At 43.1% G+C, this 72,089-nt stretch overlaps 1 protein-coding gene across 1 annotated transcript; it reads left to right on the top strand.

Moving 5' to 3' along the window:
• The first annotated feature begins 1,605 nt into the window (after positions 1-1,605).
• Positions 1,606-40,893, top strand: PSAP (prosaposin). The gene is made up of 14 exons (XM_073596701.1): positions 1,606-1,761; positions 12,144-12,277; positions 14,877-14,951; positions 15,344-15,469; positions 19,103-19,300; positions 19,922-20,062; positions 21,840-21,896; positions 28,160-28,273; positions 29,019-29,117; positions 29,208-29,388; positions 32,706-32,851; positions 35,394-35,474; positions 35,972-36,079; positions 39,595-40,893. Exons 1-14 carry the CDS (start codon positions 1,722-1,724, stop codon positions 39,628-39,630), a joined length of 1,536 nt encoding a protein of 511 aa, XP_073452802.1. The 5' UTR covers positions 1,606-1,721; the 3' UTR covers positions 39,631-40,893.
• The last annotated feature ends 31,196 nt before the right edge of the window (positions 40,894-72,089 follow it).

A 72,089-nucleotide genomic window follows, 5' to 3' on the forward strand; every position in this document is an offset into this window, starting at 1 on the left:
TCACCACTGGTTTCTTGAATATGACAATGAGTTCACTGTACTTCAATGGCCTCCACACTCACCAGATCTCAATCCAATAGAGCACCTCCGGGATGTGGTGGAGATTTGCATCATGGATGTGCAGCCGACAAATCTGCAGCAACTGTGTGATGTTATCATGTCAATATGGACCAAAATCTCTGAGGAATGTTTCCAGCACCTTATTGAATCTATGCCATGGAGAATGAAGACAGTTCTGAAAGCAAAAGGGGGTCCATCCCTGTACTAGCAAGGTGTACCTAATAAAGTGGCCAGTGAGTGTATATAGTTGTAGGTAAAAATGCAATGTATGTAAAGTGTTTCCCAGTTTTGATCCTTTCTTCCAAATTCTAAATTGCTGCATTTGTAAATTTTAAAGCCAATATAAAGGAATAGTAGTGATAAAAAAAACACTTGTGGGTTTAAACTAATAATTCGTTTTTGTATAATTTTCCCTTAAGGGGGCGTGACAAGGGGTGTGTCCGATGCCTACATACTTTTGCTAATAGGAGTCCCTTATTCCCATCTCAAAAAGTTGGGAGGTATGAAGAGAGCGATATCACATGTAAAACAATATACACCTAGAGTATATCAGCTGAAACAAGTTAGTATAATGGCGCTACAGTCAGGTGTACAGAACAAGGTAGGTAGCTGCCAGCATCTTCTTCTGTGTTCTGGTCTTCAGCTGTCTTCATTGGCTAATCGGGGATGATGTCATTCCTGTGTAGGAGACTGTCATTCCAGGAAACAGAGCCTGGGCATGCGCTGTTAACGGAGCCATGCATGCACAGTTCAGTTCACATTGCCGGGGAAGACAGCGAGCAGGCAGATAGGGACATTGCATTTTCTGCTATAAAAGCCGGCCTGCTCACTGTTTCTTACACTGAAACTTCAGGTTTGCTTTATTAATAAAAAAAAAAAAACATACCTCCCAACTTTTTGAGGTGGGAATGAAGGACACCTATCAGCAAAATTATACAGGCATAGGACACACCCCTTGCCACACCTCCTTAAAGGAGAATTGTACAAAAAAAACAAGATTGCTTAAACCCACAAGTCCTTTTTTTTACCACTACTATTCCTTTATATTGGCTTTTGGAATTTACAAATGCAGCAATTTAGAAATCAGATGACAGGTTTAGCACTGGGAAACACTTTTTGATAGATAAAAAGTGCATTTTATATACAATTATATAGATCAGACCAAAATGAGGGACAAATGAGGAGGAATGAGGGACAGAGGGACATTGCTCCAAATCAGGGACAGTCCCACAAAATCAGGGACAGTTGGGAGCTATGAAAAAAAGCATTACTAAGCCTTCTAGGTCATATGTAGCTCATACACTCCCCAAGTAATAGAACACCTAAAGTCACATGCTTGGAAGCCATCCGAAGTCTACAACTTTCCCATGACGTCTTGATATAATTTGCCCTTACTAAACATGGTTTTTCCCTCCCTCATCAAACAAGCTGCCCTAAAACAACATGGCCTCTCTTTCACTTCCTGTTTACCACCACCCCTTTCCGCTTTCCTGTAGAAGCTGTTGAGTAATAATCAGCTGACTGGAGGCGTTCCAGGGCGTGGCGGCGCCTGAGAGGGGATCTCCGAGGTCAGCTGACTGTGGGCGTGTCCGAAGAGCTGTTATCAGGACGTTGTGAGGTCGGCTGGTTATTCTGGTGATTGGCGTCCAGCAAGATTCACCATGAAGACGATATTAGTGTTGGCGTGTGCGCTTGTAGCTGGTAAGATTTATTGGATCGCGTAATGTAAAGTAGCCGGAGTTATGCGGGAGGTCGGATACAGCTGTGTGTTGTATAGGAAGAAGTTTCCGGTCTGTGTGTTCTACCTGGGCTAGTGAGGGGCGCCGCGCGCATGTCTATTTCCTCCGTCTTATCCCCATCTCTGTCCTGGCAGTGCCAGGTGTGGGCGCTTGTCCTGGCTGCTTCATTCCTCTGGGCACTTCCTGGTGTCCGGTCATTGCCGTGTGCATTGTTCTGGAGGGAAGTAAATGGGGGTGGGGTGACTTCCTTCTGTGAGGGCTCATTGTTGTCCCTCTGACCCCCATAGAAGGATTTGGGGGACTTCCTGTGATCTCCTTATTGTGGTGTCACCCATGAGTCATCACATTCCATGCAGTGAGCTCATACATGACCTCTGTGCTGTGTAAACATCTCTATGAAGGTCCAGTTCCACTTTCCCTAGTCATCCCCTCAGTTCAGTACTATGTGACCCCGGGGGGGGCTCTGTGGGATCGGACTGGGGAGAGGTTTGTCTGGACTTTGGTCCGGCACGCCAGCGTCAAGACAATAGAGACACCCGGTAGAAGGTTCCGGATCATCTACCTGTCTAGGGCCTTGTTTACAATGGTAGCATTCATCGCTGCTCACCGGAATAGTGATCTGTGTTTGCAATGCTATATAGAGACACTTAGCAGGCAGCCTGGACGGTGGTTATGGAAATTTGAAATCAACGTAAAGTGAAACAACTCCTCAACCGTGAAAATGGATGTCGCTTCAGTCTTGGTCCTGTATCTGGGGGTTCCTGGGGGCCACGTCGTGATGTGTGGGGGAGCTGTCATAGTGGCTGCAAAGTCCCAGGCAGAGCCTTCGCGGGGGCAGATCTTGGTCACATATAGCCAAAGGAGAACGTTCTAGATCTGAAGTGGGGAAAGGCTCCGTGTGATCAGCAGTTAAACATGGGTCTGCAGGTTGGCAAGTGCCATCAGAAGGGACAGATGACCATGGTGGTGGTTTGCTGCCTCTTGGATGCTCCCCTTAACCCTTGAAAGGCTGCAGTGCTGCAACCGCATGCATTGAACACCTTTGTTGGGTTGTTGGACACTCAGCCCCATTCACTTTATAAAAAGAAAAACGCCACTACCTATTTCTGAAATAAAAATATAAGTGCGCGCTCACATTTACAAGATATTAAAATGCATATCGGAAGTCACCAGCAGGTGGTCAATGGTCAGTGAGCCCCCTCTGGATAGATGTGATGTAAGGTGCTTGGAACCAGGGAGATACCAGGAAGAACCAGCAGATGCTTTTCAACCTTTATATATATATATTTTTTTTTTTTTCATTAATGTTTCACTTGCTGACCAGGCCTTTTCTGGCCTTTTGTATACGCAAGCTTAAATCAATATATATATATATATATATCTATCAATATATATATAAATTTTTTTTTTTTTTTTCTTCCTCCAAGAGACCCTAGAGAATATAATGGTAATTGTTACAATTTTTGTCACACGGTATTTGCGCAAAGGTTTCTCAACTGTGTTTTTTTAACGCTTTTTTGCATTTTGATGCAAAAACAGTATATGACCCAATAATTTTTGTAAAACCTAAAATGCTGAGTCAATACCGAACATGTCACACTTTTAAAACTGCGCACACTCGTGGAATGGCAACAAACTACCATACCTAAAATAAAATCCCCATAGACGACACTTTGAAAATGTTTTCAGGTTACCAGTTTAGAAATACAAAGGAGATCTAGCAGAGGTGCGCATCTTCACTGGTCATTCGATTATCTGGTCATCAATTCAATGATGCATCACGATTACCAACAAGCTTCCGCTTGGCCGCCTAGGCGGCCCTTCTTTCCTGCAATCTCCTGGGACACAATCTCACTGTAATTTCCTGGGATTGCTCGGCCATTCAGGACAGCGCAGTGAAATATGCACACCCGGCTGTGAAGCTGCAAGCTGTCGCAGCCGGATGCCCACAGTAGTATTGCCAGCGCCGTGAACAGGCGGGGGAGAGAAGGGAGGGTTTGGGTGGCCACGTCGCTGGATTGTGGGACAGGTGAGTGTCTTTTTATTAAAAGTCAGAAGATGAACTTTTTTTGTAGCTGCTGACTTTTAATAACCAAAAATTGAGTGGAACTCTGATTTGAATTAAAAATAACTTCTCTCCCTTAAAGTGCACTAATCCGGGGCACTACACATGGAACAGGCATTCTCACACACTGCTATCAAGAGGGATTAGGATCCACAGCTGACAAACAGCCCTGTGAAGTTCCCTGTACTGTCTCTGTGCTGACAGTTCCCTGGGCTTCCCCGTTTGCACCTTCCAGCACACTAGGAGTTAACACAGTGGAATGTGCAAATGGGGAAGCCGGGGAACTGTCAACATGGAGCGTGTACGAGGTGTAAGTGGAGTACAAACACATTTACTTACTGTTAAAATAACTGTTTTAATAAATCCTGTTACAATCAATGAAGTGCCCCTCTGTATGTGCTTTTTAAAAAATATGGAGCTTCATACCTCATTGTATGTACAATACATGCCGCTCATGTGACTGCCAAGCCTGCCTCTCCTCTCATGTCACTCCTGACGTCAGCGGAGAATTCTCAGCCCCGCCTCTCTTCTGATATGATAGCTACAGTCAGCGGGCGGGGCTGAGAATTCTCCGCTCACAACGTGAGAGGAGAGAGGCGGGCCGGGCAGTCACATGAGCAGCATGTATTGTACACACAACATGGGATTTATTAAAACCGTTAGTTTAACATGCTTGGAGCGCTCTCCCGAGAGGTGCGGAGCAAGCCGGGAATCGATTTTTACAGTTGTATGCATGGATGCCTCATCGGGGACACCCGAATCGCGATGCAACGATTAATTTCAGCATCCCTACTAGCACTTGCATTATTGCTCTAACGTTCGTGGCGATGCCTCACATGTGGTGCAAACATCATTTACATATACGTGCCTGACTTGCGCATGCGTTCACTTCTGAGCGCACAGGTTTTTTACCTTCATGGATAGAACCCTAGGAGCAAAAAAATTCAGCCTTTACAACCACTTTAAACTTGCCCTCAGTTGATGCTTCTGATTGACATCCAGCAGTATGGGTTCAGGATTTTGAGAGCCAGTCACACAGTAGTTATTTGATTACAGAAGCTGCACCACCTCCCAGGCATTAAAGCCTACTTGGCCTAGGCTCATTTATGTGCATTTGCACAAGTAGCACAGGAGAAGTTCTTCAGCCCTTTTTAAAACTGGGGCGAAAACGCTTGCAGCCAAAGAGCAGCATGTTTTTACGCAGGTTGGAAACGCACAATTGTACACATGTTCCTGACCCTTGCACATGTGTACAAAGCTTAAGAGTCTTCACCCAGAAACAAGTTTGCAGCCTTCCACCCTTCAGTCTAAGGACTTGTACACACTGCTGTAATTAAAGCTTGCAATGTACACTGGAGCTTGCTGCCTGACACATCCAGGCTAAAAGATGCATGCAAAGGTGTGTACACAACACGTTTTATCTTTTTTACTTTCCCATTGTCAAACTGTATCTTGCCTCCAGTCTTTAAGTAATATTGATGCGACTCCAGCTGGGATATTGATGTCACATACCCCAGGCTTTGGCTTCCCCCATTCATCAACATCTTCATTCATCTTGCAGCACCTAATCGGGGCGCTGACTACAAGAACGTGGAAGACAGCTGGCTTGTGACTACAGGGACGGAATGTGCTGTAGAAGAGCAGCGGGTGGGAAAAGGATAATGTTATATAAATCACTATTAGGCTGGCCATACGTTTATACAATTTTCCTTTAGACTTGCTAACACCATAGAATGAGGTCAACTTTCAGTTTGTATGCAATCAGGCAGGCCTCTGCACTTCATAATTGAAGGTGAATCTAAAGAAAATTGTATAATGTATGGCCAGCTTTAGGGTATGAAGTTTTTCCCTTCTAAAGGCATGATGGTGACCTCCAGTGTTTCACAGCTTCAGGCCTGAGATCTTCTTTAGTGCGCCAGTACAGTGATTCACCATAGACTGGAATGGGGCTGGACTCTCAGCAGAGACATTGGGTGTTCGCTTTTGAAGGTAATGGCAGCAGAGTTTACTATACAGAGGCTACCCCATGAGGATGGGACAAGAAAAACTGATTGGGGGGGACTTTTGCTTTGATAAGGGGGCATCCAGGGTGTGCACACTTCAAAGTCAAGGGTCATCCCCTGCCCAAGGAGAGCAATCTTGTCGCTTACATTTATTGGAAAGTGGTTAGTAAAGAGATAAGATTCCTGGTTTCATAGACAAGCCCTATGCACCCCCCAAGTACTATCTACTATAGTCGGGGAGCACAGAGGAGGGATTTCTAGCCAGTGTAGGTAATGACTGACTTCAGTGCCTGCTTCCTGATGGGACTGATCTCAGACAGGACTACATTTGAAGAAAAAAACACAACTTGCACCACTTAACCAACATGTCCCAGGAATGGTATTGTGAACAGCCACAGAGGGGTGTGGAGGGGGCAGGGACACGAATGTGAATTGCCAGAAAATCCATTCTGGTCGATTGAATCTCCCCTAAGTAGGCTCAGGCCTCGGGTATCAGAAGACCCACAACTTGGGTGCATTCCTGATCAGGAAACTCCTTTATTACTTCAGTATGGATTTGGCAAAGCATGACTTGTTTTTTTGGACACTTAGAATGTGACGTGCGATTTTAGCATTGTGCACATCTTGGCTGCTGAATCTAATGCAGGTCTGCGTGCAATCATAAAAGTGTTGCTTAAAAGATTCCAGGAAAATATATAAAAAAAAAATACTGGGGTACAAATGAATGTCTCTCAGGACGTGTGGGTCACAACTTGGATCACTTCCCATTTTCACTTCCATTGACCGCCAATAGCAGCTTTTGTTACGCTTCCTGCACTCTGACAGCAGAAAGCCTGTTGGGTTTTTACTGCGATCAGGTGTATCCAACTACCTTTCCTCTGCAAAAATGTCACCAGACAGGAAGTGATCTACAGATACACATCTGTCAGTGTTTATAACCTTTCCTACTATACTGAAGAAAATAATTTATTCTGTGGCTGTTGGAGAGTTCCCCTCCCTTCTGTATGATAAAGCATTGTCAGCAGGACAGGAATGGAATGGGGTTCTCTATAGCGAAGCATTAGATAACTATAGCAATATTCTAATACTAGAAGAAAAAAAACACACACACTTTTTTGGGTCACTTTTATTCCTATTACAAGGAATGTAAACATCCCTTGTAATAGAAAAAAAGCATGACAGGACATCTCATATTACACTAAAATGCAGTTAAAACATTTCCCCTGTAGGAGCATTGGGCAGAAGTGACGTTTGACGTCGCTTCCCCCCCTCCAATGCTATGGAGCCAAGCAGGGGCCATCTTTCCCTCACTCGGCATCCAGGCAGTGAGGGGAGTGGACGCAATTGTCTCCACTATCAGCGGGTTTGGTAAGCGGCGGAGACGACTGGAGCGCCCGCCCCGATAAGTGTTCCCGTGACGAATCCGCCACAGAGACCACTAATATTAAAGAGAACCGCACGTCTTTCCTGATAATACCAGGGTTATGTCAGCTAGCTGCTGCCATAACCCTGGTATTTCACATTAAAATACCGATGTACAGGTAGGTTTGTGTGAAATGGTTAAATAAACATTTTTTTTTTGTGTTTACAAGCAGTGACTGGTCCTCTTTACTGAGACATCTGGGGTCTAATAAAAAATCGGACCCAAGATGTCTCCTCTGCCCTTGACAGATTCAAATCAAACTCGGATAGCTTTCATTTGAAGCTTTCCCAAGCTGGCAATGGCAGGTAAACCGACTGAAACTGGAAGTGACAAAAACCTTGTTACTTCCGGTTTCTGACATCTCAGTGGGAGGAATGACATCCATTCCACTGTCTCAGGAAGAGGATGCTGCTGGGCGCTTCTTGCCAGGCTCCCCAATCATATGGGAGAGCCTGATAAGGAAGGCGGCTCTTTAGCTGCTTGGATTACCTACAAGACCATTTGCTGGTGAAGAAAATGTATATCTTGGTCATCGCTGCAGTGATAGCCAAGATATCACCCCTACTATCCAGCAACGTTCTGGTACATTGCTGGATTGGAAGCGGTTGAACGGCTCCAACCAAAACCGTTTAAGTTTTGAATAGTGTGAAAAGTCTTGGTCCAGTTTAGACCTTGTGCACACTAGGCTCTTAATGCTTTTCTCGACAGGAGAAAAGCAGCATTAAAAATGTGCCTAAAATTGCGTTTTAAATGTGTTTAGGCCGTGAAGCTTTTGGGTGTTTATGCATTTCATTGACTAGAATTATTGAAATGAGTGCTCAAATGCTAAACATGCTTAGTGTTTAGTTGTGTCAGGTGTTTTTTCTGTCCAAAAGCTCCCCTCCTGTATATATTTTTTTTTTTTTTTTTTTTTTTTTTGAGCATTCAGATTTCTGCCTGTAAATGTCTGATTCTCCCATCATTAGGAATTCGTTTTTCAAAAATTTCCAACATGCCCAATCACTCAAATTCAATGGCTGCAGGAAAATCAGCCATTGTGACCCACAAATAGTGCGAAATACAAACAAAATTTAATTGTAATTTTTGAAAGCATTTGTTTGGGATTCGACCCATGTATGGCCGACATTACATAGTGGGGTGTTTAGGGGCAGAAAGTCAAATACCTGTCTGACAGCTGCAGTGTGAAGGAGGCCTTTAGTTGTCTGCACTATACCTTTACCTCTGATTTTGTTTGGGGTAGCACGCTGGTTTGAATCATAACCTGCCATAGTGCTCCATGCTGGCCTGTGCTGTAATACAAGGAAAGGTCTAGTGCTTGTACATGATTTACCTTATTTAAGTACAGGTGTAGAGAGGAACAAGTACTCTTGTTTGACACTTAGTACATTTTAAGAGAGGCTAGAGAAAGTTGACAGTACTTGGCAATGGAGCAATGTGTAAAGCCCAATATCCAGCATTCTCCACACATGAATTAAAGTTCTATGCCGGAGGCAGAAGAACAAAGGACAATTCCCTTATACATAAGTCCATGATGTGCAGAACACAATTGGAGAACAAAGGACAATTCCCTTATACATAAGTCCATGATGTGCAGAACACAATTGGAGAACTGAATTCTTTTATGAATTGAGGTGCTGATTGTTCTGTGGCTTTTACAGATGTAATCTGTTTGCAGGCATCGTTGCACCTCACAGGCTCATTTTACGGTGCTGGAATGCAGAATTTAATGGCGTATGTAAAATTGAGGTAGCAACCCTTGTCAAACTTGTTCCTTGAAGTTGATAGGGCTGCGCCACGACTCGTGGGTGCAATTCATCAGTCCCATTAAAAATTGCTATTAGACAAAAAGTCATTCAGAAGGAAGCAGTATTACCTTTCTGAACAGTCTGGCAGTGGCTGCCTGGCCACACAAAGCAAACCACCATAGATTGCTGTGCAGAGAATGGGCAAGTGTGAACTTGAAGGATAACTTCTCTATTCCTAACCATATACCATATTCAGGGTGTAACATGTTACAAAGAGACATGCCCTGCACCTCCCCGATCTGATAGCTTTACCCTGCCAGCTAGCACAATGCCCACCCTGCCACATCACTTGTTCAGTGTCCTGTGAATGGGAAAACTACAAGGTCTGGCAGCCTTTGCAGATGTCTGTTTGTATTTTTCAATGAACTACTGCTGTGCTGTGGAGTGCCATGGTAGTTCAGTCTCTCTTCCTGTCAGATTGTATCTGTTTGCCCGGGCACACTGACAGATCTGCAGGAGACCTGCATGGCACCAGTGATTTGCTGGTGCAATGCTTTACAGGTGCCCAAAAAATTGCACTTTTTAGAAGGAAAAAAAAAGTGTACTTGGGTTAAAAGGATATGTGACAAAACAAACCTCTGGCTGTTTGTGTCTTGTAGGACTTTGCTCATCCTTGCTTTAGGTAAATGCCAAGTGATTTGGGCTTGTCTTCTGATCTGTATACAGGAGTTGCAATGTTTTCATGTATTAAGTGAACCAGTGCTTACTGAAATAAGACCTTGTAGATTTCAGGTTGGCTTATTTCCTTGTTTGCTATCTGCCAACATCTTCCCGTTTCTCATCACATATCACTGTACAAAGGGCTGGCTTTATAGAAAGACAAACATATGACTAGAATGCTCACATGTAGAGAAGCTGCTTGCGTATTGCAGATTTTCTTTACGCTGCGTTAAGACCTCAAAGTATAACAAAGGGAAGAACTTTTTTTTTATAGTTGAAGCTGTGAGGATTTGCAGTGCTGTGTCTCTGTTGGGGAAACTCCCCTTTTTAAAGGCCTCTTATACACTGAACTGCTGTAAGAACATTAGACATTTGTGGCAGGAAAAAACATGACGATATATATTTGTGTGTGCAAATATACACCAATTCTAGCTTGATTTTAGGGAAGTGTGGCATATGCACATTAGTGTGTATTCATACAAAAATACTGAGTCAACTCAGATTTCTGTTTTACTGATCTATAGGTAGAGTATATTTATCCTATGTGTACAGGCACATTGAAAACAATATGCTGCCTTTTAGATTAGTTAAAAAAAATACAAAATACCATGTGTCTGAAAACGTGTGTTTGTTTTTTTTTTTTTTTCTTCCCAGGCAGCAGTGTGTAAGAAGTATTTAAAGTGGTTGTAAACCCTGTTACACCACTTTTACCTACAGGTAGGGCTATAACAAGGCTTACCTGTAGGTACCTTGAATATCTCCTAAATGTGCACAGTTTAGGAATATTCAGTATATGCGCTGCTGCCGCCGATGTCATCGGTGCATGTGCACTGAAGAAACAGGCTGCTGTTGCAGTTTCTTCAGGAGTCATGCTGTGACCGGTGGCTCCTGCACCAACTAACTCTGGTGGAAGATGTCCGCGCTGTACTCAGCAGGGCGATGCCGATCCAGGGTATCGTTCTAAGGCAAGCATTTCATAATGAGCTAGGATGCGATGCATCCTAGCTCATTTTGCCTTTGTCTTGCAGGGTTTGTTTTTTGTTTTGTTCCCGAGGCTTACAACCTCTTTAAGGTGGTCGTAAACTCTGCTTTTGATTTTTTTTGTGGTTAGCTTGATTGGCAGCCGGTGACGTCACCGGTGCATGCGCTCTGAAGGAACAGCATACTCTTAGGCTGGGTTCACACTATTGCTGATTTTTGAGCTAAAACGAACATGTATTTATATCAAATGTAGCAGTCGTAACGTTCCTTCTGTTACCTTCTTATACCAGTCTCCTCACCAATCTGATGCCTAATATACACCTTTTAATTTACAAGGTTGCTCTGTACAAAGCCCTCCCACAACAAATTGCTGGGTGCGCGTCTTAGCGTGTACAGCCAAGAGGCATTCTAATTGGTCAGCACTGTCACATGGTCGGTGCTGACTGATCAGAATCTGTCTAGCCTGTCCTGTCAGCACTGCAAGAAGAGAAGCCGCTAGGATCAGTGGAGCACCGTTCCTCTCTGACCGTGGGACTACAGTACAGCAGGATAGGGCGGGGGTCCAGTGTAAGGTCACCTTACAGGTTTTCTGTAAAGGGAGATTACATTATAAGATGAACAATTTTGCGGGATAAATCTATTACCTTGTCAGCTGCTATGTGGGTATTCCTTGTAAAAACTGAAGGGATATCTGCATACTGCAGGAACTGTTTGATGTGCAGCCACCTTTAAAAACAAAAAACTGGTTATCCAAACCTGGAGGTCCTCAGGTATATCTATAAGGTTAGGTTGCTATTTTGAGTTGAATACTTCAAGTGGTATTAAACCCAAAACTGAAAATGTAATATTGTAGCTATGTGATGGCTGCATTAGTTTTCTTAGACTTCTTCCCTCATTCCCTGGTAATCTGTATAATACAAGTGGTGTTACTGACCAGACACCACTCTGGATGAGGGGGCAGATTTGGACTGCCCCATTGTCAGTCTGGGAAATGTTAGAAGTACTAGCATATTTAAATACAGTAATAAATTGAAGCAGAATTCCAGCTAATATTATGTAATCCGTTTTTTCCTTTTGGGATAAAGGTTTACATAAATAAAAGCTGATAATTTTAAGCACACCTGTCGGTGCTAAATGGTCGATCTCATCCCTGTAACTGGCAGAGAGACTTTCTGTTTAAAACACTTCCTGGCAGGGCCACCAGATGAAAATGGGAAAGCCTCAAAAAGGAAACTAACAGCCATCGCATTGAAGAATTGGGAGGCTATATTTGGTTTTAATACTGCTTTTAAGATTCTAATATGAAAGAACGTTACAGTAGTGTAACAGGCTTTGTAAATTGCTGCCCTGACTTTGACAGTCTTACTCTACAGTGATGCTTAATATAACAAGTTTTATCTCTTACAGTAACAGCAACCCCCTTGTTCGGCACTGAGCAGTGTGCCAATGGCCCAGGCGTGTGGTGTGTGAATATCCGAACCGCTAAACAGTGCAGTGCAGTCACTCATTGCCAGCAAACTGTATGGAACAAACCAGTAATGGTAAGTTATTACGGCGTGAATACTTTTTTTTTTTTTTTTTTTTTTTTTCTTGTTCTCATTCTGAAAATGCTAGTTGCCTGGTTATGCTGACCTTCAGTACTTAGTTACTGGTTTGGAAAATCATAGTGCGCCTGTCAATGGGTTTGATCTTGTGTGGATTGCATTAGTTTGAGATGCTTCTGAAATCATCCATTGACAGGTACATCTGACCTGCGTCTGCAGCTTTCAATAGATTTTCCATACCTGTAGCTTTGTATTGGGTTTCAAAAACCATCTGAAGTGAATAAAAGCTCATCCACAAGATTTATTTTAACCCCTTAGAGCCAACAACTGCTGGCCCTTTAAGGGCTTAATGCTTGGGGCTGGGGGCTTAAGGTTATGTAATTGGCTGCAAGCAGCAAACTGGAGCTTTCATTTAGCTGCTGGGAGGTTGCAGGGTGCACACTCTAGGCACAGAGCTATCGCCGTTGTTGCACACATGTGGCCGCTTGTCACCAAGGCCCGGTCACATATTTGCATGCGCTCGGTGCCTAGGGGCTAAGCTATTTGGCTAGTGATTGTAAGTACAATCTGCCTAATGCTTGGCACATGTGCAGAGTTTTTTTTCAAGTTCTCTTCATTGATCACATCGCTTATAGACTACTTTGTTTAGATAGCTTAAATAAATTGGTACACCATGTTTAAAAAAGTACGGGTTTTAGATTAGAGGAACTGCAGTCTGCGCACATAATTTGTAATAAAAACAACTTTGCCATTCTGAAGCTTCCCTCCAACCACTTTGCATATTTGATATCTATTTTAATTCTGTACTTGCCAAATATGCTACAGAAATCTCCCTCCACTGAGTCTGGCTGCAACCATTTTAACTGTGGGCAGCTGAAGCTGTCTGTTCACTTCCTGGATTTACACAGACAGAGGCACACCTCCAGCTCTGTAGCTTTTATTGGCCCTCTTATGACTCATCCCACCTCCCTTCCTGGCAAACTCCCACAAGAGAGCTGTGCATGTCCTAACCCTAGGCTTTTCACCAGACAAACAGGAAGTGGACTGTAAGGTATTTACTGGCAGAAAGTTTTACTATCCAAAGTTAAAACAAGGGCAGAAGATTTAATAGATGAAAAAATGACTGAAGGTCCGCTTTAATACTTGGATGCAGCATAGGTCCAATGCTGAATCTGTCTCCTGGCGCCTCTGCACTGAGAACACTGCCGATTGGTTGGTTCTGACAGGTCCCTGATCAGAGTGCTGGTAAATGTCAGTCACAGCTCTCTGATCCCTCCTCACTCATTGGAGCGCTAGGATGTGGAGGGGGCAGCCAGCTCAGGCTCTAAACGGTTCGCTAAGAGGCTGAGCTGTGTGTCGGTCCAGGCACCTAGTGCATTCAGACCCCATTGTCGTGATGATGCAGTGCCTGGTCAAAACGAATTGCACTCCTGTGATCCAAAGAAGTACAGCCAAACGAGCTTTGGCTATACTTTAGGTATTTCAGTATACAGAAGACTGTTGGAATGATCTGCTTTCTGTGGGTTTGGCTTTCGATGATGGTTACTGGTAGGGTCGCACCGATACTAGTATCGGTGCTGATACCAAGCATTTGCACTTGTACTCATGCAAATGCTCCGATACCTGGGCAGTCAGGGGTGATCTGTGCGGCAGTGGGGGGAGTTACAAGCACCGATCCCCCTGTATAGGTTTCAATAAAGCAGCTGAAAGCCATGGGGAGGGGAGGGGGGAGGAAGGAGAAGCGACTGTCAGATGCTTTATTGAAGGGACATGCAGGGACATCTGTGCTTGTAAACCCCCCCCCCTCCCACTGCCGCACCGATCTTCTCCAACTGTCTGTTGTGTGCTCTTCTGCTCCTTCTGTCCACCTCCAGTCCCCTCTGTACCAGATTTGTCAGGATGGAGAGTGGAGGAAGGAGCCGGTAAATATGGAATTTACCAGCTTCTTCCAAATGTGCAGTCAGTGATCACTGACTGTCCATTCATAACTGAGCATTGTAAACTTTATGATGCTTCAGTTTGACTGATCAGGAGCTCCTGTTCATTCATCTTCAGTGGAGCTGAGGTTGCTGATAGGGACTGGGGAATCTGTTTCCTCAGTCCCTTTCAGTGTCAAAGGGGAGATCTCAGGGGTCTGTTTAGTGTCCATCAGTGCTGCATATTTGTGCCACTGTCACATGACAAAGTATTGGTAATTGGTATCAGCGAGTACTTGAAGAAAAAGTATCGGTGCTTGTACTTGGTTTTAAAGTGGTATAGGTACAACACTAATTACTGGCTGATCAAAGCCCTTGTTGGGTCTTCTGTCCTTAGGAAAGGTCTTACTACTAGGTTTTAAACCTAAAACTATTGCAGTCTGGAAGCCCATTAAACATTCATTTATTTTCCTAAGCCACAAGGAACTATAAACACCCAAGATGTTCACTTTTGTCACAAACCTGGAGACTCCTGTTTGCCCTTGGTGCTGCAAGAGATTTTGTTTTATAGCTTGGCCTTTTGGGTACACAGGAATCAACAGATTGCTCAATCACTGTGTTAATACTAGCTCTGAAAATAATTTATGCTTGCAAACCTATTTTGTTTATCTCTTTTCCAGAGTTCTACCCCGTGTGAAATATGCAAGGAAGTTGTTACAGTAGTGGGAAACTTCTTAAAAGACAATATTACTCAGGTATGTATTTCGTGGATATAAATGTGAAGATTTTATTTGTCAAGAGTAGAATGTTTTGCATCAAAATCTGACAGATGAAGTAACACTTTCGTCAGATGTGATAAGTTAACTGCATAATGGCAAAACTGTTTGGATATTTAGGAATTGCCCTGTCTAGGTAACTAAAAAAAACCTTTTTGGTGAGGTTTCCACCATTAAAAGGGAATTAGGAGAAGGCAGGGAGGAGTGAGATTAAGTAACCTCAAAGCAGTGTTTTTTTTTGTTTTTTTTTTTCTAGTGAACAGACTTCTGTACATGGGTAATGATCCAAGATGCTGCTCTAATTGTATATTAAATCTGTAGTATACCTTGTATTATGAACTTAATAGACATGTATTTGATTCCCTTTACAGACTGAAACCCTGGCACTCTTGAATAAAGCCTGTGAGCTTCTTAAGGAGCCTTCATTGGTATCAGAATGCAAGCAGCTGGTCGCAGAATACTACCCATTGGTTCTAAACATAATTGAGCAAGAACTTGTAAGTTGTGTGTGTTGTGTGGTGTTTGTTTTTATATATAAAATAGATTAAAAGCTTTGTTGGGAGTTTTGCATACTAGAGATTGTACACCATGCTGAATAGTCTTTTAAAGAGAATGGTTAAGAACTGTTTAGAGAATTGGCTTTTTTCTGTCCCAGTGACCACATAAGGGGCACAGGTGAAAACCTAGGAGGAGCACATACATGGGTGGCAATACCAACCCTTCCTGACTCTATCAAAACATATCAGTTTTAGCAGTGCTTTTACTTTAAAGGAGAGGTATGGTCATCTTTTCAGGGAATTTTTTTTTTTTACTTCTCCAGATCACAGGAGTGCAGTTCATTCTGCTCTCCTGTGACCTGTTTTCAAATGGTTAATGTCACCCACTGCAGGCTCTGCAAAGAACTTGACTTTTAAAGTCGGGCTCCACCTAGATGCCTGGACAGGCAGCTGACTCTGCCTCTCGGTGAGCTGCTGGTAGACTGAGCCATCCACTCTTGCCCCTCCAAAGCACAGAGCTTTGAAGGGGCAGAGAGCTGGTGACTTGACAGTCTGTGATCAGTCTTTGGTCGCTCAGTTCTCAATCTTAGAAGCAGCAGGGACCAATTCTGTATCCACCTAGGTGAGTTTGTTAGGAACCTCATATTTTTTAAAAAGACTTGTTTATAAATATGTAAAAAAAAAAACCCAAAAAGGGCTTAACGCTGCGCTAGAAACCCAATAATTGATTGGTAGCTAAAGGGATTATCCTTTACAGACTAAAAACACATTAATAAAAAACAAGGTTTTAACCCAAATTACCAAAGCAGCCAGCATAAAAAAGTCACACATACTCTAGATAATAGTAATAATGTTATGCAGCGCTAAGGACAACCAATAAATGAAAATACCAAAATTATTGAAAATTATTAAAATATAATTAATAACGTGAAAAATTACCATAATTGTTTATGTCCACTGTAGGATATGTGTATAATGAGATACTGCAATTGATAGTGTCAAATAAACCAAAAAGAGCACATAAAAAGTCCCATCACAAATGGTGCGATTAAAAAAATCATATATAAAGTTCATAAGCGTAAAAAAGAACTAATCCAAAATCCGTGATAAAGGAAATCCAATCTCCCAAAAAGTGAATACACCCAAGTGGATATGAGGCTCCTTACCGACTCAAAAGACCAACTAAGGTCTATCCAGGCATATGGGAGATTACAGGTTTCCCAATAACCTATACCAGCATCTGGGTCTGTGGCTGAGGCTGTATGGCTCCGGAAACAAAAGCAAGAAAGGCTCCCATAGTGTAATCGTTCCAATCAATAATATTTAATGAATAAAAAGATGCACTTACAAGTATAATAAACGAGTGTCAGAGTAATCTCAATGATACAGCGTCTCCGCAGGCTTCCCACTGTGCATACACTTCCCATCCAGTTCAGCAAGGAGGAACAGCGTAGTGACGACAGCGTCATAGGCCACCCCCCCCCCCCCCCCCCCCACAAATGGCTTCTTTTTTTTTTTTTTCCCTTTCTTTTGCGCTATAAACAAAAAAGCAACAATTTTGAATAAACAATATTCCTTTCTGCTATAAAACATTCCCAATAATAAAAATTAAAACCAATTTCTTCATAAGTTTAGGCCAATATGTATTCTGCATATTTTTGTTAAAAAAAAAAAATCCCTATAAGCGTTTAGTTTGTGCAAAAGTGATCGCGTCTACAAACTATGGGTTCGATTTATGGCATTTTTTATTTTTATTATTAATGGCAGTGATCAATGATTTTTAGTGAGACTGCCACATTGTGGCGAACAAATCTGACCCTAAGTAACACTTTTTGGGGACCAATGACACCAATACACTGATTAGTGCTAAAAAAATTCACTGATACCTGTATAAATTACTGTCAGGGAAGGGGTTAACACTAGGGGGCGATCAAGGGGGTTAAGTGTGTCCTAGGGAGGTGCTTTTTAAAGGGGTAGAAGAGTTACACTGGAAGAAAATAAAGATCATGTTTCAGCTTAGCTGAAACCGAAGATCTCTTTTCCGTACTGACAGATCAGCAAGTGTGCCTTGTTTACACTGCTGCTCCCTATCTCCTGTGAACGATCGGTGGCTAGCGGCGGCCTTTGGACCTGCTGATTGGCTCCCGCTGTGTCCTATCAAAGGGGAGCGGCGCTCTGGCGGCACTTGTCCTCTGTACAAAATCATGTACAAGCATGTGATTTTGCGCAGGCAGGCTGCCCTGCATGTACGGTGGGCGGTCCGGAAGCGGTTAAGCTCAGTGTGCGTGAGGCCTAAAGCATGCATCAGAATTACTAGTTCAGTCAGTAAAGTATTATAATTGAAAAGAAATGCTTCACAGCTTACAGTACAGCCAGCACAGCTTATCCTTAAGTTTTGTAGTAAGGAAAATTGGCAAATAGGGGGGGTATCCTAGGGAAAGTCCTACTTAATTGTACATCGCAAGACATGAGCATCCTATAATCATGCCCATTGGATGCCCTAAACCACTAAACTGGATAAGTGAGCAGCAATGGCAACAAACCCAAAACAGGGTAAGACAGTACTACAGAGCCACCTGCAAGACCTTCTGCCCAAAACTGGCTTTCAGAGGCATTTGCATTTCTTCCTACCTTGTAAAACATGAGCAGATGGCAACCTTACAAACTTGAACAATGGAAGCTTGAGGCTAGAAGTAATGACACCCCTGGTGGAATAGGCTAACTAGAAAAGGAGGAACCTTTCCCTTAAAGAGGAAGTAAACCCTGATGGGTTTTACTTCCACTATTTTGTTCCCTGCAAAGTAAAAGCATAATGGGTTAGTATGCATCGCATACTAGCCCATTATATGGCGCTTGCCTGCAAACTAAGCCTGCGCTGTCCCCGCCGGAGGCCGCATCCATCTTCTCCTTTCTTCCTTCCGGGGCAGCGGACTCCGGCTCTGACTGGCCGGAGTTGCGTGATGTCACTCCTGCGGGAGCCACTAGTCACTGCATTTGCTAGTGCAGAAACTGCATGGAGGGCTGTTTCTTCACAGCGCATGTGCCAAAGACATAATCAGCACAGTACAGAGTAAATATTTTCGAAGTGGCGCATGTTTAGGAGATATTTACTGTACCTATAGGTAAGCATATAAAGGTTTACATATAGGTACATATTGAAAATGGGTGTTTACAACCACTTTAAGGCCAAAGGAGGAAATGCCGGCTTCTGAGGCCAGATGTGTACTATTTTTCCACAGTACATTCCATCTATTAATTTTTTGAATAAATATTAGAAGGGCACATGTTTGTTTTAAATATCCGTAAGCACTGTTTGACTGACAAACCAATGTTTGCCTGTTCAAATGTGTTTTAAGAAAAATCTATTTCTATGAAGTGTACCTAACATTTTTACCATGACTTTGCGCATACTTGTTTCAGTTCAGGCACGTGTAAAATATTAATCCATTGGATCATAAGTCAGAAAAAGCATTTTTGGTGGTCAGAAATGGCACATGTGGGTTTTTTCTCATGTTTTTGTGCTTCATGCTGATTTATGTATGATTGACTTGTACTATTTTCTTTATGGCTGTTTGTGTGGCAGTGGTTTCATCTAGACCCATTATTTTACATGAGTAACTTCTTTTCTTACAGAGCAACCCAAGTGTGGCTTGCTGTGCTCTTGGTCTATGCAAATCTTTACAGCAATACTTGGCAAGCCTGAAATCTGTTCAGCTTACAACAAATGAGATTCCAGATGTGGAGGTCTCTAAGATGGTGCCTCCATTCATGGCTAACCTCCCCAACCTGTCCATTCTTTTTAAACCCCAGAAGACTGACCCAACACCTAAGGTAAGATATAAATATTAGCAAGAGTCAAACTCCAAAGCAGAACTCTTCTGTGCCATTTAACATGCAAATTATTCTGGTTGTGTGAAGTTGTGTGTGCTTAGTGCTAGTCCTGTTGGCACAAAGGCCAGGAGCAGTGTTGGATCCTAGACTCACAGGGGCAGAGCCATTTAAGCTGACATAAGTGCATCGGTCTCATTCCCTGTTCTTGTTGCTGTAAACCTATTGCAGAATACTATGGCTCCAGTTATTTTTTGAATATTCAGCTTTCTTGCATGTGTTAGTAAGCAAAATTTCTATCTGAATTGCAGTAAAATGTTAAATTTTATTTCTAGTGTAGGGGTAGATGATTGGAACAAGGGGTATCGTGGGAATCGCAGGAGATCTGGGATTATGAGAGAAGGGTATACAGATACTACCATTGCTAAATTTCTTAAGGTGCATGCTGTGAGCGCTTTCACACTGAGGTGTGGCGAACCCATGGTTTTCATGCGGGTTACCTTCACTTTGCCTTAGACTGCTATTGCATGGGGTGCTTTTAGTATATTTTCTGAAAGCACGCCTAAAGTCCTGCATGCAGGAATATAATGTATGTTGTTGTAACATGACTACATTTCTTTTAAGAACAAGGATGTCTGCGAGGACTGTCTTCAGCTCGTGGGTGATATTCAAGACCAACTGAAAGGCAACTCTTCTTTCTCCAAAATGTTGATTGAGCATTTACTGCAAGAATGTGACCAGCTTGGTGGTGGACTTTCTGAAATGGTAAAAAACCTTTTGTATCTAAAATACTGTTAGCATTCCATAGTGTTACAAACTAACGTAGTTCAGGGGATGTTAAATGTAATGGATAATGTAGGTTCCTCTGCTGTGACGCTTGGTATAGGGAGCTGCATTTTCTATGGTAGTACCACCCTTGGTTATAAAACTTTTCAAACCCAGTAGACTGCTTCAATTAAAAATAGGGATGCTCCGAAATTTCGGCCGCCGAAACATATTGGCCGACAATGGCTTTTTCGGCAATTTGCCGAAAGAGAAAAAAGACCGAAAATGGGGTGGGGTGCTGCCCATTATGGGGGTTTCGTATAGCGCAGAAGAGGAATGCCGCCGCCTGGTTGATTAGAGTCCAAACCTGGGACGGGTGATCTGTCTATCAAAGTTCCCCAGACAAGGGGGAGGGGCTGTATGTGACGGCGTGCGACGGGGAACACAGCTATTGACATGAAAGCTGTGATGTTCCCGGCGCTCTAACCGACCTGGTGGCGGCTCTCCTCACTTCCCCTGCACAGGGACACAGGCAAGGCTGCACTGATCTCCTGTACCATGTCCCCAGTCTCTGACCATCTCCTGTACTATGTCCCCAGTCTCTGACCATCTCCTGTATAAAAATATTTTTAAAAAGTCATTTTCAGTATCGGTCATTTTCGGCCTAGTGTATTTTTCATTTTTGGTATCGGCACAAAAAACCCATTCGTTGCACCCCTAATTAAAAATGTGTGAGGCAACTAATTTGCTGAGTCAAATTTGTTGTTGTTTGTGATACTTGAACTTTTAAACTCACAAAGTTCTGTGTATATGGTCTCCACTCTCTCCCCCCATTTTCACCTGTGGACTTTGGTATACCAGGGTGCCACTTACTATGTATGGTGCTAAACAAACAAGTTTACAGCTTGTAAACTACAGATATATTCCTACATAATTGGGAGGACATTTAGAATTTTTAAATTCAATGTATTTTATGTACAAATGGCATAAGTGGTGTAATCTGTACAAAGGGTTAACATATTAGACTGGGAGGGGGAGCGGAAACACTCGGAGCAAGTCCAGATTTTCTTGCTTTGCGCTGTGCCACCAATTGACCACTGAACAGGCTTCCAGAAGAGGGCACAAGATGACCTGATCAGCATGGTGCTGCTCTAATATCGAGTCATGCTGGTATCATTCCTATACCTTATTTGCTAAACTGTGGGAGATGTGGATCACCTATACTACAACCTGACAGACAGACTTTATCACAAGACTGGTTGAACAGTTTTTTTTTTTATTTTTATCAAATATTGATATTTCTAATGAGGCAACAAATTCTGATGTGATTAGCTGAAGTATATGTGGGGAGTATTCCTCATTCCTAAACTAAGATAAATTGCATTCGGGCCGGTTCACACCAGAATGTGATGAGGCTCGTTTCCAACACTGCAGGTGAATGCACTCTTTGTGATCTGCATGCGGGTGCCAATGTATTATGGCACTCCAAAGACAGATAGCAAACAGTGTGTTTGCGGACACCAAATTCCATGTTACCGCAGTCAGTATCACGTGGTTTGGTGTAGTGCGAACACTACTCTTCCTGAGGTCCGGTGCATTTTGCAGTCCATTAAAATGAATAAGCTTTTAAAAAGCACCACACAGGCACCCGTGCCACATTCCCAGTGTGAACTGAGCCTCAATAGTTTACATTTCCAAAATGCTATAGTCAGGTTATACGTTTTTTCTTTTCAAATGCACTATGTATAAACCGTACTAATATGTGCTTTGTTTCTAGTGCAAGACCTACGTTAATCAATATGCAGAACTGGCTTTGCAAATGGCGATACAAATGGTAAGCCAAATAGTGTATGTTAATGTGCATATTACCATTAAATTCTCATTACAGATAGTAATTTTTTTTTTTTTTTTTTTTTTCTTGAATCTATTTTTAAAATCTAAAGACCTTGGTATGCTTTTGTCCATATCCATACTAATTAAAGCTGAACTCTGGAAAAAGTAAAAATCTTCCCTTGCAGTCAGGCTACCCCTAAGCTACAAGGGCTAACTGCTTGCTTGGTCTTAAGGGATGGTAAGAGCATCTTTAGGTACCTGAGCCTCCGTTCCCCAGTGGAACTGTCTTCAGTGTACTCATGTCTATTGCAGGACTATGGTCCCCGTATTAGAGGATCTTCGTCCTCTAAAGTGCAGGGGATGGTCTAGAAGCAGAGGATTGGATAAACTAGTATTTAACCTCCGCAGTGCAGGCCCAGCTCCACTGCAAGTGAAGACTGTTTTCCCCGAGTCACGCTTTAACCACTTCTCACTTGCTGTCTTTTTAGATTTCCAAGCACAATACACTTCTGGCGACTGGTTGAGTGCCACCAAAAAACACTTTGCTCCTGGCTTTCAGTCTAGCTGTCACTGCCTGTCCCCAAAAATATTGGCGAAAAATCCCTGTTCCCAATTGTGTGATTGCTGTTGGCAGTGACCTGCAGGATCACCTGCAAAGGAAAAAACACCCTCATGCAGATTCCTGTGGCATGTATCTGGTGAATACTTGCAGCTGAATCTCATGCATCATGATCAGCGGCAGATCTGCCTGCATAACTGAATGACACGCTGAAAAGAGCCATGCCTCTCCGATACTGTAAGCTTGCATGCACAACTCCAGTGCCTACGTTAAAGCGGAACGCGAGTCAGAAAATTAAGTCCTGCTAGCCCATTTTGCAGGTATAGCTAGGTGAAACATTAAAAAGTGTATACAGTTTAAAATCCAGTAATACTCTTGACTTGCTCTGCACATGCTCGGTTGCTTTCTGAGGACGCAAGCAAATGTGACTGTTAGCAATACTGGCATTCCAGGAATGGAACTGTTTTATTGGTTTAAAAAAAAAAAAGTCTTGAGTTATGATTGACTCATGGGCTCGGACTCTGGGCTTCAGCAAAATGGCAGCCTCCAGCAGGAACATACGGGAGCAATTCTGGAGGCAATTTACAGCACGCTTATTTTGGTAGCATAATTATTGTGGAATGTATGTTCTTTAGCAAGGAATATTATCGGTGTAGTTCTGCATTAAGTACCAATGTCCTGGACTGAACGAATGTGTCCAGTCATCTGCCCACTACATGCACATAACCTTTGTATACCCAGATTTTGACTTTTTTGCATATAGATCTTCCCAATTGCTGTATATGACAGGGCTGTCGGTGCCAGTGGCTGGCACAGGTGTCCACTGCTAGTTCTATAATAGAACATTGTAAAACTTGCCCACAACACAGGGCATGGTGCTGTGGATTAGATGGACAGGACGGGGTTAACTGCAAACTTTAGCCATCCAATGACCTTCGGTCACAAGAGTTACTATATAGCAGCTTGTGTTTTTCAGTTGTCCTTGACAGTGTTACATACAAAATAATACAATATTTATTTCTACCCAGTTGTACTAAACTAGAAAAACATTTGGCAGGTGCTCAGTGTGTGCCCCTTATGATCTCACGGGATGGAGCTGCTAAGCCTTAACACTGTTAAGCAAGGAAAATTGAATTTCATAACCAGAATTTAATGCCAGAGCTATAATGTGTGTACTACAATGTGCACTCTTATTCACCATTGATGGGATTGTGAAATATGAGGTAAATATTGCAGATTACAAAGACTGACACCATGCATTCTAAAATGGGCTCTACACTAAAGCGCCCCACCATGCATTCACCTTCTGGAGCTTTTGAGCGGTACTGTTTACATTACCTGGCACGATGTGTTGCAAACTTTGCTATACAGTAAAGCTTGTCACTAAAACTTTTGGTTGGCTTGGTGGTTTCTTTTCACTTCTAGCTTTTTCTCCTAGTATGAGATGCATATGCACTTTGGGTCTTTAAAGTGGATCTTTGCTGAATTTGAATACCACAAACCAAAGGCTCTAATTATTATTCAAAGCAAACTCTCATCTATCCATGTTTCTATGCTTTATTTTGTTTAGAAATCACTTTGAAAAACACCCTAGTATTGCTGGTCTTGGCCAACTTAAGTAAGGGCAAATGATTCATGTAGCATTTACTTCCTGGAATTCATCTGCCCTTAGCTCAGGCATGCAGGAGAGTGCTTAGCTGAGAGCCCCTCCCTTCCTGAAAACTCCTAGGATGTATATTTGCCTAGGCATGGAAACCAGAAAGTAACTGAAGAATAAAAAAAAAAAAAATTAGGAAAGTGTCTATTTACTAATGCTAGCAGCAAATCTATGTTGATGGGGAGAGAAGTTCCACTGGCCCCCATTCACATCGGGCCGATTTGACATGTCAAATCACATGCCAAATCGGAGCCTATTGCCGGCAACAGCACCGTCCAAATCTGTGCAACGCCAACTTTGCGCCGCACCGATTCTCAAAAGTAGTTCCTGCACTACTTTTGGCAACTTCGGGGCGATTTTAATAGACATCTGTGCATGAACCTGCACAGATATCTCAAATTGCCCCCTGAAGTAGGGCTGAAATACCAGTTTGAAATCGTGCGAGTTCAGTGTGAACCTAGGCTTAAATACAGTATTTCTCAGCTCCATTGTGTAGTAACCAAATTCTTTACCAATGGACTTGGCCAGCCAAAAAGGCAGATGTTATGTACACTGATAGATGTTGTCCTTCAAATCTAAATTTAGAGGTAGGGAACGGGCATGAATCCGTGAAATGTGTGGAGAATTGCACAATCACACTCCAAATTCACCTGGGATACATTTGCAAAATGTGGCCAAAAATCACTGCGTCCAGCTCATTCAGATTATCTGTAGCTAAATAAAGCAACCCCAATAGGCTGGCACTGACAAATGCCTACAGCCCCAAAACAACAGAACGAACACTCATTCTGATTATCATTTTGGCAAACAAAGCTAGTGAACGTGTGGGACACTGTTCGCTTAGTGGCAGTTTGCATTTTTGGTGATTAGGTTTTGTAAAAATGATCAATGGTAATTCCTTGCCTTCTGAAATTCACTTCTTTCTCTTTGGTGCTACACCTTTTTGTCTCTGTTCAGCATCAGGTATGTGGTGTGATTTTTTTTTTTTTTTTTTTTTTTTTTTTTTTTTCTTTCATTGCTGTGCAAATAATTTTGCTTAATCTACTAACATCTGACTTGGAACTGTGCAGCCAAGAACTAGTATTCTCAGCCTGTGTAGGACTCACGACTTCTGCATTGCAAATCTCAAGGCTACAATGATCAAGCAAGGCGAGCGTCTAGATCCTTGCATCTCCTAAGAATTATAGATAGATGGAAATTCCTCCAGCCTCTTGCAATAAATTTCATTTACATTTTAAATATGGCAAAGCAGTTGTCCATTAAAGTAATTTTGCAAATGTATGATAGTATAGAGGTAGATATGCATTCTCCTGCCCCCACGCATGAGCTGAGATGAAGACACATTCTTTCTCTAGTGCTAATCTGTATTTGCTAATTTTGTTATAATTTGCCATTGATAATCGGTTTGCCTGGTGTTTTACCCTTAGGCTAGGTTCACATCTGTGCAGGTGGTACCGCTGCGGGACCTGCACAAATACTGGCAGCTGCAACCACCCACACAAATGCGGCACCATTAAACCTAATGGCACACCGCCCACACTGGAAATGGCACCCATGCTGGGAACCTCCGGTTCCTGTGAAGGTTGTGATTTCTAAAATGGTACAGGGACTTCTTTCCTGTGGGGCACGGCAGCACATTCAAACAAATGGGCTCTCGTGCCCACGCAAGCCGCGGGCCGCACAGGTGTGAGCCTAGCCTGAGTGTTTAATCAGTGTGAAAATAACTAAGCCAGACTCACTGCAGTAGTTGTGCACATTTAATTTTTTGGCTATTGCTTTACTGCTTTCCGAACTTGCATGTTAAAATATAATCTAAACCGGTCAATGAGAAGTGTCAGTGGGTACATGTCTTTGCATAGGAATAACTGTTTCAGAGCCTGGCAAAATCATAAGGCCTTCTAGCTGTCCATTCTTCCTGCAGCCATCTTTGTGGGCCAGAATTTGCTGCATGTATCCTAGAGCCCTTTCCATGGTGGGTCTTAAACTGGCCATACATGGCTCAGATGTCAGCTGATTCCTGCTGAATTAGCCAAAATTTGAGTCATGAGTGAACTTGCAAGAGCCACCTACAAATGTAGATTTACAAACATCTGCTGCTGGTTGAGTACATTAGCAGTCAATGGATATTCCTCCATTCATGTTTAGCATGAATGGGGGAATCCTTTTTTTTTTTTTTTTTGGTGTGGCTAGCTTTACAGCGCCTAAATGAGAATGTCACATAGCTGCTGCGAAACATTCAGCAGTCATCTTAGATGGGTGTTTCAGCCTCTGTGCTTGTAGTGACAGATGCAAAAGTTATGGGATGGGAGATGTACCTGCAAAGAATTAAATACTTCCACTCTGCTAAACATCACTTCACTAAGGAGATATTGGGACCTAAAGTCTGCAGAAACCAACACTGCCATCTTGGCCTCTCTGATCTGCAGTTGCCATGGTGCTGCACATGTAATTAGTTATGACACCAGCCATGTGATGGTATTACAATTTGTGAGCGAAAGCAGTTTGGATGGTTATCATTCATGACATGCCTTGTGGAAGATTAGATTAAGGGAACAAACTAAATCTACGGGCTTCATTCTGCTTTAAATTATCACTGCCTAAGTACTCTAGTTTCTCAATAACCTTACCTGTAAGTTTGGTCCCTTGTGCTGTTATATCCATGGGTACTACTTTAAATTTACTGCAAAAATACTATAGATTCTCTAACTTTTTATCTTTAAAGGCTCGCACACACTAAGAATCTGGCGAACGTTTTTATAGTGTGTACACAACTTTCGACAGCCGATTCTGACTTTTTCGTACAAAAATTCCAGAAGGGACAAACTCCAAAGATTTTCTCGTACGGGAAAAGAACAAACTATTTTTGTTTAATGTGTACTATTTTCGTGCAAGAAAAATCAGAAAAAGAGACTGTGCATGATCAGAAACAATAAACAACAAAAAAGCCTTTGTCGTACAAGAATATTTGTAAGAATTTTGGTACTAATTTTTTTTTATTGGTTCCAATTTGCTGTGAAAAATCGGACAAACGTTCGCCAATTTTCTTAGTGTGTACCCCACTTTAGTAACTGACAGTTCTGTTCTGTTATGCCAGGATTTCATAATATGCGTTTCCCCTAGTGGTTATGTGTGCGATGGTCAGTGGAAGTGATTTTTAAATTACAAAACATCCAATTTGTAAGGCTCAAAATATGGGAGCTGCTAATGTTTCGGCTTTTAAAGGGGTAACCTAGAGCAGGCATTTTTATCCTGGTATTTGGTAAGTGGAGCAAGTATGCAGCCAGTAAAGTCTGTAGTCCTACTTCCACATCTGTTAATGACCTCAAAGGATAACTGACTACCCAATAGTAGCTGCTTTTTCCTTTCATCATTTTATGTTTGACTACAGCTGTTTGTATTACCTTGAATAGGTTTTGCCTAACACCAGTGATTTTAATTAAAGGGATACAGAGCTCTGTCATGGAGCAGCAGTTCCTATGCATGGTGCAGGATAATGCTCTAAAACATCTGGGGGTTCTGTTTAAGGATACGTTTACCTTAACCTGCAAAAAGTGTTTTTCTTTTTTAAAGTGCATTTATTTTCTTGGGAGCCTGCAGAGCATTGCACCCTCAATCAGCAGTTTATAGATGCAACGTCGGGATGCAAACTCGCAATACAGCTGTCTGCCTGTACTGGCAGACAGTTACTAAAGGGCAGGAAGAATGAATGAACTAAGAATGCTCACCAGTGCCTTCACAGTTCGAGAACTACAAGCAGTCTGCTGCTGTGGAAAACGGGACTTATAGTTCATTCAGATGGCGGAGAATAAATTACACGGCTGTGTGGGCCGAGCCCTTCACAGCTGTGCTGTTTTTAAATAGTGCTACTATGAAGAATTTGGGGTTGAACAGGGCTGCTGCTTTAGTAACCTAACACCTGCTGACAAATGTATTTTAAAATGCCCCTGTTTGAATATATATCCAGTTTCATGATTGCTTTCTAAAATGAAACCATTTATATATATATATATTTTTTTTTTTTTGCATGGACTCTCTGTGCTTTTTTCAGACAGCAAATGAAATTTGTAGTGGTGCTGGTCTGTGCACAAAGGCTTCCCCTCGTCAGGATCTGATCCCCGCCAAAGTAATTGTTCCAGCAATGAAACTGCAGCCAGCAATAAAAGTAAGCAACAGTTACCGTTTTGTGTGCTATATCAGATGATTAAATAACCTATTCAGTCATATTACTGTGTAGCCAAAATATCTGTAGTTTTGGCTAGAGTAAGTGTTAAAACACCTGTCGGTTCTGCATACCTTTGGATATATCCGTACACGTCTAGTCCTGTAGATGTGAAAGGAATTCCCCTCACTTTTCTGGGTGACAGCAGTCACCAGCACAAAGAAGGGAATCATTCCAAATTGCAATAAAATTAGAGGGGTACTAACCTTTTGCTGCCATCTAAAACACATCTTTTGCCTGTACAAAACACTTTGAAAATTCAACTGCAGATGTAAGAAAGCAGATTTGACTAATGTATTAGGAGTTTGTTTTGGTAATGGCAGTGTGTCCAAATTAAACCTTCTTCCTTTTTTTTTTTTTTTTTTTTTTTTTTTTTTTTAATTCATTCCCAAGTGCTTGACATGCTTGAAAAAAACACAGCTTAAATGTTTTTGCAGCTGCTTTTCTCCTGGCAGGAGTAAAGCATTTAGAAGAGCCCCAGTGGGCTTGAGGCCTATCGTTTTGGACAGAGTAGGAAGTTGGTATAACGTTTCCAGTTTTTGATAGGTTTAAACTACCTCACCAGATTGTTACAGGAATGTCAGCACTGGAATTGGACTATAATATGGGATGATGTTAAACATGGTCAGAGTCCCTTTTTTTATTTATTTATTTTTTTGCGGGGGCACTAAATGATTTGTCTTTTTAGGTTGCAGAGCATGAAGCTTCAGAAAATGGTCCTTTCTGTGAAATATGTCAACTGGTAGTGCAGAATGTGGAAAAGTTTTTGGACAGTAACCGGTCACGGGTGTGTATAAAATGTATACAGGTACAGTAGGGTTTGTAAAAGCATAGGTCTTGTGTAGATCTACTCAGTCTTGTATTTTTCCCCCAATAGGCACACATTAAAGAAGCTCTTGATAAAGTGTGTGATCTTTTGCCTTCCAAATATGCCAAAAAATGTGAAGATTTTGTTAACCAGTATGCCGATTTGCTCATTTCAATAATGGAAGCGGAAGGGGATCCCAGATTAATTTGCATGGCCATGGGCTGTTGCAGTTCAAGAAAACTACAAATTGGTAAGTAAAAAAAAAACTAACATTTTACTGGCAGATGCATTTTTTCCCATTAAATTAGCATTTTGGGCCTAAAATGCTTAAACCACCAAAACATTTCTGGCCTGTAGAATAGAGCACTTTCACGTTTTTTTTGCATTCCATGAAATATGCACAACAGTTTTTCAAACCTATATTTTCCACAATAAATATTGACAGTCTTGATGCACAAACAGACCGCACAGACAACACCATACACCACTAATGTTTAACCAACTTGTGTGTTTTTTACCTGTTCTTCTGTTGGTCTTACTCAAATTTTCAAATTGTTTTCAAAATGTTTTTATCCAATATGTTCTTTTTTTTTTTTTTTTTTTTTTTTTTTTTTTTTTTTTTTGTGGCCGATCTAGTCCGTCATTGTAGGATACGGGGGGGGGGGGGGGGTCCTGGTTATTAGCTTTGTATGCATCATTTAGATGAGGCCCAAGTCTTTTTGTAAAAAAAAAAAGGCTTCACAGCATCTGTGAAGTAAATTCACCCCAAATTGCACATTGCTGATTTTTTACAGCTCATAGTTTGAGGAGTAGTTCCTCGCTCTGTGTGCAATAATACCTAATACTATGCTTCCGGTGAACAGGTCTGCCAGGTTAGATCAATGTTTGCCAATTACACGGATTCGTCTGGACCCAGTATGGCAGGCTAGAGCAACAAATACTGTTGATCATAAAACCAAATGGCACAGCCTGGGGGTGGGCATAGGGCACCAAGGCAATTTGCATTATCTGCGGGCAGCAGGAGGGTGTGAAGACTATAAAGTGTTCAGCGGTAGGCAGACATCAGTGTTGGATCAAAACACAGGGATTGATACTAAATAGTCTGGAGATTACAGGGCAAATGGCCACACACAAAGGGAAACATCCATATAATAGGTCTGGCAATGTAGAACTATATCAGTAGTAAACAGGTGTGTTCTCTAGGATGCACACCACCTGCCAGGCTGCAAAAAATAATCAAATAGCCAAAAGGAGCTTTATTTGTGTGAAAGATATAAATTGTTTGGGTACAGCGTTGCATGACCACGCAATTACCAGTTAAGGTAACACAATGCGGTGTAGCAAAAATGGCTTGGTCATGAAAAGGGTAAAATCCTTGCTCAAGTAATTAAGACCAGTGAGGCTGTGTGGGGCTCCCACAGCCACATTGTTCGTTCACACAAATCTGTGAACTAAAAGTGCCAACTGCCACCACAACAGACGGCTTGTAGTTCTCAGTGAACTGCAAGGGCATTGATTCTTCCTGCAATTCACTATCTGCCTCAATGGGAGGACAGCTATACCTAGTCTGCAGGAACTTGACATTGCACCCACCATCAATGGATGACGGGTGTGGTGCTTAACAGGCTGCAGTGCAACAAAATAATGCCTTTTTTCCCTTACACAAAAGGTAAACTTTTATAAGTGCTCAGAGCAGAGCACTTTCAGGTTAATAGGGGGAATTTTTTTTTTTTTTCTTTCCTCTGTATCCTGACAATTTGTGGCCCTGGGCTCCAAACAGAAGCAGGGGAGGCTGAACACTTTTAACCACTTGCCTACCAGGTACTTGCAGCCCCTTCCTGCCCAAGCCATTTTTCAGCTTTCAGCGCTGTCGCACTTTGACAATTGCGCGGTCGTGCTACACTGTACCCAAACAAGTTTTTTTTTTTTTTTTTTTTTTTTTTTTTTTTTATCATTTTCTTCACACAAAGAGCTTTCACGATCTTTTTGTGGTATTTAATCACTGCTGGGTTTAACAAAGGCCAAAAATGTTTAACTTTTTTTTCGCCTTCACTGATGTGCGCTGATAGGCTGAACTGGTGGGCATTGAGGTGGCACCTATGGGCACTGATTAGGTGGCACTAATATGCCACACTTATGGGCACTGATTGCTAGCACTGACTGATATCGCTAATGGGCACTGATTGGTGGGCACTGATGGTTGGCAATGGTGGGCACTGATTGGTGACACTTTTTTCTTGTAATCGGGGGACTGATGATCAGTGCCCTAATTACATTCCTACATGTCCCCCTGTGAGGAGATGCCGCTGATCGGCTCTCCTTCCCTCACACTGTCAGTTTCTTATCTGAGGGATAGATTGTTGGCTGTCTAGAAACATTGAGAGGTGATTAGAGAAGTTAGTCACCCAATCTGGCCAAAACGGGCAACTTGTGTTGTATCTCTAGGTGCTTTTTCGGTCACATTTGACATTGCTGCAACATTTTAAAGTGGCAAATTCAAGCAATGTGTTTTTTTTTATTTTTAGGGTTAGTTCACCTTTACCAAAAAACTGTCTATACAAGTGACACATTTGGATAAACTTTGTGCAGTTTTGACCAAAGTTAAACGATGGCCTTTGTTACAGATGTAGGCCATTTACATACTGTATCTTTCAAATCTGAAAAATCCCTGAGATGGCGGTGTCCTGCCTTGTTGCTATGCTGTTGCTAAGACACTCCCAGCTAAATCAAATCCTCACTTGCTTGTTCACCCCCTGCTTACACTCCCAGCTAAATCAAACCCTCACTTGCTTGTTCACCCCCTGCTCTGAAATCAGGGGGTGAACAAGCAAGTGAGGGTTTGATTTAGCTGGGAGTGTCTTAGCAACAAGGAATTGCTCACACCTATAGCCAGGGCATTTAACTTTGGTCAAAGCTGCAGTTTTATCTACAGGTACCTGCCTAGGCAGTTTTTTAAATGTGCAATGACCCTTTAAATGTTGACAAGTCATGTTACAAGCCTTTTTGTAACTATATTGCAAAAAGTAGGGTTGGCGTTTAGTAGGGCGGACAAGGGCAGATGAAGCATTGTTGGCAGAAAGTGTTAACCTTGACTTTCTCACACACACACACACACACACACACACACACACACACACACACACACACACACACACACACACACACACACACACACACACACACACACACACACAAATTTCAAGCTGTTAACCCCTTAATTGATCCAGTCTTTTCTACTTGTATTGAATAGTGTAGGAAATGGTTAATACCTTGTGGAACTATGGTTAACATCTGTGCCCCATTTAGAGAAGTCGCCAGATCTTGCTGTTCTATAGATATGACAGGAAGTGAGGAAATCCCCCTTGTTTTGGGGACAAAGCAAAATTTGGGACTTTTACGGGGCTTTAGAGACTAATGTCCATCTTAAAATAACAAGGTAATACCAGCACAAAATCACTCCTGTCTCTATGGGTCAGGAGTCTTTTAGTGAAACCTCCTCCTAATGTCACTTTTCTTACGGTTTACAATGTCAAAAATTCCTCACTGTGTAGTTCTGCTTTTAAACAGTAAAACTCAATTCTGAAAGCTGTGAAGTCTGCAAGATGATTATGTCATATTTGGATAGTATACTGGGACAGAATGCTACTAAGGAGAAAATTGAGGATGGGTTACAGAAGATCTGCAATTTCCTTCCATCATCCGTGCAAGATCAGGTATAATTTTTTTTTTTTTTTGTACCTAATTTTATAGATAAGCACTGTATGTTCAGCCGTGGCCAAACATTTCGAAAATTACACAAATTATTTTTCAGTCTGCTGCCTCAGTTTTTATGATGGCAATTTACATATACTCCAATGTTATGAAGAGTGATTGGATGAATTGCAATGTCCCTGTTTGCCATGAAAATTAACTCCCATAAAAAACATTTCCACCGCATTTGTGAAGGCTTCAGGTTGCCCAAGAAAGGCCAGGACCAGCTCCTACAGTTTATTCAGCTGTGGGATCAGGGCACCACCAGTGCAGAGCTTGCTCAGGAATGGCAGCCGACAAGTGTGAGTGCATCTGCACGCACAGTGAAGACTTTTGGAGGATGGTCTGGTGTCAAGAAGGGAAGCAAAGAAGCCACTTCGCTCCAGAAAAATCAGGCACAGACTGATATTCTGCAAAAGATACAGAGATTGGGCTGCTGAGGACCGAGGTCATTTTCTCTGAATCCCCTTTCCCATTGTTTGGGGCATCCGGAAAAAGCCTTGTCCGGGGGAAGAAAAGGGTGAGCCCTACCTTCAGTCCTGTGTCATGCCAACAGTAAAGCATACTAAGACCATTCATGTGTGGGGTTGCTTCTCAGTCAAGGGAGTGGGCTCACTCACAATTTTGCCTAAAAACACAGCCACGAATAAGAATCGAACAAACATCCTCTGAGAGCAACTTTTCCCAACCATCCAAGAACAGTTTGGTAATGAACAATGCCTTTTTCCAGCATGATGGAGCACCTTGCCATAAGGCAAAAATGATAACTAAGTAGCTTGGGAATCAAAACATTAAAATTTGGGGTTCATGGCCAAAAGTTCCATTGAGAACTTGTGGTCAGTCCTCAAGAGGCAGGTGGAAGAAAAAAAAGAAACCCACAAATTCTGACAACATCCAAGCATTGATTATGGCAGAATGGGCTGCCATCAGTCAGGATGTGGCCCAGAAGGTGATTGACAGCATTCCAGGGTGAATTGCAGAGGCTTTAAAAAGGCAACACTTCAAATATTGACTCTTTGCATAAACTTAATGTAATTGTCAAAGCCTTAGGAAATGCTTGTAATTATACTGCATTATACCATAGTAACATTTGACAAAAGTCTAAAAACAAGAGTCCCCTTTCTCATTACCACAACTGCGATTTCACGGCCGTGATTTTGAGGAGAATTCGGGATAAGCCGTGTAAACTTGAGGTATATGGACCTCAACTCGCATGAAAGTCGGACCAAAGTAGTACAGGGACTACTTTGAAGTTGCACAGAAATGAATGGTTATTAGAAATCATGGAACGACTAGTCATGCAACTTTGCAGCCCCAAGTCGCAGGACAAGTTACACAAATCTGAAAGGGGCCTGAAGCAGCAGACATTGTGAAAATTGATATTTGTCACTCAAAACTTTTGGCCACGGCTGTACGTGCTGCAAAAGACTAACAATTGTAAAATGAAATGTGTTGAACTGCAGAAGCATGTTTTGTAGTAGCCATGACTGCTGCCTCTCTGCCAATTCCTTCACTGGCTTCCAGTAGCTCAACGTATAAAATTCTAAATCCTAACCACAACATACAAAACATGCTCTTTTTAGCACCTCCAACTGGCTTCCAGGACTTCTCCAGAGCCTCTCCCATTCTCTGGAACTCCTTAGTATGTCTGGTCAAATTCTACCCTGTCCCCGTTTAGACGATCCTTGAACTAATTTATTCACGGAAGCCGATCCCACCTCCACCTAAGAGCTGTACTTGAGTCTTGGCCTGAAGGAACAGTACAGGTATGCCGTTCAGAGCGCATGCACCAGTGATGTTACCGGCTGCTTGCTAGATAATGTCTTAAATGGTGCATGTTTAGGAAATATTCATTTTACCTACAGGTAAGATTATAATAAAGCTTAATTATTAAGCTTAAGTATTTTAAAGTTTGAAAAGCTAGGCCAATGCAGATTCTACTGCAGTGTCCTTATGCACTGTGCCTAGGAAAGCTACAATATAGGAAGCTGCATTCATTTACTGCCGGTGATTATAAATAAAAACTTCTACCTCACTCCCTTTTGGAAGAGTCCCTTCCCTTTTTACTCCTGCTCTTTTTGCAGGCCGTTTGTAAAATTGGCCATTTGAGGACTGAAAAATGACTGAAGAAATGCTGCATCCCTGACTTTAATCATGACCTTTTTAATATTTAGTCCTCATAGAGATCAGTATTACAGCAGCGTCACTTCCATATTTCTATCCTCACAAGTTCCTATTTCAATATAAGCTTTAAAAATGAAAGTCTTACCTCAGAATAATGGGGTGAATCTAATAGTCGTGTGTCATAGCTGCAGGTGTTTGTGTAGGACTACTTGGTGGAGAGGGATTCTATAATTTGGCAGTATCTACATACTATATGCAAACAGTACCACCATAATGACCCATTGCTGCTCCAAATGTTTTACTAAGTGAAAAGTTTTAAAGAGAAGTTTATAGAAATCAGATCAAGTTTTTGCTGAAATTGTTCATGTCTTCTATTTGCAGTGCCACACTATGATAACCTTGTATGGGCCTATGATATTGGAATTGCTGCTTCAAAAAATGGATCCAGGCACAGTTTGTGTGGTAAGGCAAAATGTTCAGATTTTAAACTTTAATTTCTTTTGAGCGCATGCCGTCTTGTGCTGTGACTCTTGTGTACATGTGCAAGTATAATGGCATCATGGCCTGACCAGTCTAGCGGCTGAAGGGTCCAAACCCAGAATGAAGACCTGGGAGAAGATGGCTACACTCGTGACAGCCGAGAGCTCTGACACTGCAGCGCTGGGGGGGGGGGGGCGCCGTTTGGCAGGCAAGTCTGCCATAATGTACTTGCAGTACTAGTACATTATGACAAAGCTGCGAAGGGCAATTTTTAATTTTTTTTATGAAAGTTTAATGCTGCTTTAAGCAATCTGTGGGATGTAGATGACTTTAGGTGGAAATGCCATCTGGTCTGTTGTGGTCAATTGATGCAGGTAAACCTCATGTAGGCATGTGTAATATACAGGCTGTTAAAATGTGGTTTAAATTTTAAGGTCTTCTGTGCAAGTGTAACTTTTGATACTTTTACCCCAACGCAGGACCTAAATGTGTGTCCAGGTGTCCAGAAACCTCTTTTAGGAACTGAGAAATGTATGTGGGGCCCAAGCTACTGGTGCAAAGACTTGGAAACTGCAGGACGTTGTAATGTAAGTGGATGTCTGTGAAGTTACAATTGTATAAGAAAAAAGACCAAATAGATTTAAAGTTTCTCTAGTGATAAATTGCTGATTGGTTCCCATTTTTGGAGATTTACTTTCACTTTGTTGCTCTGGAGAAAAGATGTGAAATCCCCACCTTAAAGCAGAGTTCCACCCAAAAACGCAACTTCTGTTTTAAGTGCAGGTGACCCCCGGAAAAGGCCATATTTGGTATGGCATTTTTTTTAGGGGAGCTGGTGCCGGAAGGAAGTTCCTCTCCCCCCAATCTTCTGGGACACGTCACAGGTCCCAGAAGATTGCCCAGCCGTTCAGAGCGTGCATTGCGGCTCATGCTTGCGCAGTGTGCGCTCAGCTGTGAAACCACAGCTGAGCACCCAGTTAGAATGTGGGTGCTGCGGAGAGGAGTGACGCTTCGTATGCCCGCATCGCTGGGGACAGGTGAGTGATTATTTAAGTTAGCATCTACACTTTTTGTAGCTGCTGACTTTTAAATGGGTGGAACTCCTATTTAAGTTGAACAGGTCTGTCTTCCTTGAAAGTTTCCCTCACTTCTGTTGCTTTGAAAGGTGTAATGGTATATAAGCAATTTCATGGTGACAAATGGCTGTCAATGTGTCATTAACTGCTGAGGTCTGTGGAGTGCTGCTTCAGTCCATCTTAAAAGATGACACAGGTGGACATTTTTGGTTTAAAATTATAATAGAAGTGAACCCAGCCTGAAAGGCGTTTGATTTGCTTATACTTTGTTGGTTTTTTTTTTCCTTTTTTCCACCTTTTTGGTTGTACCTCATTGCTGCTGATTTCCTGCAGCCACTTCCTGTCTAAATGGATGCATGCTACATATGGCTGCATTTCACACCTCAAGGTGTTTCCCAATGGCAACAGTAGGAGGGGAAAAAATGACAAGTGGGGCCAAGGTCTCAAGGAAAGAAGGTATAAAGTGATCCCAGAGAGTGATAGTATGCAAATTAAGTACAAATGTTATTGGACTAATACAAAAATACTCAACGAGCAAATGTCAAATACAACGTCATGAAAGAAAGTACACTGGGCCCAATCGCTATATATCTATCTATCTACTCAAGTTGAAAATGTAAACACTGCTGAATGGAGCTAAGGTTTCCCTTAGGATAACAAACATCTGTGCAATCCTAGAACACTAGTTAGTTGTCAGTTCCAACAGATCCCTAATACAGGGGGTCTCCTACTTACAAACATCTGACTTACAAACGACTCGTACTTACAAACGGAGGGAGACAACAGGAAGTGAGAGGAAATCTACCCCTAGGAAGGGAAATTCACTCCTCCAAGAGTTAATATGGGAAAAAGGGTGTCTCCACTGATGCTTTATCACCTATCCTTATTTCCCTAATAACCCCAAATTTTCAAAATCCAATTGTCATTGGGACAGAAAGTGAGGTGAAATCTTCTGAACAGGGGCACAGACAGCAAAACAAATGTTACAGGGGTGATAACCCTTCCCTATGCTATCTACAAAACTTAAAAATAGATTTTTTTGGCTGGAGCTACACTTAAAAAATTTACCTGTTCCGACTTACAAACAGATTCAACTTAAGAACAAACCTAAAGTCCCTATCTTGTTTGTAACCCGGGGACCCCCTGTATAGCACTCTATGCAGGTATAACTGTGTACATTGGTAAGTTTGCAAAAGCCTTGGATGCTTCCCTGGGTCACTGAGTTTTCGTATGCATACGAGAAGAAATGTGTGCAAGATAGTCCAGTGTTGTTCACCCAGTCTAGCATTGGATCACAAGTCATCCACGATAAATGATGGTGACTATAGCACCATTTCAGGGACACTCACGATTTGATGGGTCATATCATATTGGTGATCAAAGCCGTCCCAGTAGCCATCCGTGCCGTCATGGGCCTGTCAGTAAGAAGTGGAAGAGAGATAACCTCAAGATGAAATCAACCAAGATGCCATCCTTGGGCAGTAAAGGCTGAGTCTATTTTTGGATCTGGTGCGTACTGACAACCCATAGATAATCTAAGGAGGAACGTATAGCCCTCAATGAATTGAATTCTATTGTAATTAAGAAGGATGACAAGGGGGGGGGGGGGGGGGGAGTGTGGTCCTCATGAATGACTATACAGCAGAAGCTGAGCGACAACTTAGGGATTAGACAACCTACAAACCAACAACCCCTTCCTTGACCTAATATCCCAACTCAACTATAAACTAGTACTCTCAGAAGACGCTGGGCTTATCTACAAGAAGGAACTTGACTATCTAAAGGTTGAAACATTTAACACTCCTGTGTTCTACATCCTTCCAAAAATTCATGCGAACCCTAAAAAACCCCTGGAAGACCTATAGTGTCGGCAGTGGGAGACCCTTTGGGGAGAGTGGGGAAATGCCCTTATCCGATTTAGGAAATGGTTACCCAACTTCCATTATTTAAGGATATGGCAGATATACTCAAAACTCCAACATATAGTTGAGGGGACCCTTGTTGGTATAGAAGTGATATACATCGATACCCCAGAAATGGAGCTCCAAAGCCATCTAATTTCCTGGAAAAACCTCACTCAATGATGGGAACCCAAAACGAGCAGCCAAGGCTTTTGCAAATTTACCAATGTACGCCCAGTTATGAACCTGCATGGAGTGCTATATTAGGAATTCGTTGGAACTGACAACTAACTAGTGTACTGTGATTGCACAGAGTTTTCATTATCCTAAAGGAAACCTTAGCTCCATTCAGCAGTATTTGTTTTTTTTACATTTTTTTTTTTTTTTCCAACTCTCAAGTAATTGGATGTGAGAAACTCCCCCATTTATTTATTTTTTTTAAAATAGAGGGTGATTGCTCTCACCAACCCTATTGGGTAATTTGTCTTACACATTTGATATATCGATTGATATGCTCGATTTGAGATTATATGACAGATGACCAGGTGTGATTGGGCCAAGTGTACTTTTATGATAACAATGTTATTTTGGTGATGGGTATATTTGTATTGGTCCAATAAAATTTGTATTTGCATACAGTCTGGGATCACTTTATACGTGCTTTCCTTGGGACCGTAGCCCTTCTTTTCAGTGCTATATTAGGTATCCACTCTTGTATATTATGGAATGACAGATGTGTGTGACAGTCCCTCTCCCCTACCAAAAGGTTATTCTGGTGTCCTATTTTTTTTTTGGGGGGGGGGGGGGAGAGAGAAATGAGTGGACTTACTATGTGAGCCTGTCTTTTTGTCATCTGACTAATGATAGACCTACTCAAACAAGAGGGGCCTGCCCTGCATGTCAGAAGTATTTGACCTGTTTGAGTGGCAGGAGAAAACTGTGCTTTTTTTTTTTTTTTTTTTTTCCCCCTTCCTCATCCACTGAAATTGATCACAGCATTGAAAATTCACTTCAAGGGTAGCTAAAATGTCAAATACAACCTGCTGATTTATTAGTAGTAAGACTTTTTTCTTACTGGATGACTAAAGAGGTGTGTGTGTGTTTTTGTTTTGTTTTTTTGTTTAGGCGATTGAGCATTGCAAACGTCATGTTTGGAACTAGAAAATACTTATTCTTGGAGGTACGATGGACTGCACAGATTGAATGGCTCCCCCTTAAGATCGTACTACTCTAATCCCGGAGAGAATATTTTCTGTATGAATAGGTTGTACATATTTTTGTTCTGTAGAGAAATGTTCTGCACAAAGTTACACGATTTTTTTTTTTCCACTTTTTTTTTTTCTAGCCTTTCCTAAGCTTTATTTTGAAAAAATGTGCTTAATCCAGGAGGGATATATTATGTACGATGACTTAAAATTAGTTTCTGTAACTTTTTTGCTAAAATTGTTTCTGGCTCTCCTGCCAGTTGCCAAGCTATGTCTAATTTTTAACTGAATCCAGTGTCTTCAGGACTTTTTACTTTTGGAATGAATACATTTTTCATTTTAATGTGTAAGTGTACTGTGTCCCCTGCCAAATCAGCATCTAAAATAAGGGGGGGCTAGCTATACCTTAGCCATCAAAAGATGGCATTTCCTTTGGGAAGATTGAGGGCTTAAGTTTTTTTGGGTTTTTTTTTTTCTTCTTTTTTTTTTTTTTTTTTTTTTCCCTGCTTGTGTGAAGTGGTTAACTGGAGAGGATGCAAATTTAACCCCTTGGTGCTGACTGCCTCCTAGCCCTTTCAAGAGGTCTAATATCTGAGCATTAAGGTCATGTGACTGCTGTTAGTGGTCACATGATAGGAAAGCTCCCAATCACAAGTATGCATAGTGAGCTTACCGATCCCCTACTGGCCACCGTACAGGAAGCACACGCAAGTTAAGTTTACACAGGGCTTTATTTATGCGGCTGCTCTGCGTTTTGAGGTCCTTCCCCAGTGAGGCCACATATATGCATACTGTTGGCGCCAAGGAGTTAAACCGTGAACTGATATGTAGCCACTTTTGGAACATTTCTTCATTTCAAGGGAGTGAGTTTGCCCTGGCTTACAGCAGCCAGAGATCATTGGCAAACTATTTCATAGTGAGAAGGCATTAAAAGCAATCCACTAACAAATGGTTTCTTGGACCAGAAGGGGAATGGAGGGTTTGTTCACGCTTTATAATTGGGCCTCTTGGAGTTTAGAAGTTGCACGAAATGAACAGTTGAGGGCTGACACAGCACTGTTTATTTGCCTTATTTAGTTTAAATGTGTTAAACTTGTTACTAGGTTTTTTCTTTTTATGATCAAAGAACCTAATGTACTAAACTCTAGACTTTAAATTACTGACAGTGAAAATTGACTTTAAAAAAAAGCCACCAATAAAGACCATGTCCAAAAAAAAATGTATTTTCTTTAGTATCTATACTAGAATGATGTATTGTATGCACCCCCCCATATATGCAGGAGGGGCAGTATGGTGCATGTTCAACCATACCCAGAAGTGCTATGTATTTTACTTTGCTCCCAAAGTGAGTGGTGGTGAGGGAAAAGGTAAGTGCATTTCATTTTGCCATGTGTGGCTACACAAGTGGAAATATAAATTGATCCCCTTTGCCTTACCCAGATTAGGATAATGCCTACTTTGTTAGTGCCTTAGAGTATTCATACCACTTTATCACATAAAATACATTTACATTTTTAGTTGTAATATGATAAAGTGGCACATAATTCTGAAGTGTAAAGAAAAGGATTAATGGCCTTCAAATTATTTACAAATATCTGAAAAATGTGGCGTGCATTTGTATTCAGCCTTCTTTACTCTGATACGCCTAGCTAAAATCTGTTGGAACCAATTGCCTTCAGGAGTCACCTAATTAGTAAATAGTCCACCTGTGTGTAATCTCAGTATAAATACAGCCGTTTTGTGAAGCCCTCAGAGGTTTTTTAGAGAACCTTGGTGAAAAAAACAGCATCGTGAAGGCCAAGGGACACACCAGACATGTCAGGGATCAAGTTGTGAAGAAGAGTAAAGCAGGGTTAGGTTATATTAAAAAAAAATAATCTGAATCTTTAAACATCTCATTGACCACTTGTTCTATCCATTATCTGAAAATGGAAAGATTATGGAACAACTACAAACCAACCAAAGCATGGCTGCCCAAGGAGAGCATTAATCACAGAAGTAGCCAAGAGGCCCATGGTAACTCTGGAGGAGCTGCAGAGATCCACAGCTCAGGTGAATCTGTCCACAGGACAACTATTAGTCAAGCATTCCACAAATCTGGCCTTTGGAAAGAATTCCTGGTTGCCCTCCATGGTAACATGGCCACTAAAGCAGTGCAATAAAAAATGGGATCATTTTGTGGGTGTTTCTACTGTCCTGGTGCTCCAAAAAAATGTGATGGTAGTCCAGAAATTAGATGTGTAATTTATGGTATAGTTCAAAGAGGCCCTGACTAGGAGTGATGCTCTGCTGCACCTGGTAACCTCAAATCATGCAGAGCTTATTGTCCATATAAAAACATCTGGGTAGCAGTGAATATAACATGATTTTTAGGTTAGCTGTAAGCAAAAAGCTCATATTGGTAAAAACTTTAAGAGGGCAAATTTTCCAAGGATGATGGCTGCTCTCCAAGACTGATGCTGGCCATACACTATACGAAAGATTGACCGAAAAATCGTTCATATAGACGCTCTGTTCGTTCTTCGGCAAGTTAATGGGCACAAATCGATAATCGTTTGATGTGTTTGTGGGAAAAAAACGAACGGCAAGTTTGGAAAATTTCTGCCGAACGTATGATAAATTGCAAGGTTAATGTTTTTCCTGTCTGCACTAGGTATATGTAAAAAAATTATTTATGTTCACTGAATGATTTATCGGTCATTACATGATGGCACGATCGTTTGCGGACACGGTTGAACGTTTGTTTTTCGAAAATGGTTGGCCGATTTTTTTTTTTTTTTTTCATATAGTGTATGGCCAGCATAAGACTGGGGTGGAGGGAGAGAGAGCTATTGGCATTGATTAACACAGAACAAAAATGTGAATTCTTCAAAAGACTGTATGCAAAGTATTTTCCCATTGGCAATAAGTTTAAAGGGCTGAAAATTAAACTTATGTGGCTCATGAAGTATAAATAAGAAAAGTGCTTTTAAAAATAAAATTGAAAGAACACTATCCTAGCATATAAAAATAACATTTAAATGTGTAACAAAAAAGAAATCAAGGTTTCAAAACAAACCACAGATTGAAGGGTTTGTCCTATCTTTTGCAATATGTTAGTAAAAAGGTCAGGTCTGAGCATGTAGGCCCTTTACAAAATCTTGAGTGGGTGATTTGGGACAAAGAAGGCAAATTTATTAAATTCCTCCTTCAGCTCTGTGTATACCAAGGAGCATCGGAGAGCTACCGATGGCAGCGGATTTACTCTCGCAGGGACAGCTCCTTCATCCATTCCCAGAGAGGCTGCACCTGACAGCCTGGAGATTGAAAGGGCTAGGTTCTTAGTCCAAGGCTGCTATCAGAAAGTGATAGACACTCTTCTTCAAGCCAGAAGATGCACCACCAACAATACCTACAAAAGGATTTAGGAGAAGTTTCTCTGACGCACAACAGCAATCCTGGAACCTATCCTCTTCAACAGTCACTCAGATCCTTGAGTTTCTCCAGCTAGGCTTAGATAAAGGCCTTGGGTCAAATACCCTAAAGGTGCATGTGTCAGCCTTGTCCGCCATGACAGGAATGAAGTGGGCACAGGAGCCCCTTGTCATTCAATTCCAGAAGGCCTGCCTAAAGTTAAGGCCCCCCCATCGGCTAAAAGTCTCGGAGATGCAGGCCCTACTGGCGAAGGAACCATACCTAACCATCTACCCAGACAAGGGATTTTTAAAGTCGTCGGATTGCTTCATCCCAAAGGTGTCATCTTCCTTCCACTTTAATCAGGAGATATGCCTTCTGACTCTCTCTACAGAACAGGATGACCCACATCCACTCGATGTAAAGACCAATATCTTGGTCTACCTTTCGGCAACCAGTAACCTTAGGAAGACTGAGAATCTCCTAGTCATCCCACATGGCTCTAGGAGAGGACAAGCAGCGACCTCTCGCACGATGGTTGGTGAAGATCATTAAAAGGTCTTGCTCATCTAAACAAGAACAAATACCTGAGGGCTTAAGGGCATTGGCCGTCTACTGCAGGATGTCTTCAGAAACTATTTGTAAAGCAGTCACCTGGTCATCAAAAAATACCTTTATATCACATCACAAAGTGGACTCCCCTAGGTTGTCCATGGTAGATTTTGGGAGAGCAATTATACAGTCCAATGTCTCTATTCCTTGTAAATAAATGTATCTTTCTGCTCATACCCACCCAGTTTGCGAGTTATTCCCCAAAGGTGTATGCTGCCATGATGTGACAGGAAAACTAAAAATTGTATACTCTGCTTTCTGTAATTTTCCTTCCCTGTCGTGTGTGTGTGTGTGTGTGTGTGTGTGTGTATATATTTATTAATATTACACACACACACAGTGGGTGGGGGCACTCTCATGGTTTAATAGCTACGCGGTCCTATTAGGTTGCGGAGGCAGAGCCACGACCCATAGGTGTATGCTGCCATGAAGATGCTACTGGAAAGGTGAGTATACAATCTTCCGTTTTCATTGATCTGTGAAAAATAAAATTTGACTACTATAGGCACTGCACCCCAGTACATTGAGGGGGGTCGGGGAAAGCATCTGAAAATGCATACAAAACGCACATGCAGAAATGGATCTGGAGGACACTTTTGTGGTGTGGACGGGGACTTAAATCCAGCCACCTCCCTCCAAAAAAATAAATAAATAAAATATCAGCACCAAAAATGCACACACTACAAAAACAATTGTTCACAATAGAATACATGCATTCCCATTTTGACAGAACACATGGGAAGACAAAGTAGTGAAAGCACAACTTTCTCAAATTGTGCCGCATGCTACTGCGGTTACCATGCGGCCTTGGTGGCTGCAACTGCTACATTTTGGATGCCATTACAAATGAATGGTTCTGCATGGCTCTCTCAGGGGGAGTGCATTCACATGTGGTGTAGATAACCTGCACAGAATGCAATTTTGCTGCAACACATTCTAGTGTGAACTGGTCCAACACTTTTTTTTTTTTTAATATTCGCAAGCTGTGCAGTGTCACATAGAGAGAGAGAGAGAGAGATCACTAACAAAAAACACTTACTGCCCAAAACTGAGTTGCTCTTTCTGCTCCAGCTATCGTCAGACCTGATGTAAAATATACCATTGATATGACAGGTTGTAGCGCAGAGGAAGAAATCCCTGACCTGGAACAAGGCTGCAAAACACCAGTTCTGAATGAGAACATGCCACATAACTGAACTCTTAAAACTCTATTGCTCTCGTCACACAGGAAGTTGTCAACATTTCCAATCGTGGCACTCTGATGAGGTTCATATGAATGGTAGCTACGAAGACACCATATTGGTGTGTTGAACACTTGCCCTCAACCTTTCTCCACTCCCCAGAGGCGAGCATGCGAGTGGAACTTTTGAGGACTGAATTTATTCTCTAAGAGGAGGAGATTAAGAGGGGGATATGATCATGTACAAATACATAAGTGGTCCATATAGTTAACTTGGTGTTGCGTTATTCACTTTAAGGTCATCAAAGAGGACAAGGGGGGCACTCTTTACGTCTAGAGGAAAGAAGATTTAATCTCCAAATACAGAAAGGCTTCTCTTCGTGGTAAGAGATGTGGAATAGACTCCCTCCAGAGGTGGTTCTGGCCAGCTCAGGAGTTGTTTTTTTTTTTATATATATATATATATATATATATATATATATACACACACACACACACACACATATATACATACACACATACATACACACACACACAGAGCAAAGGCCTGGATTCTTTCCTAGGTGTACATAAAATAACTGGGTACTAACATTTATAGGCAAAGTTGATCAAGGGAATATCAGACTGCCTTTAGGGGGATCAGAAAGGAATCCTCTCCCTCCCCCCCCCCCAACTGGAGCTAAGTGGACCATGCTTTCCGGTTTTTTTTTTTCTTCTTTTTTTTTTTGCCTTTCTCTGGATCAACTGTGGGCATGGGATTGTAGATATTAGGTAGAATATCTATTTTTTATTTTCCCATTTTCCCTTTAATTGGTTGAACTACATGGACTTGGAGGGGGAGACGGATCTCCTATCACAAGTTGGATTAGCGGGAAGTGTTTGGATAATTAAAATCCCCCATTATGATGACAGACTGGGTGGAGGGAACCACGCATTCGTCTAATGCTCGCCAGTTCCTAAATGTCTTGCAGGACAGTTTCATGGTTCAGATGGTAGATGCACCAACTAGAAATAAAGCGTTACTGGATCTACTGCTTACCAACAATACAGACCTGATCACAGATGTGGAAATACGGGGCAATTTAGGAAACAGCGATCACAGGTCAATTGGCTTCAGTATAAATCACACAAATAGGAAACCTAAGAGGAATACAAAGACACTGAATTTCAAAAGAGCCAACTTCCCTAAACTACGAACCCTGTTAGAAGGCATGAATTGGGATAAAATCTTGAAAAAAAAGGAAATGGTTAACATAATAGCAAAGCAGTGAGTGTGTAGCCAGAACTAGACTGAGGACAACTAAAACTAGGTAGATGCTTCAGCCCATGGGTCGGGAGGGGAAGCTCCATCTGCAATGCACGCAAAAGGGAAAAAAAAAAAAAAAAAAGAAGGCACAAAAGCCATCATAGTGTAGTAGTTAAAATCCAACTATTTATTAAAAAGTAAAAGTTGCACTCATATGACTCAATGAATACGGGGCAGTGGATAAGCCTGATGTCATAGGGAATGGGCCCCCTAATGAAAAGGCAGAATCGCCTTGAAGCTTGTATCCGACCGCGCATGTTTTAGGCTGGGTTCACACATTTGCAAATTGGATGCAGATTTCACCGCATCCAATTAGCATAGCAGGAGATTGTGACTAGCTGTGATTTGCACATGAGCCCTGTGTGTTTTTTGGTCCGTTTCAGCTCTGAATTCAGCCCAAAATTTGGGCAGAAATTGGACCTGAAGCGGTGAATGGAAATGCACCGGACTCCTGCTGTGAGCAGCTGTGTTCTCTAGTGTGAACCCAGCCTTAAGAGCAATGTCATCAGCGAGCAGTCCCTGGCATTGCAGAGTCTCTGCAGTTGGATAGACGAGTTCCGGACCTTCTGACAGCGGCACCTGGCACCTTCACTGCCCTCCAGGCTGTGTCAGGGGGCTCATTCCATTATGACATCAGGTCTATTCACTGCCTGCTATTGCTTAACCCCTGTGAGTGCAACTTTTACGGTTTAATAAACTGCTAACTGATGAATTTTAACTACTACGCTATGGGGTTTTTTGCGCCTTCTGCTCCCCCCCCCCGTTTCTATTTAACTGGATTTGCACAAAAAAAAAAAAAAAAAAAAAAATGCACACATACATTTTAAAATGAACCAAATCACCAAACTTGATTTTAGCCAGGTAAAAGTCATGTGATAGTGGACAGCCTACAATACCTCTGGTCATCACTAGGAGATTTCATTCAAATCTAGGTGGCTGGCTACACACAAGCAGGTAAAAATCTTACATACAATCTAGTACACTCTAAAAGCAGAGGTAGGCAACATTTGAGAGCTGAACACAAGGAAGAGATCAAAGGTTCGGTGCCTTTTTAACCACTTACTGACTACGTATCTGTACGTTGCCCTTTAAGGAGGTGGCTTGCAGACGCACTCGCCGGGAGCTTTGTGAGCATGAGCACGGGTCCTGCGGATTCGATATCCGCGGGCATACCCGTGATCGTCTCACGGAGAGGAAGAACAGGGAAATGCTAATGTAACAAGCATTTCTCTGTTATGCCTTGTGACACTGTCACTGATCACAGCTCCCTGTAATTGGGAGCAGTGATCAGTGTTGTGTCACACATAGCCCCTCCCCCACACCCCACAGTTAGAATCACTCCCTAGGACACTCTTAACCCCTACAGCACCACCTAGTGGTTAACCCCTTCACTGCCAGTCACATTTACACAGTAATCAATGCATTTTTAATTGCACTGATCGCTGTATAAATGTGAATGATCGCGCCAAAAGTGTCCAATCTGTCCGCCATAATGTCTCAGTCACGATTAAAAAATAAATAAATAAAATCGCTGCCATTACTAATAAAAAAAAAATTATTAATAAAAAATGCCATAAAACTATCCCCTATTTTGTAAACGCTATAACTTTTGCGCAAACCAAACGTTTATTGCGATTTTTTTTTTTACCAAAAATATGTAGAAGAATACGTATGGGCCTAAACCGAGGAAAAAAAATTTTTTTTTATATATTTTTTGGGGATATTTATTATAGCAAAAAGTAAAAAATAATGCATTTTTTTCAAAATTGTCACTTTTTTTTGTTTATAGCGCAAAAAATAAAAACCGCAGAGGTGATCAAATACCACCAAAAGAAAGCTCTATTTGTGGGGAAAAAAAAGGGCGTCAATTTCGTTTGGGAGCCATGTTGCACGACCGCACAATTGTCAGTTAAATCGACGCAGTGCCGAATCGCGAAAACTGCTCTGGTCTTTGGCCAGCCAAATGGTCCGGCGGGTAAAGTGGTTAAAAACATTTTTTTAGAAAAACAAACTAGTAAGCCCCCAATATAAAGCAAGTACGGCATGTAGAAAGCTTATAATAAAACACAAAAGAAGTGTCACTGCAAAAATATAAACTTAGCCTACCTTAAGCCCGGGTTCACACCGTTTCCGCACATCTAATTCGCATAGCAGGAGAATGTGAGTGGCTCCCTATGGAGCCGGTTCACATATCTCCGGGGCGGCTGCGGTGCGCACTGCACAAAAATGCTGTGCGTCTTTGGCTGCGTTTCAGGGCCGAATTCAGGCATAGAATCGTCCCTGATTCGTCCCTGAAATGGTGAACAGGGACGCACAGCGCTCCTGTGCGGTCCGCAGCGAATTATGGTGTGAACCCGGGCTAAAAGTTAGCTTCAGTAAGAAAACTGGTATTCACTTCACAATTTTTTCATGTTTGGTGTTTAATTGGTCATCCCCACTAGGATACAGGAGTCAATCATGAAGGCAAAACAAATGGTACATCTGGATGACCTGCTTGACTTGAGTTCTGAGTGGTCTTGCCTAGCTATAGGATGTAGGGCAGTCAGTGTACAGAGGTCAGTATTACATAGAGCTGTGTACAGGGTTCAGTGCCAGATAGAGCAGAATCAAGGAGTCAGAAGATTGTAGAGCAGATTATAGTGGTCAACAGTACAGAGGAAGGAGTCACATCAAGGTAGACACTTGCCTTACACACAGAGTAGGGAAGTGTCGGCTACACACTACGTCTCTTCTTGTGGCGCTGATCCCTGCAGGTCCTTTTCTCGCGTCCATCCCATGTGATGTCCCATACAAGCACCTGGGATGGACATGAGAGAAGGACCAGCAGGGGTCAGCGCAGCACGCTAGGTACGTTCCTTCCCTGCATTGCTCTGCATGTGTGGGAGGAGGAGTTTAGGCATGCGATCGGCAAGGCAGGCATGTGATCAACAGGATGTCAACCTCCGCTCTAAGGGTTGACGGTTGGGGGTGTCAGTGTTATTGAACTAATGACACGGTCAGGAAAGGGGTTTAAGGTGTTCACTCCAGGTGCTTTTTAACTGTGAGGGACTGTGTGACTAGGGAAACACACAGATCCATCTTCCTGCTTAGCAGAAAGACAAATCTGTGTGATCTTCCCTGTCAGAAAGAAGCTCTGCCTTGTTTACACAGGCAGATCCCCATTCTGTCACTGTGGGGAATGATGGCGGGTGGCCGGCGGACATAGAGACCACCGGACCCGCTGATTGGCTCCCCCACCAGCCAATGGGGACGCGCACATGCCCACAAAAGCGAGTTCCCGAGCCAACGTATGGCTATGATGATGACCTTGCAGCATCTGGTGGGCAAGTGGTTAAAGCAGAACTAAACCCATCGATTTAATGATTCCCTAAACTGTTATATTCAAGGCATGCCGTGATTAATAACTAGTTGGCAGAGCTGCTTCTTCTCTCAACCAAACTGTCAAGCCATCAAATGCCTGATGTCATAACCGATTACATGGGCAGCACCCTGGCAACTGCGGATCTAACAGAGGCCAAGCTGGCAGCTTCCGTGGCTTGTAAGGAGAGGAGAGTTTAGTTCTGTTTTAAAGTATAACTAAAGGCAAAACTTTTTTTTTTAAAGTTTTGGACAGAGTGGAGAGGGATTAATACATCTGTCAGTTTTTATTGCTGTCTGTGTCCCCATTAGGGAGATTCACCCTCTCTATTTGTCCTGTTTATCATTAACATTGAAAAGTAAAAGTAAAGAAAACTCTGGATTTTGAGTTGTCCCCATAAAAGTAATAGAGGGGAAATCTTCCAATGGGGACACTGGTTCTGATGGCCTGGGGGTCCCCAAGAAATTCCTTTAATTTGCAGAGATTCCCTCTCACTTCCTGTTTGGCTATGGGACAGGAAGTAAAGGTAAAATCTCCGCAGTGGGACACAGATGGGGAAAAAAAAAAAAAATCTGATAGGGGTTATAACCCACCCTTGCTCTCTTCAGTTTTGCACATAGCTCTATTTTAACGTAAACTATTTGTTAAAATTCCTACCCAAGCAATGCTGCTTCCCTAAACTTCCAGTCTTTACAAGAAAGAGTTGACAGTGCAGTCTGGAGTATGTCTGTTAGGCTGGCCATACACTATACCAGTGATGGCAAACCTTGGCACCCCAGATGTTTTGGAACTACATTTCCCATGATGCTCAGCTAAACTGCAGGGTGCATGAACATCTCAGGAAATGTAGTTCCAAAACATCTGGGGTCCCAAGGTTGGCCATCACTGCCCTTTACAATTTTCTTGTTCAACTGTCCATTAGATTAACCAAAACCATACAATATGAGGTCATATCCAAAACCCTTTCAATTTGTATGCAAATCTAAAGGAAAATGAATAAGAAAATTGTATAGTGTATGGCCAGCCTTAGCTTCAAGAAGGAATGAAGGGAGTGGGGGGAAGAGGAGGAAGGAGCAGGAGAGTGCCTTACTGTCCTAGGCTACAAGCTTATTGCACACAATGCAGGAAGACAACTCTAAATACAAGGGTGGCAGCAAAAGGATGCTGCAAGAGAAAGGAGCCACCCTGAACCAGAAAACCTGGGGCAGCAGACAATAGCACTAAAATTGAAACTTAGGAAAGGATTATAAAATAAAGACACTGCAAACGTAGAAATTATTACATCAGCTGCTGAAACAGCTAAAGAAACGAAGTGTTTAACATCACGTTAGGCTGGGTTCACACTGGTCCGACAAACGCTCCGACATTGGGAGCTCATGACGCATGAGGTGTGAAATTCAATGTTTCCCTATGGGACCCGTCCTAACTGGTCCGACACAAGTCGTTCCGACTTTAGAAACGCTCCCTGTACTACTTTGGTTCGACTTTGATCCTACAGCCCATCGACTATCATTGAAGTCGGATCGCCGTCTCGCATGATCCGACTTTGGCATGCAAATTTGGCGTGCTCAGATGATCTTGAGGGGGAACTCTGCGCCAAATTCTAAATTAAAAACCGGCATGGGTTCCCCCTCCAAGAGCATACCAGGCCCTTGGGTCTGGTAGGGATTTCAAGGGGAACCGTGGGGGTCCCCCCCAAAATCCATACCAGACCCTTATCCGAGCACGCAGCCCGGCCGGTCAGGAATGGGGGTGGGGACGAGCGATATGCCCTTGGGAGGGGGAACCCATGCCGGTTTTTTATTTAAAATTTGGCGTGGAGTTCCCCCTCAAGATTCATACCAAACACAGTACCTGGTATTGGTGGGGATCCAAGTCGGATCCCCATTCATTGAAAGTCGGACGTATGTCGGCTTTAAGTCGTGGGGCAAAGTCGGATCCAAAGTAGGACGGCTGTCGTGTCGCACCAGGGTGAACCCGGCCTTAAACCTATCTACCTATGTACCAGTGTAATAGGTAGGTGTTATATAATATAACAATTTATAAGTGTTATAAAATGCCCCCTGATATATGAAAGTGCCAGCCCAGAGTTTCAGGAGCAAGTATAGAGGGGTGTTGGCTCCAGAGGATTTCAAAATGGACTAGGGAGGGTGGAAGGATATGAAACGTGAGATCTCTTGGAGCAAAGATAGAGTAGGCTGTGATTTGGTTGTCTGGTGCAGCCTCTCTCAACCAGGGTGCCGTCTAAGGTTGTCGGAGGTGCCAAAGCATCCTAGTTGAAGGGATTCAGATCAGATTGAGCTTCTGCTGCTCCTCTGAACTGTACATCGGCACAGTTGCGAGCTTGATCAGGACAGTGAATGTAGAGCAGAGGAAGGAGGAGGTGTCTTCCTGAATCCTGACCTCTCCATCTCCCCCTATAGTGCAGTGCCAGTACTGCAATTTTTTAAAAGGATGCGTGTGTGCGTGTGTTACTTTTAACTGCTTGCTGACCAGCCGCCATACTCCGACAGGTTGGCACGGCTGCGCGAATCACTGTAGGTGTACGTTGGACACTTTAAGAGCTATAGGGGACGTGCGCCCGCAATCGCTCCTCAGAGAGCCAGAACGGTCAATGTAAATAGACAGATCCCCATTCTGTCAAGGAAGTAGAGAGAGATCTGCTGTTCCTAGTACCCTGTTTCCCCGAAAAGAAGACCTAGTGTGATTGTCGGTGATGGCTGCAATATAAGCCCTACCCCCCAAATAAGCCCTAATTAAAGTCCTTGTAGGCCTTATTTTCAGGGTAGGGCTTATTTTCGGGGAAACAGGGTAAAAAGGAACAGCGATCTCTCTCTACTCCCAGTCAGTACACCCCCCTCCACAGTTAGAAACACCTCCCTAGTGAATACTTAACCCCTTGATCTCCCCCTAGTGTTAACCCCTTCCCTGCCATTTATACAGTAATTGGGGGCTATTTTTAGCTCTGATCACTGTATAAATGTCAACGGTCCCAAAAAGTGTCAATAATGTTCAATCTTTCCACTGCAATGTCGCAGTCCAGCTAAAAATCGCTGATCACTGCCATCACTGCCACTGATCACTGGCAAAAATAAATAAATAAAGCCATAAATATATTCCCTATTTTGTAGACGCTATAACTTTTGTGCAAACCAATCATTATACGCTTATTGCAGGTTTTTTTTTACCAAAAATATTTAGAATATATATTGGTCTAAACTGATGAAGAAATTTTTATTTTTTTGGATATTATAGCAAAAAGTTAAAAAATATTTTTTCTTTTTTTCAAAATTGTCGCTCTTTTTTGTTTGTAGCGCAAAAAATAAAAACCAGAGGTGACCAAATACCACCAAAAGAAATCTCTATTTGTGAGAAAAAAAAGGACATCAATTTGGTTTGGGTACAAAGTCACATGACCGCGCAATTGTCAGTTAAAGCGATGCAGTGCCGTATCACAAAAAATGGCCTGGTCAGGAAGTGGGTAAATCCTTCCGGGGCTGAAATGGTTAAACTTAACCCCCAATCTCGTACGAGCATAACTGCTTTTTTAGGGCTGGTTCATAACGGCAAGGGCCGCTTCTCATCAGAAAAGCAATCCTAGCTGCTAGGATCGCTTTTCAGAGGCATTTGAGAGGTGGTAAAGAGGCAACATCGCCCCTCTCTACACACATTTTAACCCCTAAATGCAGCATCACTGTGCTGCAACCCTGGGCAATGCACACAGTTGCAGGGAGGTTATAGCGTGGCCCCATTCACCTGGTGGTATACAGCCACAGCAATGGATACCACCCTTGCTGCTGCCTCTGCAGCTAAAGGGGGGAGCAGTTGAGATTGGGCAAAATGCACAAAATACTTTTCAAGGGCACCCTAACTGGAAAAAAGGTTGAGAAACACTGATAATGTACATGGTGCCCAATGCCACAGCCTAAGTGTCCTAGTCAGAAATCCAGCCCTGATAAAAGTACATAATGCTTTTGAGATCCAACTCCTTATTCAGTACTTAAAGCAGAGATCCGCCAAAAAAAAAAAAAAAAAAAAAAAAAAAATTTAAAAGCCAGCAGTTGCTGGCTTTTAACAATAGGACACATACCTGTCCTGTAGTTCAGCAATGTCGGCACCGCAGTTGATGTTTCCATCAGCTGTCGGGTGCTGCCGCCGCCATTGCGGGTAAGGGTACATGACAGTGTAGCCTTAGGGCTTCACGCCGGGAACCCTACTGCGCATGCTCAATGCCCCGCTCCTCTCTCCTACTGGTCCTGCGACAGGTATAGGAGGAGGGAGCCCTGCAGTGATGTCATGGGCCACGGTGCGGACTCCCAGAAGTGGGAACAGGTATCCCCCCCCCCCCCCCCCCCCCCAAAAGTGCCAATTGTGGCATCGGAGGGAGAGAGGAGACAAATGAGCGGAAGTTCCACTTTTGGGTGGAACTCCGCTTTAAGGCCCGTACACAAGATAAGAAGACCAGACGTTAAATTTGTCAATTTTCAGATCGTTAATATGGTGCTCGCGACAGCCAATTCTGAATTTTCATATGACAAAAACTGAATGTGCAGGCTATGAGATTTTAATTGTATGTGAACACAATGTCTGATTTTTGTTTAATCAGTACAGTTTGTCCGGAAAAAAATTGTAAGAGCAAGACTACGCATGCTCGGAAACAATCAAATGCATATAAAATAATTCAACATACCATATATACTCGAGTATAAGTCGAGGCCCTAATTTACCACAAAAAAAAAAAATATTGGAAAAACGTATTGACCCGAGTATAAGACGAGGGTGAGAAATGCACAGCTACTGTAAGTGGAAAAGAGGGTCAACAATGCCCATTTGCATGCCTCACTGTGCCCATTTGCAGCCATAGGTCAGCCGAACTTCAAACTCGGTAGTTAAGGGTTTCTAGATGCACCCTAGCTGCAGCCAAAATTTGGGGTCTCTGAACCCAAAGGATCCCGAAATGACATTGCTGCAGATGGACACAGTTGACTGAATTTGGGGCCCCGTATCTCGGGGCCACTTAGTGCTACTAACCCCAAATTTGGTGTGAAAACCCAGTGGAACTAGCACCATAAAATAGCCAAAGCTGTGGTTTTTAACATTAAGTGGCCCCGAGATACGGGGCCCCAAAAATCGGTTTAGAAAATGTCAAGCACTTTTCTGCAGCAGAAAATGACATTTTCCGAGCCGGAATTGGGGCCCCGTATCTCAGGGGCCAAGCTTTGGATATGTTATGGTACCAGTTCCACTGGGTTTGCACACCAAATTTGAGGTTCCTAGCACCAAGTGGCCATGAGATACGGGGCCCCAAAATCGGTTCAGAAAATGTCAAGCACTTTCCTGCAGCAGAGAATGACATTTTACGAACCGAATTTGGAACCACTTGGAGCTAAGAACCCCAGCATTGGATATGTTGTGGTACCAGTTCCACTGGGTTTGCAAACCAAATTTGGGGTTCCTAGCACCAAGTGGCCCTGAGATATGGGGCCCCAAATTCGGTTCGGAAAATGAAATTTTTTGCTGCAGAAAAGTGCTTGACTCGAGTATAAGTTGAGGGGGGCACTTTCAGCACAAAAAAAATGTGCTGAAAAACTCGACTTATACTAGGAGTATATACGGTATTACTTCACTTCTGAAGTTGTATTCTGTCTTATGAAAATTTTCCTATGTGGAGTAACCTCTTCACTTTTGTTATGAGACCAACATGCAACAAAAAACAAATGAAAAATCATCAGAAAATCTGATCGTGTGTATGAGGCTTTAGTCCAATTCTATTTAAATTGAACCTGTAGGTTACCCAAGTAGCACAAACCAACAGGTTCCCTTTCTCAGCAGCACATACTGTAGGCGAACATGGCTATTTAAAATCTGCAAAAAAATGGGGACTAGACAGAAAAATAAGTGTCAGATTCTAAAACACAGCTGAAGTGAACACCTTATGTGTCTGAGGCTTTTGTTTTACAGCAAGTCTTTTTCATAGAGTAGGTTCATATGTCAAAATATAAAAGGGTGCTAATGCTTAATATAAAATGACCAATCCCCAAACACATGTAGCACCCTCATGTTTAGGCAGGGTTGCTATCAAATTTAGTTGCCAGGCTATAGTTGCCTTGGCCAATTGTTAGGATATCAATTGATTCCTCTCTAAATCTGGACTTGTTGCACCTTTTCTCTTCTGTCGCTAGGTGGCACTATGCTAGTAGTGACATTAGATAAGACAGGGGCTTTGAAAGCTCAGACATGAATGAATAGGGTGTCCCAGCCAATGGGCAGGGATGTTCTTAGGTCCTTTGGCCTGCTGGGAGAGCCTATTTATTGAGGTGGAGTCAGATGACCTGTGTTCTGTGCCACCTGGATGGCTGTCTGGGTGGACATGTGTTGTACTTCCCCAGGCTGCTAGGCTGGAAGCCTGAGGCCTATCCCAGGGGGACATCTGGCTGGTAGGCTGTCTGAGGAACTATTCAGAAGCAGGAGAGCAGCATAGGGTTGGGAATGCTGGCTTGCAGTCCAACCAGAAGTAGCGGTTCAGCTGGACGGGGAACCAGCTGGGGTCGGAGGTAGAAGGGGAAGCTGTCGCCACTAAGGGGCCATCCACCTTGTTACCGGAGACCAGAGCAGTCTTCTCACCAGCTGAGGACAGTGAAGAAGTGGGTAAACTTCAGTGAGTGCCAAGCCAGGGATCCAGCGGGACAGTAGGTGATGCTTGCAGAGCATGAGCGGGTGCCAAGCCAGGGACCTAGCGGGTCAGCAGGGGTGACGCTTGAAGAGCATCAAGCCAGGGACCCAGCAGGGAAGCGGGGGTGACGCTTGAGGAAGATACTGAGTGCTAAAAGTGGAAGAGCTCAGTGGATATTGGATCTGAAGTCTAGTGATAGACTGGGAGTTTGTAAGTGAAGATCCACAGTGAGTGTGAGCACAGAACTGTTTGTGTTACCAATAGTTGAATACACTATTGTTAGTAACTGCTACAAGACTGTTGCCATAGGAGACAGCAGTCCTACCTATACAGAAGTGGTGTCTGGCTGGAGGCCTTCACCTGTACAACTGTCTCCCTATAGAAGTCTCGGAGTCTGCCAATTATCATTGCATCTACTTAAGGGTGCCCTGGCCTTAAAGGAGTTGTAAAGGCAGAAGGTTTTTTTATCTTAATGCATAAAGATAAAAAAAACCTTCTATGTGTAGCAGCTCCCCCCAATTACTTACCTGAGCTCCTTCTCTCTCCAGCAATGTTCACGATCCCCTCAGCCATCCAGTACACTCCTCCTGATTGGCTGAGACAGAGCAGTGGCGCTATTGGCTCCCACGGCTAACAAAGTCAGTCAGCCAATCAGGGGAGAGAGGGGGCGGGGCCAGGTCTCCTTGTCTGAATGGATACACGGTGCTCTTGCAACTCACTCTACACAGAAGGATGTCAGCTCAGGACTTTGCTACACACATATGAATCATCAATAAACACATATGAATTGTGTGTATATACAGTATCTCACAAGTATACCCCTCACATTTTTGTAAATATTTTATTATGTCTTTTCATGTGACAACACTGAAGAAATGACACTTTGCTACAATGTAAAGTAGCGAGTGTACAGCTAGTATAACAGCGTAAATCAGCTGTCCCCTCAAAATAACTCAACACACAGCCATTAATGTCTAAACCGCTGGCAAGAAAAGTGAGTGCACCCCTAAGTGAAAATGTCCAAATTGGGATCAATTAACAATTTTCCCTCCCCGGTGTCATGTGACTCATTAGTGTTACAAGGTCTCAGGTGTGAATGGGGAGCAGGTGTGTTAAATTTGGTGTTATCGCTCTCACTCTCTCATCCTGGTCACTGGAAGTTTAACAATGCACCTCATGGCAAAGAACTCTCTAAAGGATCTGAAAAAAAGAATTGTTGCTCTACATAAAGATGGCCTAGGCTATAAGAAGATTGCCAAGACCCTGAAACTGAGTTGCAGCACCGTGGCCAAGACCATACAGTGGTTTAACAGCACAGGCCTCGCCATGATCGACCAAAGAGGTTGAGTGCATGTGCTCAACGTCATATCCTGAGGTTGTCTTTGGGAAATAGACGTATGAGTGCTGCCAGCATTGCTGCAGAGGTTGAAGGGGTGGGGGGTCAGCCTGTCATTTCTCAGACCATATGCATCAAACTGATCTGCATGGTTGTCGTCCCAGAAGGCAGCCTCCTCTATGAAGCACAAGAAAGCCTGCAAACAGTTTGCTGAAGGCAAGCAGACTAAGGACATGGATTACTGGAACCATGTCCTGTGGTCTGATGAGACCAAGATAAATTATTTGGTTCAGATGGTGCCAAGCGTGTGGTGGCAATCAGGTGAGTACAAAGACGAGTGTGTCTTTCCTACAGTCAAGCATGGTGGTGGGAGTGTTATGGTCTGGGGCTGGATGAGCGCTGCCGGCACTGGGGAGCTACAGTTCATTGAGGGAACCATGAATGCCAACATGTACTGTGACATACTGAAGCGGAGACTGGGCCACAGGGCACTATTCCAACATGATAACGACCCCAAACACACCTCCAAGATGACCACTGCCTTGCTAAAGAAGTTGCGGGAAAGGTGGTGGACTGGCCAAGCAGGTCTCCAGACCTAAACCCTATTGAGCAACTGCTGGGCACCCTCAAACAAAAAGTCAAGGAGTGCAAGGTCTCCAACATCCACCAGCTCAGTGATGTCGTCATGGAGGAGTGGAAGAGGACTCCAGTGGCAACCTGTGAAGCTCTGGTGAACTCTATGTCCACGAGGGTTAAGGCAGTGCTGGAAAATAATGGTGGCCACACAAAATATTGACACTTTGGGCCCAGTTTGGACATTTTCACTTAGGGGTGTACTCACTTTTGTTGCCAGCGGTTTAGACATTAATGGCTGTGTGTTGAGTTATTTTGAGGGGACAGCAAATTTACACTGTTGTACAAGCTGTACACTCACTACTTTACATTGTAGCAAAGTGTCATATCTTCAGTTTTGTCACATGAAAAGATATAATAAAATATTTACAAAAATGTGAGGGGTGTACTCACTTTTGTGAGATACTGTACTACTATGGAAGAATAAAAAAAAAAAAAAAAAAAAACCACAACACACATCCAAAACAGCTAATAATGTTGCAATCCCTAAGGTCAAGTAGCTAATACAAAAGTAAAAAATAAAATGGTCATCCCTTGTAAATAATGAAATTTTATATAAAGAAATTATTCATAAACACTGCCTTAACTAATAATAATAATAATAATAGACCCTCATTTGCACGATTGACTCACATAAAATGAATAGGTATATTCCTGTAGATTGTGTTAGTGCCAGTTAACACTGGGGCGGCTTCAAAGTCACCCGACTCTGAAGCCGCCCCACACAACGCGGCTTACAAATTATTTCTTTAATAGAAGTCAATGCAAGCCGCTCCAAAGTCGCCCCCAAGTAGTACAGGAACCTTTTTCTAAGTCAGGGCGACTTGAGTTGCTCCCATTAGATCGGTTCCATTGTACAGAATGGAGCGCAACTTGTCAAACGGCTAAGTCGCCAGACAGGTCGCCCCTGTGTGAACGGGCACATTAAAATGGAAATAAGTAATTTAAAGAAATGAACAACACTAATCCATTGCTAACCACATGATCTGACTTTTAAGCTGGATACACACTATACAATTTTCTTTCGGATTTTTTCCCTTTAGATTCACTAAAACCATATAATATGGAGGTCAAACCTTAACAGTTTCAATGTATATGCAATCAGGCAGGACCTTGCACTACATCAGGGATATGTAATTAGCGGACCTCCAGCTGTTGCAGAACTACAAGTCCCATGAGGCATAGCAAGACTCTGACAGTCACAAGCATGACAACCAGAGGCATGATGGGACTTGTAGTTTTGCAACAGCTGGAGGTCCGCTAATTGCATATCCCTGCACTACATGGTTTTAGTAAATCTAACAAAATAGTGTGTATCCAGCTCATTGCACCATATTATAGACACAAAAAGTAGATGATGGTAAATGAAAAGATTATATTCATACACACATAGAATATATGCACAGATTTAATAACAAATGAACAATAAATCACTCTGAACAGCGATTGTGTCAACCACCAGCTTTACATCAGAACAGATCAACAATCGACAGACAAAAGAAGTGTTAGCGGTTTGCTCCCCAAGCTTGATCCACTGCAATGTATGTGTAGATGTACTATAACAGCCATAAGTATACCATTTCTTTCCAATTCATCTGCAACCAGCCAATAATCGTATCACATTTATAGTCACTATTAGCAGGGAGTGTATCTGGCCTAAAGGATATACATCATATGAGAAGGATATAAATCTTGCAGCCACCATTACTGACTTATATGACCCAGAATCGTCTTTCCTCTTTTGGTTTTCTACTTGGGGAATCAGGAACTCAGCACTTCAGTGGCTGTACAAGTGTCCTAGGCCAGGTACAGTATAGATGACCGATGTCCATCACTTCAATCTTGCCTCTGCTGCAGGTTCCATGAAATCGGACTATGCCAACATCACTGACGGGGGGCTGCAATGTGTCAACTACATCTTATGGTTTCCTACTTTAGTACTATGCTTCCAAATCCTGGAAACACAGACATGCATGTTTTTGCAGTAACATCACACATGCACAGGTGGAATCTTCTAATTCCCAGCAATGGGGTTTTTTCAGACTGATTAACAAAACATGGACTGCTGTGTGTGCCGCTATAGTAGGATTGGGAGGACTTCCTATACCCATTTAGAGGAAAGATGTTGTATAGCATATGCATAAACGAGACACACAAGATATAACATTTAGGCTGGGTTCACACTTGCTGTGCAGATCACATGTAATGTCTGTGCAATGGGAATTCAGCCATACAATTTGTATGGCTGAATGTGCATCGCATTTGTACCAAAATGGTGCAGGACCCTCTTTTTGGTCGGCACTGGATTCACATCGCATGGGTGTTCACACCTATGCAGTCCAATTCCTGCACCATTTGGCAATTCGCACTGTGATCTGCGAACCGACCCGGGGGGTGTCATTAACTTTGCATTGACACCTGGAGCGGTTCGCAGATGTCAGTGTGAACCGCTGGCAGGTGACTTGCAATGCAGGAACCCGCACTGGAATCGCGCTGGTTCCCACATCGCATATGTGTGAACCGGCACTTAAAATATAACTAAAGGCAAAACTTTTTTTTTTTTTGTTTTGGATAGTCGTGGAGAGGGATTAGAACACCTGCCAGTTTTTATTGCTGTCCGTGCCCCCATTAAGGAAATTCATCCTCTCTATTTGTTCTGTTTACAATTATTATTAAAGGTGAAAGTAAAAGAAAATCCCAAATTTTGGATTGTCCCCAGAAAAGTAATAGAGGGGAACTTTTCTAATGGGACACTCATTCTGGTGACCTGAGGGTCCCCAAGGGATTCCCTCTCACTTCCGGTTTGGCTATGGGGCAGGAAGTTAAAGGAAATCTCTGCAAAGGGAGACAGATGGTGAAAAAAAAAAAACTGACAGGGGTTATAACCCGTACTTTTTGTATCCTAAATAAAAAAAAGTTCTGCCTATAGTTCTGCTTTAAACTGCCCCATATCATCTGATTATTATCACTTGAACATTGTCAATATCAGGTGAGCATAGTGAAAAGATGCTGTTTTTTATATATACTATGCACTGCAGTCCCTGTAATACTATTCAGTGCCCAGCAGTACAGTGTGAACCAAAGTCTGTAATTTCCATCACACACACACTGCATATGGACATATCGGAGGCCTTTTGTCTCTTTGTAGGAAAATGCAGTACATATCACCCTTGGAGCTGAACTTGTAATACCCTCAAAGATACATTGCGACAGGCAGAGGTGAAACAATTATTCTTCCTGCACTGATGAACACAATCATTTTATTACACAATCGATGTATTGTGCAACCCCACATGAAGTAATCAGACTGATTACAGTGCATTTTTTGTTCCTGGGAACTCCTTACATTAGCAATCAGTCACAAGGCGCTTGTGATGCTGGATAACCACAAGGATTACACCACCTGCAATCACATGCCAAGCCAATGAATATGACCCTCCTGGAATCCATCTTCTACTTGTGTGGATCACCACAGTATTCAGAATGGACCCTCTGCAGAAATGCTGGAATGCTGTGTAATGTAATATTCCCCAACTTAAGTTTTTACCCTGAACTATAATGATGTTTTTATTTCCTCTATATGATGCTTTCATTAACTGACAAAAATTGCAGCCTTCACCAAGAGCAAGTCAGGTTTCTAGCATGAAACACATAAGTACTCCAAATCAAAGTGCTCCCTCGTCTGGAGTACTAAGATGGAGGAATATGGTGGCATTGGAGATACACACCCCTGTGATGTGTGAGAAAGCAGCAGTACCACTCTCCATAGGGCGGCTTGGAACACATAAACATACAAATATAGTAAATAAAAAAGGCCATATTTTTTTTCTTGCTCTGTAGCCTGGCTACTACAGGTGGGCTTTAATTAGGATAAAAACGTCTCCTTTTCTATTCTAGTTTTGGTAAATCATGTCCCAGTATTGGAGAAAAACTCTGATTTACCCCTCGTTCACACAGAAGGCGGGTTTGAAATCGCGCGAGTCCAGCCGAACTCGCACAATTTCAAACCAACATTTCAGTGCAAGTTCAGGTGCGATTTGAAAGACATCTGTGTGGGTTCATGCACAGATGTCTATTTAAATCGCCCCCAAACCAGTTGAGAAGAACCCCACCGCTCAGGTAGATCCACAAACAAAAAGTCCTTTTACCTCCAGAGAAAAGAGAGCCCCAGGTGCTGGCTAATGCAAGTGCAGATGAAGACAAGTGGAAAGTGCAGATGAAGACAAGTGACAGCCGCACACCAATAGAGGTTTCTTATGCCTTTATTTGTAAACCAGGATCACAAAATATACAGGACACCAAAGCAAGCAGAGTGGTACAGAACAACAGCTGACGCGTTTCACACTTATACCAAGTGCATGAGTAAGCACTTGCACTTGGTATAAGTGTGAAACGCGCCAGCTGTTGTTCTGTACCACTCTGCTTTGGTGTATTGTATATTTTGTGATCCTGGTTTACAAATAAAGGCATAAGAAACCTCTATCAGTGTGCAGCTGTCTAGAACTTTTCCATTTGGCTTAAATCGCCCACAAAGTCCCCAAAAGTGCAGGAACTACTTTTGGAAATCGGTACGGCACCGCAAAGTCGGCATCGTACTGATTGGGACAGTGCCGTTGCCAGCAATAGGCTGCCATTTGACATGCCAAATCGCATGTCAAATCGCTCTGATGTGAACGTGGGCTAAAGTGGACCTTGCAGTAAAGGTCAAGATCTGCAAAAAATTGCCCAGAACCCCTCCCCCTTTACAAACCACAAACTGTTAGTAGGTGTAAAATAATAAATGTATACTTATTACTTTGTCTTCTGCATCACTTGGGATGACATTACTGTCCATCCAGGAAAATTCCTGGGAATGCAGAGTTGGCAAAATGCCAAAGCAAGACACTTTAAGGTACATCGATTGACCTATTGCTGGATAGTTTTGGTAGCACAGTGGTTGGTTTCACTGGTGGCATTTTTGGACTTATACATGGACTGTGCAGCATTTTTATTTTTAACTACAGTGTGCTTTTCAATATGAATGTTGCATCAGCCCTGTTTCTTCTCTAAAGTTCTGTTAATGATGATGTATTGTAAAATATGCAGCCAGGGTAATGTTTGGTTAAAAAAACTATGGAGAAACCATTTTTGGCTCTACTTTTCTTGTGGGTCACAGGAGTACATTTACTAATACGAGTTAGTGGATAGCAGCTGGAAGGATCCAAGCAATAAGGTTGATATACTAAAACTGGAGATTGGTTTGCGCCTACAAACTATGGGATATATACTGAAATTTGTATTTATTTATTTTTCTACTAGTAATGGCAGTGATCAGCGACTTATAGCAGGACTGTGATATTGCGACAGATATTCGGACACTAACTGACACTTTTCACACTTTTTCGGTACTAGTGACATTAATACAGTGATCAGTGCTAAAAATATGCATAATACACAATAAGGGGTTAAACATCTAGGGCAATCAAAGGGTTAAATATGTGCCAGTGTTTATGTGTACTGTGTGGGAGGTGCTTTTGTTAGGGGAAGTCATTGATTTTATTTCATGCTTTGCAGGGAAAGAAAATCTATTACTTCCCTGCTGACAGGACAGGGTTCTGCCTGGTCTACACAGACAGGGCTCTGTTCTGTGTGAATTCACGATGATTGCCGGGTGCTGGCGGTAATCCACTGGCCGGTGTCCTGTCGAGAAATGTCCCCCATCGGATAGTGTCCGCCCTATACTGCGTAGATGCAGCACTTGCGCAGTACGGAGGACAAAGGAGACGCCGAAAGTCTCTGAACATGAACAGCTGTTCATGAGCTCTACACGGTGCCTGTGCAATTAATACTACATTCTGTCACACGCTCCCGCACGCTCCCAGTGCTCGTGAAACTCTGCAAGGGGCGGTGTGCCTACAGAATGGGCAGAGCTAATTACACAACTGAAGGAGTTTTACAATGATGGCCAGAGCTGATAAGGGGGGGTAGTTCAATGTTACATACATAACAGTTTTACAATGATGGCCAGAGCTGAAAGATCCGCCCATTTGAGAAATCCACCCCCACGAGCATCGGGAGCGTGCGGGAGCGGGTGACAGAATGTACTATCAATTGCACAGGCGCCATGTAGAGCTCATGAACAGCTGTTCATGTTCGGAGACTTTCGGCGTCTCCTTTGTCTTCTGTACTGCACAAGCACTGTGCCTGCGCAGTACAGGGCGGACACTATCCGATGGGGGGACCTTTCTCAGCAGAACACCGGCACCCGGTGATCGACATGTGGTGTGTCTAATCTCAGCGCCCCTGGCAGCTCATGCGGGCGACCCCACATGAATGATCAGATCATGTACTAGGTACGTGGTCTGGCACAGCTGAGCCGCCTTGCCGCCTTATATGTAAGTTATACAGTCAGTAAGCGCTTAAGATTTGACAAAAAAACCTGGAAGCTGATTGGTTTCTATGCAGAGCTGCACCAGATTTTGTACTCTCCAGTTTTAGTAAATCAATCCCAATACTGTTACAATCCACACAACTACCTGCTTGACGCCTTTTAAGCTGGCAATACATTATATAAATATATTGTACAGTTTTCCTTTAGATTTACCAAAACCATATAATATGAGGCCAAATCTAAACACTTTCAATTTGTATGCAGTCAGGCAGGCCTTTGTACTACATAGCTGAAGGTAAATCTAAAGGAAATGGAACAAGAAAATCGTATAATGTGTGCCCAGCTTAAGGGTACAGCTGAGAACCAAAGCCTGTTGTGTCTGTGCCAACCTGGTGCTCCATTAAACATGGAGGAGCAGTCACTGAATCACTGCTCTCCGTAGCACGCAGACCAAGAGTTGACTGATCAACGGTAATGTGATCTCTCAGGCCTGCTGTGAAATTGTTACACATTATGCCATAGACAAGAAAATAAGTCAGTCAGTTTAAAATACCCCCAGAGGTACTGTATAATTTTGCTATATCCAGGCAGTACAAAAATCATCTGGTTCCTTTTGAAATTCCATTACTTATTTGCTATTTATTTTTACGATCCCTTTGTTTGAATCCACAGTCAGGACCGTCTTTAGGCAGGACAAAAGGGGCAGCTGCCCTGGGCCCCATCATTGTTGTGGGGCCCAACGCAGCTGCCTCATACTTGCCAGCTATCCCAGTTTAAATTCCCTTGTCCCGTGAAATGTTAGTCCCGTGCTGTGTCTCGATATCTCAGTGTGAAGTTCTGTTACTAATGCTGCCCAACTCTGCCCTATTACCGTGTACAGATGACTTACCTGCAGACCCTGTGTTTACATGTAAATAACTTGCATTGATATGTAAATAGTGGCGGCATTAATATATAAATAGAGGCAGCATTCATATGTATATCTTGCCCCCCCCCCGAGGTCATATCCACCATCACTTCTGCTTAATGCTGCCCACTGGGGAGGTAAAGGGGCATGCTTGAAAGTCCTGCCTACAACTGCGGTCATTAAGCCTAACATCAGCCTGTTCTGCAAAGGTAAGCAAATTGAAGGTGGAACCCTTTTTCAAAATAACATGGTGCCACAGCACCGTGAATTTTGGTGCATGTGAATACGCACATCCCAGCAGATGCATGAGGGTGTCATTAATAATTAATGGCACTGCTGTGTAGTTTTTTCTTCACCAAAAGCAGGGCCATCTTTAATGTGGGGAAAACGAAGCAACTGCCACGGGCCCAGTCTTTGCTGTGGGGCCCAAAGCCCCACAGCAAAGTCCCTCTCTTCCCACAAATTGGGGCCTGGTGATGGCACTGCAGACACGGGAGGCAGCTCTGTATACCCCAGCCAGCAGAGAAGGGGCGGGACGAGAGCTCCAGAGACACTCTAACCCCACCCCATACAGCCTGTATGCTCGGGAGGGAGCAGCTGTAGTAGGAGCTGAGATCTGAGTGGGAACCCCACCCCCGGACCTCTGAAATAGTGGTCTCAGCTGGCCAGGTAAGTCCTTTCCCCCATAGACTGCCTGACTGCTATCCAAAACCCTAAGCTGTCCAACTGGAAGGGTACTTTCACACTGCTCTGTAGCAAAAGCGCAGTAAAAACGCATATGCGTCTGCAATCTCTTACTTTCTCCTGTAGTATGTCCGCAGTCTCTGACCGTCCCCTGTAGTATGTCTGCAGTCTCTGATCGTTGTCTGCAGTCTCTCACAGTCTCCTGTAGTGTGTCTGTAGTCTCTCGCTGTCTCCTGTAGTATGTCCGCGGTCTCTCACCGTCAGGGCTGGACTTACCATTGGGCTTGACTGGGCTCAAGCCCATGGGTCCCGGCTAATAGGGGGCCCCGCGGGCCCAGCCTGTTTCGAAAACCGTCGAGAGCGGCCGAAAGCCGCCGAAAGCCGCCGAGAGCAGCCGAGATACACAGGACATCCGGCTGACACTGACAGGGTTACACTGACACTGACAGGGCTACACTGACACTGACAAGGCTACACTGACACTGACAAGGCTGCAATGACACTGACAAGGCTGCAGATGGACACTGATAAGGCTGCATTGATGGGCATTTAAATGTTTTTTTCCTTAAACTTCCCTACTAAAAGTTTTTTCTTAAAATTCCCTCCTAAACTTGGGGTGCGTGTTATACAACGATAAATACGGTAATTATCATTTTATCCATTTTTTTGCTTTTATTAATCGTGGACCCAGGACAAATACCAGTACAGTATCCCCCACTTATACGCTTATATATTATCTACTTTTGTGAGTAGCCATTTGGCTGTTTTGTCTTGTCCAATTAAACAGAAGTTCTTTAATACTGCACTGAGCCTGGCGCACCTTGTCCTTTTCCATTTCTGTTTTATAGAGCTGTGCATATGTATAGAAGGTAGGGCCCGAAAGTGACTCAAGCTCAGGGGCCCCCACCACCCTAAGTCCTGCCCTGCTCACTGTCCCCTGCAGTATGTCCGCAGTCTGTCACTGTCTCCTGTAGTATGTCCGTAGTCTCTCACCATCCCCTGCAGTATGTCTGCAGTCTCTCACCATCCCCTGCAGTATGTCTGTAGTCTCTCACTGTCCCCTGCAGTATGTCCGCAGTCTCTCACCATCCCCTGCAGTATGTCCGCAGTCTCTCACGTCTCCTGCAGTATGTCTGCAGTCTCTCACTGTCCCCTGCAGTATGTCCGCAGTCTCTCACCGCCCCCTGCAGTATGTCCGCAGTCTCTCACCGTCCCCTGCAGTATGTCTGCAGTCTCTCACCGTCCCCTGCAGTATGTCCGCAGTCTCTCACCGTCCCCTGCAGTATGTCCGCAGTCTCTCACTGTCTCCTGTAGTATGTCCGCAGTCTCTCACTGTCTCCACTATGGGAGACATGTCTACAGTCTCTGATTGTTTCCTGTAGTTATGTCCGCAGTCTCTGACCGTCTCCTGTAGTATGTATACAGTCTCTGTTCATCTCCTGCAGTATGTCCACAGTCTCTGACCGTCTCCTGTAGGATGTCCGCAGTCTCTGATAGTCTCCTGTAGTATGTCCACAGTCTCCTGTAGTATGTCTCCCCAGTCTCTCACCGTCTCCTGCAGTATGTCCCCAGTCTCTCACCGTCGCCTGCAGTATGTCCCCAGTCTCTCACCGTCTCCTGCAGTATGTCCCCAGTCTCTCACCGTTGCCTGCAGTATGTCCCCAGTCTCTCACCGTCTCCTGCAGTATGTCCCCATTCTCTCACCGTCTCCTGCAGTATGTCCCCAGTCTCTTACCATCTCCTGCAGTATGTCCCCAGTCTCTCACCGTCGCCTGCAGTATGTCCCCAGTCTCTCACCTTCTCCTGCAGTATGTCCCCAGTCTCTCACCATCTCCTGTAGTATGTTTGCAGTCTCTGATCATCTCCTGCAGTTTGTCTACAGTTTCTGACTGTCTACTGCAGTATGTCTGCAGTCTCTCACCGTCTCCTGTAGTATGTCTGTGGTCTCTGACCATCTCTTGTAGTGTGTCTGCGGTCTCTGACCATCTTTCTGTAGTACTCCCGCTGCCGCTATTACGGCGGCTCTCCATCCAATAGCTCTACTCCTTTCCCGGCCCCCCCCCTCCACGTGCGAGATGGTCGGATCGGAGCCCCCCCGCTCGCACGGGAAAACAGTCTTTTTTGAAAAAAGATGAGGGGGGGCACAGTGGGAGGTCAAAGGAAGGGGGGGGTGGGGCCTTAGAGCAGCATCGGCGTGCTTCAGCGTCAACAACGCTGGGTTGTGTAAAGCTATAAAGGTGCACTTTTTGCAGGTGCAGGAGGGACACAGAGCAGATGGTTGGCATGTGAGTGTTTGGTGACATTCCCAGGGCACGTTTACTTAGCATCAGACTGAGCCTTGATAGCAGTGGCAGTTGCTGGACTATTTGCTCAGCAGTGGGTGCATTTTCTGGTAGTGAGTACTGTGCTAGGTGCAAATAAACACTAAAAATGCAAATAAATACAAATGAAAAAAGCAAAATAAAAAACTGTGCACAATAATTCACTTAAATATTGTCCCTGGGTGTTCCCAATATAGTGAAATCTGAAGTATAAATAAGACGTGCTTGTTCATTTATATAGTGTCCATAGAGACATGTGGGAAAATCGCTATTGGATATATGACTTCCACCGCTGTTAAACCCGTCACCACAGAGAGATTAAAGGCTTACCAGACAGCCCTTAAAGAAAGGCATAAAACGACCTCCACTTTAGATGTTATCCCTTCTGTGGATGGGTCCTGTTCGGAAGTGCTAGGTGGATAATCTTAGATTGTCATCCATGGAGGAGAGCCATTCCCAGCGATGTTTGATATCCAAAAAAGGAAAACAAATGCTCCGATAGTGTAGTAGAGTTTAAGGTTCCTTTATTAAAAATTGCCATGCAGGCATTCAATACACAAAAATCCTTGCAAGGAGTGTTTAAAATCAGCTCCGGTGAAAACGAAAGTTCGCGCATGCGCAGTCCGTGCATGCATGTCTACCTTACGGCCGTTTTGTCAGAAATGACATCATCAGGTGCCCCTGATGATGTCATTTCTGACGAAACGGCCATAGGGTAGACACGCACGCACGGACTGCGCATGCGCGAACTTTCGTTTTCACCGGAGCTGATTTTAAACACTCCTTGCAAGGATTTTTGTGTATTGAATGCCTGCATGGCAATTTTAATAAAGAAACCTTAAACTCTACTACACTATCGGAGCATTTCTTTTCCTTTTTTGGATATCAAACATCACTGGGAATGGCTCTCCTCCATGGATGACAATCTGAGATTATCCACCTAGCACTTCCGAACAGGACCCATCCACAGAAGGGATAACATCTAAAGTGGAGGTCGTTTTATGCCTTTCTTTAAGGGCTGTCTGGTAAGCCTTTAATCTCTCTGTGGTGACGGGTTTAACAGCGGTGGAAGTCATATATCCAATAACGATTTTCCCACATGTCTCTATGGACACTATATAAATGAACAAGCACGTCTTATTTATACTTCAGTTTTCACTATATTGGGAACACCCAGGGACAATATTTAAGTGAATTATTGTGCACAGTTTTTTATTTTGCTTTTTTCATTTGTATTTATTTGCATTTTTAGTGTTTATTTGCACCTAGCCCAGTACTCTTTTCAATGTTTATTTATATCCAGTGCTGCGCTTCTTGTATACATGCTTAGTGGTGCCCCCTATCAGGGTTATAGCATCCAGCTGCAGGATACCTCTTCACAGGTTTATATTTCTAATTTTACTCAGAATATTTGTACACCTAGCGCAAATTTTTCTTTTAGAATAATTTTCTGGTAGTACCTCTGCATTTGTGCTTGGCACTATGGGCAGAAGGGGAGGTACACATACCCCAAAAAACAGGGGCTCAAAGGGTCCCTGAGGCTCTGAGGACCCCCCCCCCCCTGCAACGCCATCTCCCCCTGAAAGACCTAGGGAGGCTGGTCTGAGTGAGCCATCGGGGTTAGGGGTTGCAACTGCTTCCGGCATTTCAGCTCCTGTATATATTACTCAGGAGGTTTTTTCCTCAGCCATGAGTGGATTGGAGGAAAGATTAACGGCTTTAATCGCATCTTCGCAAAGTGGAAGAAAACACATTAGGTCCCCTCCTACCACCCAGGACCCTCAAACAGGAACACTGGGAGAGGGAAGATGAACCCCCCTCAGGTGACCGGGAAGAGACTGATGACTCCTCTTCCGAGGAATCAAGTGGGGAAGGACCCTCTTCAGCTTCACAGGCTGAGAAATTGCTGGTGCAATCTCTTACTGAAATGGTCTGCTCCACATTTAAGTTACCCATAACTGAGTCGGTTGAAAAGCGCACTTCTTGTTTGGGTTCACTGAAGCCTCCTCAAGCTGTGCATGCTTTTCCTGTCCATTCATTGCTGGAAAAGCTTATATATTCTGAGTGAGATCACCCAGATAAGTATTTTTTCCCTTCCAAAAAGTTTTCAACGCTTTATCCTATGGAGGAAAAATTTACAAAGATGTGGGGTATACCAGCAATTGACGCTGCTATATACTCTGTAAATAAAAGTTTGACTTGTCCTGTTGAAAACACTCAAATGCTTAGGGATCCAACCGATAAAAAGTTGGGATTCCTGTAAAAAAAACATTTTTTCTTTGGCAGGTTCAGTAACTCAACCTGCAGTGGCGGCAATTGGAGTGTGTCAATCCTTGAGAGACCACTTGAAACAAGTGCTCAAGGTTTTCCCTGAACAGCAGGCCCAGGATTTAGCCGAGCTGCCAGCGGCTTTGTGTTTTGCATTTGATGCAATCAGAGATTCTATCCTTCAGACCTCTCGCCTTACGCTTGGGTTGGTGCATATGCATAGAATCTTATGGTTGAAAAATTGGTCAGCCGAAGCGCCATGCAAAAGCTCCTGGCTGGGTTTCCTTTCCGCGGTGAAAGGCTGTTTGGATATAATTGTCCAAATCATTCCCAAAAGATATCAAGTGGGAAATGTACGCTTTTGCCAGTTAAGAAAAGGAGTAAATATCCCTCATTTAAACGGGCTCTTTCTCCAGTGCCAGGGGCATCAGCCTCCAGGCAGTCGCGACGGCCTCCACCGTCAGGTTCAAGAGGTAAAACTCAGAGTCAACCCCAGGGACAAAAGAAGTCCTGGGGGAGGAAACCTACAAGACAGAACACTAAAGCCTCTTTATGAAGGGGCGCCCCCGCTCGTTCCAGTGGGGGGAAGACTGCTACAGTTCTGAAGGGTCTGGCGGGAGGATTTTCAGGACATATGGGTGGTCGCCACAATAGCTCTAGGTTACAGACTAGAGTTCCGAGAATGCCCGTCTCCTCGTTTCCTCAGATCAAATGTTCCCAAAGATCCAGAGAAAAAGAAGTCTCTCCTTCAAGCGTTAGACCGACTTTTGTCGCAAAAAGTGATCATGGTGGTCCCCATGGAAGAGCAGTGGTTGGGGTTTTATTCAAACCTTTTCAAGTGCCAAAACCAAACTGAGATGTCAGACCCATTCTAGATCTCAAAGATCTAAACCAGTTCCTGAAAATTCGATCTTTTTCACATGGAATCAATCCGATCAGTAGTTTCCATCCTACAAGGAGGAGAATTTCTGGCATCAATCGACATCAAGGATGCATACCTGCATGTACCTATTTCCCCGCTCATCAGAAATATCTGCATTTTGAAGTGGAAAAACTTCATTTTCAGTTTGTAGCTCTACCTTTCGTCTAGCTACTGCACCTCGGGTGTTTACAAAGGTCCTGGCCCTTCCTCTGGCCAGATCAAGGGCCCAGGGTATAACGATTCTAGCATATCTAGACGACCTGCTCTTGATAGACCAGTCGGTAGCGCGCTTAGACCAAAGCTTGGTCACCATAGTCAACTACCTGGAATACCTAGGTTGGGTCCTCAACCTAGAGAAATCTTCTTTAAAGCCAGTAAGAAGACTAGAGTACTTGGGTCTGGTTATAAATACAACCAAGAAGAGGGTGTCTTTACCCCAGGCAAAGATCAGC

The sequence above is a fragment of the Aquarana catesbeiana genome, linkage group LG08, assembly GCF_042186555.1.
Source record: "Aquarana catesbeiana isolate 2022-GZ linkage group LG08, ASM4218655v1, whole genome shotgun sequence".
NCBI lineage: Eukaryota > Metazoa > Chordata > Amphibia > Anura > Ranidae > Aquarana > Aquarana catesbeiana.

What these genes read in the sequence shown, in the direction of transcription:
- PSAP (XM_073596701.1), top strand. Translation starts at nt 1,722, where the DNA reads ATGAAGACGATATTAGTGTTGGCGTGTGCGCTTGTAGCTG. An exon ending in TATGGAACAAACCAGTAATG is followed by an intron (nt 12,278 to 14,876) that starts GTAAGTTATTAC and finishes TCTCTTTTCCAG; the next exon opens with AGTTCTACCCCGTGTGAAAT. An exon ending in AACTGCAGCCAGCAATAAAA is followed by an intron (nt 28,274 to 29,018) that starts GTAAGCAACAGT and finishes TTGTCTTTTTAG; the next exon opens with GTTGCAGAGCATGAAGCTTC.